Source organism: Taurulus bubalis, assembly GCF_910589615.1.
Source record: "Taurulus bubalis genome assembly, chromosome: 21".
NCBI lineage: Eukaryota > Metazoa > Chordata > Actinopteri > Perciformes > Cottidae > Taurulus > Taurulus bubalis.
The window spans coordinates 9,431,128-9,503,216 of NC_136609.1; the positions used below are offsets into that span (position 1 = coordinate 9,431,128).

Consider the following 72,089-nt stretch of genomic DNA (forward strand, 5'->3'; position numbering starts at 1 on the left):
TTTTCACGCGGGGAAGTATTTCTTCGTTAAAAAATAGTTCCAAAGTCAACTTTTGAGAGCTGTAATCTCAGTAACACGAGTCTCAACCGGAATGATGACACCGCCTGCACATATTCTTTTCATAATTGTAATCAGTCCCTCTCTCCAGCTCTCTGTTTTTGCCTTTTCCTTTCTCAGCCTGTCATGTCTGGAGAACAGATTAGAGGCAGAGAGCAATGCCAATGAAACGAGGTCACACTTGCGTGTGCATCTTTTTTATTTTCCTGTCTTCCTCTCTTATTACTCTCCTCTCATTTCCCATCACTCACTGCAAGCGTCTAACCTCATGTAGCGACTACTGCTTGGGGGAGATGTACAGTTTCTGTCTGCGACCTTTCACACTGAGCACTGACCTCGCTGACGGACGGTCTGTCTGGCTCAGCGGATCACAACTGAACAATAGAATAGTGTCGTGTAAGCAGTATACAAAAAAGTGGCATCATGTTCAGCGGGACGCAACAATGTTTCCTGTTCACTTTGCGGCTTGTTTACTAGGGAAGATCTTTTGAAGTTTGTTTTGGATGTATTTTCAGGAATTGAAAATCTATGTCCGCCCCCTAAAACATGTAAGGCTTAATCAAAGGTGCTGACAGAGGAGTTTTTATATATATGTGTGTGTGTGTGTGTGTGTGTGGGGGGGAGTCCTAAATTGTAACAATTAATAAGGCTTTGCTGACAGACAGGGAGGAATCTCTGTCAGGGCCTTAATGGGGAGGAGGAGGAGGAGGAGGATAGAGACTAAAATACACCCACACATACATTTAAAATAACAGACAGAGACCTATAATAAATACACACATGCATCAGACACATCATGATGTGATGGTGATGTTATCTTTCATTATTTATTTTATGGAGTATGCATTTTGAGGACGGCAACTCAAATACCTGCTCTTATTTTCAGAGTTAGGTCCATAACTTCTGTTGGATTATGATAACATTGTGCTCGCCAAGAAAATCCTGCACTTTATTGAGTCAAAATAAAGGGTCATAATTAAAGCAGCTGAGGTCGAGATATCCTGACATTTAAGATAAGAACGACTTAAAACTCAAAGATCTGATACCACTTACTGCTTTTAAATCAGAAATGAAAGAAATAGATGCGGGTTCCCAAAAATTGTCAATGTTTCTTAAATGAACTCGGTTACGTCACTTGTCTCTTAGCTTTTAGTTTTTTTTTAATTTGTCTTTGCTGCCTGTCTTGGCCACGTCTCCCTCGAAAAAGAGATTTTTAAACCTTAAAAAAAAAAAACAAGACAACTTTATTCATCTTAAGGGGAAATTCGTCCATTCTTCACTTCCCATGATGCAATTTGGTAGTGTCGGTCTGGTAAATTTCCATTCTTTCAATCAGCATTCCCCCGGTGTGTATGTCCTCATATTTCACTCACACAATGATCTGTTAATCAATAATCACCCCGAGAAAAATGGAGTCATAACAATATAAAAAAAATCTGTTAATGATCTCTCACACAACTCAGTGCAGTGTAATCCAAGTACTTCCCACCCAACATATTTGAAACACTTCCGCCACCAGCGTCTCGTCCAGAAGAGATTAACTAGGTTGCGCATTTTGGATAGAGCTTTGCTGTTGTGAAACCTGGACTCCATTTACTTCATGAATTTATTGCGTGTTTTGATTCTTCATTCCCAGTGGAAACATGCGAGGAAAGTTTTCTTCAACAAGTCAAGCTACACAACTTAAAGAGATTTGCAGCCCAAGGAAAAAACATTGTCAGGAGAAGCTTAGTATTGGACAAACATTTTTTCATTTACCCCACAACTTCATATTGCAGCCCCTTGGCAGGATCCTGACTCTCCAGTTAGGAGCCCCCAATCCAAACCACATATTTAGCGGCACACCAAAAACTCTAAATGTTGACTATCATGGGTCATTGTGGAAAAAAAGTTGACGTGTGAAATTCAAAACCAGGAAATAGGAGGTTGAGTAATGGATGTTTTTCAGCAAACAAACTGGCCAACAATTTGAACGCTGGCCTTTCTTTTCACCTCAAAATAAGTCGAATGAAATAGTTTTTTGTTGACTCGCTTCGTTCCCAAACCTCAGCAATGAAGATTAGTTTGTAAAATGCATAATTGGTGGCCAGAATAACCCAAATTTGACCCAAACAACAGAATCCAACTGCAGGAGACGCTGCTGAGAAACATAACTTGAAGCCTTTGTGCGTCTCCTTCGATAACTGGAACGGTGTCCAGTGTAAACACATCCACACCTTTTCCACACATTCAGTGCTGTGAAGTTTTCACCGGTGCCAGACACAACTAACCTCTCACCCTGAACAGTCTGTCCAGACACTCCCTGCTTGATTAGATTTCCTGCCGCGCAGGAAAATGGACAGAAATATGGTTTTTAGAGAAGTGCAGGTCAAGAGGATGGAGGTAATAGTACGGAGGGACAGAGAGGGAAAGTAACGGGGGAGGGCGGAAGAGAGTTTTTGGAAAAAGAGTGCGAGCGCACTCGACTCAGGGCGTGGGCGAGTCAGCAGCTTTGCCCTCTCCGCTCGTCTTGCGCTCGACGAATGTGGGTCACGAAAACACATTCCGGCCCTCGCGATCTCGGTGAAAGTGGAGGGGAGGAACGTGAGAGTCGGGGAAGGTGGAGGAGGGAAAGACGGGCAGACGGACAAAGATGAAGGAAGAAAAGGCGTGAGGCAGTAAATCATGTATACTGTACACTCTAGCAGATACTGTAATCCTTTGATAAATTACACCTGACTCCCAGGGAGAGTCAGGATCCCGAGCAGAAGTGATATGGACGCCTGCTGTTTTCAAAGCGGCTCACTCTGGTTCACAGTGTATCACTTCAGAGCCGCCACAGATGAGGGATTTGACTCCATGATGGATGACAGAATCCATAACATCTTTTTTTTTTTCTTCTTCTTTTTTCTCCTGGCGTTTAAATACTTAGGATTCAACAGCATGTGGTGAATTCTCAGTTTTTCCACCTGCAGAGTGCGTGTGTGTGTGTGTGTGTGTGTGTGTGTGTCTGACCAAGCAGACGCTCTAAACACGGGTTTGTTTTTGCAGCCTTCCTGGAAAAAAAAAAAGTCCATTTATATAATGTCTGCATGATTTATTTACACATATATGTTCACGTGTGACTTCATTCACAAACCTGTGGCGTTTGGGTGTTGAGCTCCTTCGGGTGCAAATGTCTGTGTCCTCACATTCACTTCTATTCAATCGTAGCCTCTTAATTTAAGAAAAAGTGTGGCGCTGCCTTTACTCAGCACAAGGTCAAAGGATGACACTGATGTGAGGCGTGGAAGTCATGACACCGGGAGACAGGATGTGTGTTTTTCGCAAGTGAAATGCTGCAGCTGGAATCATCAGAAGGGGCACACTTATTTGAGGTATTGATTGTGTTTACTTTTCTGATTATTTTCGGCATTTAGGCCGGAATGCTCATCTAAACGAAACCGATGTGTCCAGATTAATCTAATAGGATGCTTTAGCTGTTCTGTTGATTGCTGTGCTATGCTGGCAAGGCTGGCCACTGCCCCCGAGCACTGACCTGCTTCTCTAAAAGCTTGCTGCCCTTTTAGGCCGCTCACAATGATTTATCTGTGCCCAGCCTATGTGTGTGTGTGTGTGTGTGTGTGTGTGTGTTGGTGGGTTTTCTGCACGAGTGTGTCAGTCTGTCAGTGTGTCAGTGTGTCGGAGGGCACCGGGCCTTTTCAAAGGGGGCGGCTGACACAGTTTGCCAATGTAGTTCCCGACTTCCTGTCTTCAATCTTTGTCAGACACGCACGCACACTTAAGAGTGCGTTGATAGATGCGGCAAAGAAGACCCCACCCCCACCCCTGTACTGTAAAAGTCAGCCAGACGGGACTCGACCTTTGACCCCCGGGGTCATTGACCGTGAGACCCAGACACACAACAACAGGAAGTGCTCTTTTCTTTTCCTCTCGGCTAAACCAGGCCAGCAGACGCTGACCCCGCACGCTCTCCTACACATGCAGCGGAGCCGGCAAGTGACCACGGCACGACATCAGCGCAGAGGCGCACAGCCTGACCAACGCAGGCCGGGGAGCCTGCAGAGTGGGTTTCGGATTATCAACTTCAACCCCGCCCTGTGTGTATCATGTTGTATCCTTTTGAGAAGAATGCTTGAGTAAATACAGAGCCCTGGGCCACACATGACAAACGTCCGGAGCCGATTCAACTTTTTGTGGAGAAGCCAAGTCCATCAAGAGTCGACACGCTGATAGCGAGCCGATAGCGAGTGAACGCCTGCAGACACCCCCAGCCAAAGATACAATGTGTGTTTGTTTTTTTCTACAAAATGTATTTTTAAAAAACTACAGCTTGGTGCGGCTGGCCAAGAAGGAATCCAAGCGGGTGTGTTTAGCTGCTACTCGCCCAGGGGGTATTAGCAGAGGGAGGGAACACGATCCTGGAAGCTGGGGAGCATCAGAAGCCATTAAAGGGAGGTGAAGAAAAACAGAGCGCAGCCTCTGGACTGTATCACAGTGAGCTCAGGGTGGAGAGGAATGGGAAGTAAGGGTGAGGGGGGGTAAGAGCGGATGTGTCCGCCATGATATGCTGCACAAGAGAGGCCGTAGCATTTCAGAGCAAATGGATTTGTGACAGTGGTTTTGCTGCCCATTCAAACGGCACCCAATAGGAGAACACGGGACGACATTTCTGCAGATCTCCGAGGCACGAAGTTCACACTGGAAGCGAGGCGGGACCGGCGGCCGCGGTGAAGTCATGGTTGCTTCCAGGATGAGGACATGCAAAACAGCTGCGGCCGCTGACCTCGTCCTCTGGCCCTCGGCGTCCGCAGCGGTGCTCACGCAATCCCAGCGATGAGAGCGACGGGTTTGGCAGCCGCCGCTGACACCGCCACACGCTAACGCAATGAACGAGTATTCACATGTGTGCGATTTACAGCTTGCTTAATCACACACACACACATCTGAAAAAGAGGAGGTTGTGATGGGAAAACGCAGCGTAAATCACCTTCAGTCCACCACTAAGTAGCAAAGTCATTTAACCGTCTTTCATCGCTCTCTTCAAACGCGACCAAAGCAACCAACCTGACTCATCGGACGGCCGCGAAAGATGGTGAGCTCCGCCGCTCTCCTTCCAGCATTATCCGCTTTTCAACTCTGTGTGCCCCCCCTCCTCCCTCCGACCCCCTGAAAACTCCACCGTCAGCATTTTGAAACACACACATGCACACAAAGACACACAAACACGCAGATCGTCTCCAGATGTCTAATTAAAGGGAGACATAAATAGGGTAACAATGGCGAAGGGGAGAGTCACAAAGTCAAGCTGGATCAGATGAGAGGCTCGTGGCTGTCTGTCTGCTTGGATTAAATATTACTCACACGCTCATTCAAATAAATGCACGCACACGCACACACACACACACACACACACACACACACACACACAAGACAGTTTGATTTGTTTGAGTCCTGCAATTTCTTTATAATCCGGGAAGTACTACTTTTTGCAATACTGTTGAATTTAGGACCAAATATGAATATATATATACATATAGATATGTATTATATCACAAATGCATCCTGTCCTTTATATGCAAAATGAATATTGGTGTCTAATATCTGGTGTGAAGAAGATTACAAGTAAATGCACTGCCTTGTGAAGGCCCTGAAAACTGTATTTCTCTATCAGCTGAAATCTCAATTAGTAAATATGTCGCAATCGTTCGGGTTAAAACAATAAGTGTTGCTTGTTGTTGCCTGAGTTGTTGCCTGTTGTTTTAGCAGATATGATTGACAGTAACCAGCTGTCGTCAGATTCCGATTCAAACGTTGCTGAATCGTGATCGGCGCTCAAACGGTAGACCTTCATGATGTCACATGTTCCCAAGAGCACAGACATAAATCCCTCAGGTGAAATAACCAAGACTTTTCTCACTTATTTACAGAAAGAAGTGCTTTGAGAATTGAATTGCGCTTTCAGGGCTTTTCAAAGTGAACTGTGGGTGATGTGTGAGATGGTGCAGGGGTCACCGTGAAGCCCTATCTCTGCAACCAGCCGGCTAACGTCGCCGGGAGGTTCACAGAGATCCTATCTCGATGGGAGACAATGAACGATCCCAGAGCTCCCCATGTCAGACCAACGTGGCTGGACTTTCTCTGCCCATGTCAGACTCCCTCCTATGAAATGTGATTACGAATGCTTGCTGCTTTTGAAGACCTCATCACCCCATTCAAATTTCTATGAAAATAATCTGCCAGACCAAACCACCGTGGCTGTAGGACTCAGCTGTGAGTCTTACCGAGGCACAGTGGGCCTTTTTTTAATGAGCACAACATTTGTCTGACTGCAAATGGCCGAGTTTAAAGCCACATTAGTACCATACTCGAGCATAGATGATCACTATAAATGGACTTTTACCAGAGTGAGTGTTTTCTTATATTAAATCACACAGCCCAGATCTTTTCCAGGGGACACAATGTTAATGTATATCCTCTTAAACATCTTTAAAAGGTCCTTTAGAGTCCTCGCATCGTCCTCAGCAAACAAACAGCACCATCATAAAAAGAGGAAGTACCACACTTCCTCTTTACAACAGGCAAAGTTGAACGGCAACGTCTAAAACAATAGCAGGTCGAGGTGCGCAGCGTTATCTGACACCGTGCCATTATCCGTGTTGTTGTCATCAGATATCTAAAGGCAGAGCCCGGTGTCACCTCCTCGTGTGAAGTCGGATCGCACCATATTTAGGATATTGGGCCAACTGTTGTAACGCGCTCCAGCTGTGTTTCCCCTCTCACTCGGTTCTGACTGACGCCCAACAACAACAACGTGCCATCCCCTGCTTTTAAATGTGGAGGAAAGAAATGACAGGCGGACGGAATGAGAGCTGGGTGTTTTTTTCAAGAGAGAGACAAGTTGAGGATGAAGATGGATTCCGCCGTTTGTCCCCGGCGTGTGGACAAATAGAAAGAGAGAAAGATGAGAGGAATATCATCTGGAAAACGTTTTGTCCCTGCTCGACAGATGTGGTGTCTGGTTTTGCGAAGAGGAGAGGAGGAGATAGAAAGGACAGGATACGGGAAGAAGAGAGATGAGATCAAAATAATAAAAAAAAGAGGAGAGAACAGGCAGCTATCAAATATCACTATATATCTGCACATATTATCCTCGCTGGATGAGAATGAAAAGCATTCCTGTGACCACCCTGGCCTCCTAAGTGAGAGTAGCTTTGGTGGCGTTGCAAAGCAGAGACCCCCAGCTAATCCCTCGTTTATTGACAGCAGGTGCCGTGGAGGGGAGAGGCTTTTTAAATCCTGTTTTGTATAATGAACTCTTTGCACACTTACACAGGACATGATATATACTTGGAATATGACCGCATTCATTTCTGTTTCCCGACACCAGAAGAGCTGATCGTTTCAAAGATATTCCCTTGCAAGGTTGGCCCCTGACCTTGAGGAGTTAATTCAGTGGAGAAAGTTCAGTGGCCATAAGTGACAACGACAGATACAGTCTGAAAGGAATAGTTGAGAGACATGAAAACAATATATAACATATATTCAAGGCTCCTTAGAGGTGGTAGGGTGTTGGTTCTTTTATCTTCTTTTGACAGGGCCAGGCTGTTTCCAGCCTTCATGCTCAGCTGCTGACTGATCTCATCGAACTATTCCTTTAAGGGAATTAAATGGGGGTTTTCTTCATCATTAAAACTGCCGCAAATCATTTTCGTGACATTATCCAGCTAGTTATTCTTTCCCCTGATACTCGGTAACCAGTGCAATGTGTTCGCACCGCATCTGCCATACCATCTTACATCTCTACGCCGATGACCAAACTCCGTGACCAATCAGCGGCCATGACACAGTAACCATGAGGGACATCTCCATCGCCATCACTGGCATCTATCTGGAGGCAGGGAAAGCATTATTTTAGCACAGCATGCACGGCATATTTTTTCAGCGACTTTCCAGAAGACAAAATCAAAACCACATGGCGGGATTTTTCTTAGAAAATACCCTTTGGAAGGTTTGGCATGATATTTCCAACAAAAAGCACGGCCATTTTGCGCTGTCATCTGCGCTGTGAGTCGAGCTCAAACGCGGTGCGGCCGTAATGTAGCATTTATTGGTGTAGCATGTAGTCAGGTGAAAAAAGGCCAGCTTGAGAGTGATTCTTGGTCACCTTAAATGCTGCAACATCCTCACGTCTCATGCATGAGTGCTGCTAATTCACTCAGAAATACTAATGTTGGGTGGCAGGCGAATGCCGTGACTAAAAGGTCCACTTCCCCCAAGTGTTCCTGATTGACCAGACAGATTCAATGATAAGTGTTTCTTTCAATTTAAAAGTGAAACAGAAGAAATTAGCCTGGTGATTTTTCTGGCGCGCTGCAGCTTAGAGAGTTATTATTCCTGAGGCTTAGACATCCGGTAGTGTTTCTGCAAACAAATTAAAAAATGGAGGATTCCAAGCTTCAGATCAAACACAATGTGGGCCTATTGACATTGGCCCGGTGTGTAAAGAGGAAGCCGCTCCTGTCGCCGAGTAGAGGAGCAACGTGCAACAGTGTGTTTCCATGTGTGTGTGTGTGTGTGTGTGTGTGTGTGTGTGTGTGTGCGGGGCCCGCTTTCCGCTTCCTTGCCCGCCAAGCCTCAGCCCAGCCCCCACTGGTCCGTCTGCCCAGGGATGGGCAGCTGTTCCACAGCAGAGCTCTGCTGATTGTTCCCCTGTGTTATTCCATCAAGGTTCTTCCTCCGGCAGGGGCCTGGCCAAAGAGAGCACTGCATTGGATGTATCGATGACGCTTGTGCGTGTGTGTGTGTGTGTGGGTGTGTGTGTGTGTGTGTGTTAACGCCCACTGATAAGTGTGTGTGCACATTCATTCGCCCTTGGCCCTTCCTTTTGTTCACATGGATCAACAGAGATGTGTTCTCTTGACAGAAATCAAATGTGGGTATGACTCTGCAACGACATGATTTGACTTTTTTTTTTTTAAACAAAAAATATAAGTTAGCAGCATGCGTGTCTCTTTGCTTCCCCATTGACTGTGCTGCTCGCCTTGAAGCGGCGACGTAGGTGGCTGCGTAGATTTTTACTGTGTTTATTTCCCCCCAAAAGGATAAAAGAGTCGGATGTTACCTCTGCTCCCTCACACCACACGTGCCACCTTTATGGGAGTGTGTGTGTGTGTGTGTGTTCGCGTGCCTATGTGTTCCGGGCTGTGGGAAAAGCAGCCGTTTAACATTCCACCTCTCACGCCCATGGAAACCAAGGACAAACTGTATTTTCCCTCTGCTCTACGTGCACCACACACATTGGACACTTGTGTAAAAGTCATGTGAATTCAAAATTTTTAATTTAAAAAGCTTGTAAAATGTAATAATTACTATACGTTTTTGTTCAACTATGCAATTACAGGAAAGAGTCCGGGGGAAAAAAGTGATTCAATGTCATATTCAGAGGCTTTTTTCCCCATTCTTTAACTAGGAACAGTATATTTGATCAATTATTTTTAATGTGTAAGAGCATCTGTGCTTCATTAAACTAGCAAAACAGGAAAACAGCCTCCCTCCCTCCCTCTATCCATCTTTAATTTAGCCCTCCAGCACAACAGTCTGCTGAGTTCTATCCACAAAGACAGACAGGGGTCAAAAGTCAAGCGCACACACATCATCACACACATGCACTCTTCATCCATAATCTCATCGGGCAGAAAAACAGACTTAAAAGAAACTTCCCAGTCCATCTTGTTTTTGATAAGCGGACTGATGAGTGATCTGTGTGTGTGTGTGTCTGTGTGTGTGTGTGTGTGTGTCCACAGTGTTTACCAAGGGGCCTGACTGGTCACATGGCTCGTCAGGTGATGTATGTTGCCGGCTACCTGCGGTGCAGCTACAGAGGTCTGGCCTCAGGATTCGAGGTAAAATAATGCTCATCTTGGCGATAATAAACCCAGACACCTCTCAAAAAACTAAAATACACACACACACACATTTGAATCATTTTCCAGACATATTCCCAACTTCTGTCACTTTGGCTTTTTATTTTATGCCAGTCTTTTTGAGGATAAACAGAACCATTTTGGAGTTCCTGCTTCTGTGCAAGTGATGAAAGACATGTCGTGGTTTTGTAGTTTCCACTTCACCGTCGATACACCAAGATATGCATCATAGCTAGCGGCTAAAGGGTGTGGAAAGAGATCTTTGTGAGTGTGTATGAGCATCAAAAAGGGGTATTTCTGAGTGACAGAAGGGCTGCTTTGACCCCCACCGCTGATGAAATGGGAAAAGTTGGTTGCTTCTCTCATGAATATAACAAAGCAATAGCAACAGGTGTCCCCGTGCAGCATGGTGCTAAACATAAGGTGGGACTAGCGCTCCTGCAGGGTTAATATACCGCACACGCCTCCGCACACATGCAAGAATTTGCCGGTGCGGGTTCGGTTCAAGCCGAGCCAACAGCCAAAGAACATACGCCGTGTGGGGAGAGTGTGCGATGGCGTCGGTGTGTATCCCTGATTGCATGAGCATGAATAAGCAGCTAGCGCCGCAGTGCAGCGGGTCAGGAGTGTGTGTGTGGGCCCCGGGCGGCGGAATAATAATGTCAACGGGTTGATGTGGTGAGGCCTGTCATGAGAGCGCTGTAGGTTTGCACCGTCAGCTGTGCTTCATCAGGGAAACCCTCACCGCCAAACCTCCCTTCTTCCTCCTGCTCTCCACCTCTCTGTTTTCCAACGGGCTCTTTTCCCCCGTGATCCTCCATCTGGTTCTCCGCCTCGCCTCCTCTTCCCACTTCTCTATCCTACTTCTTTCTCCAACTTTCTGCACCTTCTCACATCGATTCGTTCTTGGTATCTCTCTCAACTTTTGCCAGACACTCTGTTGTTTGATGCATCCACCCTGCAACGCTGGGATCTGGGCGGTGTAGTGGTGGTCTGAGACCACAGCAAGGGAAGGGCAGGCCCAGTCCCCATTTCCCAGAGGATGTTGAAGACTGTTTTTTCTCACGGTGGTCTGGGCCGAGCCGTATGCTGGCACGCCTCGGTATATAGGTTGGCGCAGGAAACGGCCGCCTGGACCCCGCGGAGGGATGCCCAGCCAGTTCCATTTCCTGTCAAACATCCTCCCAGAGGACGCTCCGAGACAAAACCGGCACTGGGGGAAACAGAAAGCACAAATGGACTCATTAAACATTTAATTTCATGTAACACCCAACACATCTGACGTTTGACATGCAAATACAACGTATATGTAATAAAAAATTGGATGTACTTCATACGCGGATGTTTGAAGTACATAAAACCCAAATGATATTCATGACTAGAGGGGATTTGGGGTAAAATGTCCCTTGAGTTCAGATATTGTTTTTACGTTCTGCCCTCAGGTATACCGTGTTTTTCAAGGGCTCATATTCCACTGGGCTAAATTCTTCTCTATCAGATAACATTGCACCACAAATTCCCATTCCTGATAACTCGAGGCGTCTGTGGGTTTTTTCTTGGTGGGGGTCTGCCTTTCTTTCTGCCAGGGTTAAGCAGCATTTCTGCGGGGCACGCTCCGCTATCTCCCTGTCTGGGTGTCTGTCTCCTGAGCTCCTGACGAGACGCCGGGCAGAGTTTGCCTCCGTGGTTCTTCGTCATGCATTTCTCTCACACGGCATTCCAGACAGATCTCCTTACATCTCCGCATTTTGATGTTGTTTTTTTCCAAAGTTTCTCTCTCTCTCTTTATCCTTCTTTGTTCCCAGGGTAGCATTCCACAAAATCACTGGTTGCCACAAATAGATCAGGTAACTTGTTTGAGTTGCGACATGTTTAAACTGAGCATGTTCAAAATTGCTGTCTACACTGAAAAAAGAGTGCCATTTACTTAAAAAAAAAGCTCGGTAACAATTTCCATACAGAAATGTAAGTAGAATCCAGGATCGGCCTCATTTTCCCTTCTTTGTCCAAAATATCATCAAGAGTTTGGTAGTGCTTCGCTCCAGATGAACTGTCCTTATCCTTCTGAACTTCTGAAAAAAACAACATGATCAAGATGATCCACCTCGCTGAAACCATTAATACAGTAGTCCTCTCAGTAAAATGTACTATGAGCAATAACACAAACTAAAGCCTCAAAAATGACAATATATTTAAACCAAAACCTCTGTGTAACAGCTTAGAAAAGATATAACGTTAAGACACACCGATGAAGATGTTAGCGTTACAGCTAACGTTGCATTCTCTGTTTGTACCTGTGTGTGTGTTGGGCATACACATGAGAGCGTCAGCACAGAGCTCACTGCGCTAAAGTGGACCAAAAACGTTGCCACAAAACGTAGCGGTTCTTCCACGTCTGTAAAGAAAGTTAACTAGCACATAGCCTCACTAGCTAACCTAAACTGACCCGGCCACATTCCTGTTAGCGTTAAGTAATGACATGGCCAAAAAGTAATCTTTTTTCAGTGTACTTTACTATTCATGCGTATGGGATGTGTGAAAGAAGAGGAATACATCCACCATTTAAAATCTCCAATCGGAGCATTATGGCTTCATTTGGAGTGCAACTTGTTATTTAGGCTGTGGCGCTAACGCCACCGAGCACAAGAGAGCTTCAGATTCACAAGGAAAGACGTTTTGGGGGTTTTATGACGTGCTAATGTCGAGGAATGCTATTCGGCGAGCTATTAAGAGCTTAGATGGGAAAGAGGCCCTTAAGTTCAGGAAAAGAACAAATTATTTCAGGGAAAACACAAGCAGTGGGATGTCGTGCGAGGTCAAGTTCAAACTACAGGATAGAATATCGGCAGATTACAAAATGAAGGGTTTAAAGCAGAATTCTCAAGTTCAGAATTCTCAAGTTCATTCTCCTGATGTATTGCTTTATTTCGAGGGCATTCCTTTTGGCAAAGGCAACCAGCACTGGTTTTTATCAAGGAAAATGAGACAAAGCAACCGTACAGACACTTTTTGATAGATTCACGGTCACAGCATCACAGGGAATCAAACAGAAGAATCAGTGCACATGTCTTCGGTCAAGAGTCTGCCAAATATAGATTTGAACTTCCCAAAAATCAGGTTTTCTGGCTTTGAAGAGTGCCATCACTTTGGCGAGAGAAATGCGTCTGAGGATAGTGGGTTCCTATTGTGTCTGGAGGCAATTCATCACAAGGGGAAGGGGAATGAAAAGCCTGGAGCTGGACGTGAGGGAGGCTGTAAATCTAGCCAAACCACAACGAGCTGCAGTCCTCACTGCTATAGAAAATATTCAAATCAATGTCAAAATAGTGACATACCAAACAAGCAGGTTTTTCTTTTTCACCAACGACTTGAGAGTTTTATTACCTAGCTCCTTTCAAAATGAAACACTCATCTCAATACTGTGACTTGGATTAGAGCAGGACAGAAAACCACACAACCTAGATTTGGACCAGAGAAGTGGACCCTCCCTCCAGTCTTAAGAAATGTTTCCTCTGACTGTTCTGCTGCTCTCACATATGAACACATTGCAGGTCACAAATCCCATTTTTCTTCTTCTGTTCAGCTCCGTCTTGACAGGACTTTTGCGCTACGGAGTCCATAAAATATGCACAGGATTAAAAAAGTCCAACATACAGTGTAAAGAGCCAGATTTGCCCTTGCCAAAGAAACATAAACACATGCCTCATTCCATTACACCACTACCCGCCCGTCTCCTCAGCTCTCCTTAAAATCCGCAGTTGTGAACAGAATGTTCACAACTTGTGTTTGCCGCTCAGGAATCTAAATGTGTCCATAGGAGACAGGAATCCCGTCAGACTCCTCTGTCGCACCACTTACTGCAATACACAAGTGGTTGTTGAACGGTGACTGTTGTAACGGAGGAATCTCAGCTCTAGGGCCCTCGGCTGAGCGCTTGTAAATATGAACAAAAAGCTTCCGGGCCGGATTACAGGTTATATATGCTCTTCTTATTATCATGATAACTGTCATAAGTAATCAGAAGTCAGTGGAAGTCAGATAATGGACTGCTGTCGGTAGACTGTGCATTCTGTCATTACGCTTGTATGTATGCCGTTTGTGTGCTGAACGTCGTCTGTGTGTGTGTTGGACTCATTTCAAAAAAGCACCTTGTAAATGAAAGGTAAATGCATTTCCACGTGTTGGGAAAGGGTGTGACTTTGAATTAATACATACTTCATTAATCCCCAAGGGCAAATTTGGTGTTGACGTAGCAGCAATTTACAGACAAAGAATAAGATATAAAAACAACAGGGATGAGAGATATATACAATAATAATAATAATGCTCGCGTTGTCCTCTTCCGTCTTTTTTTTATCCATCTTTCTCTTTTTGGTGGGAAAGTCTCAATTTGACCCACTAGCAATAAAACTGCAGGATCAGCGCTGTGTTCATTCTGTCCATCAGGCATGACTTCATCGACACAGTGATGCGTCTCATCCCCGATCATGCTTTCAAAATCAGAACACTGGCTGATAAGTTGTGTCAAAGTAATTAATTTATTATTACCTAAGTAGGTAAGTGGGCCCAAGTAATGATTATTAATTATCTGCCCATGTCGACTTCATCTCTTCCATCTCCATTCCTCCCTCCGAGAACCAGTGATTCCTGTTCTCCATCATCATTGCATATCCTCGTCCTCTGTGGCAATAAAAGACGTTCTCACGCTACCCTTCAGTCGGTGCCCTGCGCTTGGGTTCAACTCGTTTCTTATTACAGTTTCCTCTGCATATTTTCCCTTCCCTCTGCCTCGGTCACCACAGCGCCATGCCAAATAGGTTTCTACATCACTGTCTGTCCATCCTCATTCCAAAGACCAGACCGAATGGAACAGGAGGCGGATGCATGTTTTTATTATAAGAGCCTTGCAAAAATTAGTTCATATAATTTGGTTTCAGGCACCTTAGAATACATGTTAATGTGCGACACTCAAATACGCATCACCCTTGGTAAATAACTGAAAAATCCACGGTGCTCCGAGCAACACACAATGGGTGTGTAAAATAACCTCATACATATCATAGTTTAGGCAGAGTCTGTTGCATCATTTCACAAGTTATTCCAGATGAAGCTATTTTGTCGATTTGAGCAATTATGGGCATGTGTTTGCGGAAAATCCTAAATAGTTTAATGTTGAGACAACATAGCCAGACAACGCAAGACACCAAGTCTGAGCAGAGGGGACATGATGGAGACAGAAAATGTGACCTCGGAAAATCTCCAGGAAATACTCTTGTCGTGCAGAAATGAAGAAAAATGTGTAGAGGCTTGGCGTGGGGGTCAGGTTTTAGACTTCACCAGCACCTGTGGAAGAAGTCTTCAAAATAGAATTCAAAACAGAGCTCCAGAAGAATTACGACAGTGGAGCATTAGCTCCAAAACCAGAGGGAGATACAGGGAGCGGAGTGGAAAGCTGGTTATTAGAGCATGTTGGTCTTGTTTTGATGGGGCCCTGCACTCCTAATGACAGACCGCTTCGGCTTCTATCAGCCGGCATCTCCTCCGAGAAAAAAACCACTGAGGTGAAACAAATAAAGGCGTAATTGGGGTTTTACAATCAAGTACACAGTGTGCAGTATTGCATGCACGCACACGCGGAGCTCCGGCTCCAGAAGCCAAAAAGGTTTCAGGCAGAATTGGACGGGTCGATCCCCGGCACTCGATTCGTCACTCATGCGGATATGCATGTTTGATAACTACCCATTACCTCAGATAAAGGATCAGGAGACTCCTTCCCCACACTTGAGTGGGAGGCTACATCACAGGAAACACTCAAAAGACACCGTGCGCCTTCAGTTGTTTCATTGTGAGCTTCTCGCCACACGGAGAATGTCGCAAACCCGAGTTTACATGCGCACCGGCGTATGGAAATTATAAAGGCCAAGGTCATCAACATGCCACAATAGTCTGGGACGACAGGACAATAGATGACAGAGGACCAACTCACACAAGATAATGTGGATGTCTTAATAAAGAGAGACGACGGAATGTTTTGCATATTTTCATTTTTTTTTTCTCACAACCACATTATGAACCGTTAAAGGTGAAAAGGTGCCGCCTTAGTGTGGATGTCAGATCAGCGTTGATCATAAAGGAAGTCAACCACCATGAAGCTATACATTGAGCACCACACTCCAGTACACAGCAAAAAGTAACGCAATTTTGAGTTGAATACTGTAGAGAGTCCTCACTGTTGCTCAAACAGCTCCTCCTTCAAACACACCTTTGGTTTCCTCCTATATTCTCAGTTTACCTGCTCCTCCAACCTGGCTTTGGTTTTGTTTTTTTTTAATTTTCCTGCACCGATAAAGATCCAACAACTTGAGAAGAATACAGAGAGAGCAGTGTCACGTTTCTACTGATATAGGTGATATACATTTATATTTGTGTGTGTGTGTGTGTGTGTGTGTGTGAGAGAGAGAGAGACAGCACTAAACAACTTTGTAAACAAAGTCAACTTGTTTGTCATGTAAAATTGAATTATGTGAGCTAATTTCACAATATAATATGCAATATGCTCAATTTGTAAGCTTGAAATGTATGTTGTAGTCGGTGGCAGAGCTCATTTCAACTTAATTTACTTTGACATTGGACCATATTGTACGAACTGTGTTTTGCATTTAAAATCTACATTTGAAAAGAAACTAGGAACTAAAGCTCTGAAATAAATGTCACCCTGAAATGTGGTGGAGTAGAAATATAAAGTAGCATAAAAGAGAAATACTCACTTATGTAATCTCCACCACTGTAAAGGCAGGGATTCCTCACGCTCCGCTGCAATAAGGACGGTTACAGGAGAATGTTCCTGCCGACAGCTATATGGTTTCATAACAAGTCACCGCTTGTTAGTTCCTCCGTAGATTAGTTCATCACTGTACCATACTTACTTTGCATTTTGCACTTTGCACTATCTGTTTCATCTAATTTACTTATTTACTTAATTAATGAATACACTCTTCAGCTGTAAATATAAATATATTTCATTCCAGTCAGTTGGTATTCTATTCTATTTTAAACATATAATTAAATATATACAGATATATATATATATATATATATATATATATATATATATATATATATATATATATATATATATATATATATATATACATTACTTTATTTTCATTTGTATATATCTCTCATCCCTGTTGCTTCTTTATGTATTTTATCTTTTATCTTGTGTGTTTGTATTTCAAGTGGTAAGGCGCTACTGATGACGACAAAAAAATTTCCCCTTGGGGATTAATCATTAATCATTCATTCAACCACTGATATTCTTGTATCTTAAGATGTTTGCCTTGAGAATTAGATTGTTATCTCATTGCTCTCTACTATTGAGGCTCATTTAGATTTTAATGAATGGCCAACACCTGTGAGTTACAAGGACTGCTCATAAACAGGTATTTCCTCTCTTGACTGCTGTCTGCTTTTGTTGAGGCTGCATGACTTGCTTATGCATGACTTAAAACCCACATCAGCATGACACGGCAAAATGTTCACTATGAGTCAGATCATCAACAACAGTTTCCTGATACAGGTATACAGTACATATACAAAATAAAATAATGGCTATTGGGGTAGGTTATCGTTTGGATTTTAACAATTCTGATTATTTCTGATTAATTCTGATTTAATTTGTTGTTAACCAGTCAGCAAATCAGACGCTACGAGACATTGTTGTTGTGGTTTTGGTTTCGGTTACACTTATGTATTCCTTGAAAGACTTCCTTGTGCAACTACAAGGTGAGGTCATCTCTGTTGCAACACGTGTGCTTCATTCTGTTTAGCGGCTTGCGCTTTGTATGTCTTGCACCGCAGATGTTTCCAACCCTTTCCCTGTGATCCGAGCACAGTGCTGAGGCAGCCATATACTCGGATTTGGCAAATGCAATTTTCTGGCATCACCGTGTGGTGGGATTTTTTTGCCGGCGTTGAGTAATCTGCCCCTTTGATGGGCTGCCCAAGATCTGCGTGGTTCCAAGGCGCTTCCACGCCAGGGTGTTTATGAACCATAGTTGTGTGCAAATTGGCAAACAGCTGCAGGAGGCTGTTGAGTTGTGTATCCGTGTCATCCTCTCATTATGGAAATAGTGTGTGGTCACATCATTCAAAACGTGTGTCAAAGATGCTCACTACTGTCGGTTTGATCATTGTGTTTGAGATTCAGTATCCTGCGCTCATTCATAGCACAAATCAAATTTATCTACCAAGCACAAGTTTGTTTGATTTTTTTGTATTTCTAACACCAAAAGTGTTAAAACAACAAAATACCAATACCAATAAAACCCTTACTGGTTCCTACTGGTGTTTAGATTGTAGATACAGTGGAGGAAAACTATAAGTAAAACAATTATTAAAACAGTATGCCCAACAGTTACTCCCTAGTTCTACATTGAAGTACCAGTAGGAACTGGTAAGTGTTTTATTGGTTCCGGATTCGTGCAGAAAAATTACTTCACAAAGTGCAACCTAGTGTTCTTTTCCCACATTTTCTGTATTAATTTAACTGTTTAATTATATATTTCTGCAGATTTGTGTGTAACTGTAGAATGTGACCTCCTCGGGTCGTTAAAACCCCCACATACAGTACAGAGGGCGTGACCTTGCCGATTATTATCACCCCTCCCTTCACTTGTTGCTTACTTTCTCTCATCAGAATAGTTTTATCACACCAGTACAACATGGTTTAAATGTTCCACGTCAAGGGGCCCCTGCACAAATCCCCAGTGGAGCGGTGTGGCCCTCAGAGCCCCTTGACCGAGGTGCTTAACCTCAATTAAGTCTCCAGGCATCCAAGCGTATGAAACGGCTGGCTGTGGAATGCAAAACCTCGCCAGGTGAGAGCTGTCAAGTCAGCAAAGAACACGGTAATGAAATTATAAACCCAGGTTCTAATGGATGCAATGGCCTGTGATGATATAATTACATTGCGGGTACCCCACAACGTTGCCGTGTGCGTGCCGATGGAGATACGTGGGGCTCTGGTCAGTGAAGATTAATCAAATTATTATTTTCCTGGGTTTAATATTGCAGCTTCCATCTAGTTAATTCATCAACTTGCCCTCAAAATTAGATTCCTGCAGAGCTTTGTTTGGGTCTTTTATTCTCCAGTGGGATGAAAAACAGGAGTCTTTGTGTTTGCTGTCAGTGGAGGCAGACGGGGGGCTTATTATTTGATGTTTTGAGATAATCCAGCGCTGCATTCCTCCCTGGGGCAACCTCAGTCCAGAGTGTGGAGGTCTGGGAGCCTCGACCACATTAGAGGGTGTTAGTAACTGTACAGCTGACTTGCTGGCTGGAGGCTTGACTTCCACACTCCATTTTTGCAAAGTCATTCTTGCACCGCTTGGAACAAGTTGTATCCAATATTATACTGGAATCATGTACAACATGTTCTAAAGTCAAATGTATCGTTGTCACGGCAGTGTTGAATTCAACTGTAGCACTGACAAACCGAGATGTAAAACGTTGTTAACATTGTCGGGTCGACACAAAGTGGCCAGTGTTCATGTCACTGAAGGGTTTGACGTTACATGTAAAGTGAAATAAGACTGTAAGACTCCCATGATCCTTTATCCCCGCGCTTCAGGCTCAGTGAGCAGCGGGAATTCAGGTTTGTTTAGCTCGCCTAGAATTCCCCGAGAGCCTGTTTCATCACAGGCGAAGGCTGGACGGGCGAGGGAGAGACGGGGCGGACTCACTTTTCTGTAAAAAGATCCGGACAAACAGGGTCCTAATTAATCCATCTCATTAAGGCGCTCCGTTGACGGTTGATTGAGAATCCACGTGAACAGAGGTAAGTTCAACATAAGGACAGTCCGAGTAGTGAGAAAAAATATTGTGTGTATCATTCTCTTATCTTTGCATGATTTCTCCTCATACTTAACTAAGTCATGTGTGGTACTATGAGTGATTATCACGACTTTGTGCATTATTGCCCAGAAACGAGTATAGGGGGCTATAAACTCCATGTACTGTGCTAACAGGCAGTCGGGTTCTTGACTTCGATATCAATAAAACCACCAAAATCTAGATCCATGAGGGGAAATTTTAAAGTGCAGACCGGAGCCGGATTGTCAGACAGTTTTTCTAAATCACCTTTTCGGTTGTATTTAGCTTGTTTTCGTTTCGGGAGTTGTTTCAAGCATGATGACCTAGCTTTTGCCCTCCTTCGCATGAATGATTGTTTGGAGAATGTTATAGGTAAAATATTATAGGGATAGCTGGGCATATCGGAAAAATGCTTATTCACCTTCTTGCATAAGATGAAACCACTCCTGTGTCACTAACTATGCAGCTTGATCCCGTTAGCTTAGTAGAGAGACTGGACCTGCTTGCCTGGCTCAGTTCGAAGAGGGGAAACACTTTTTGCCCACAGAATAATACTCACATGTTAGCTGTTTGATAATGGGATAGTAAGGATTTTTGGGGGGCTGGGAGGGATACTGAGATTTGGATAAATCGCCTTAAATGTCCAGTGAAGCCCTACAAATCTCTGCAAGCAGCACTAACACTTCACGTGACTGCCCACTGTGGTTAAAAGACTCATGTAGGGAATTGCCCCTCAAAACATTCCCATAAAGTCTCCAGGAAAGATTATCAGCACTGAATATCTGGCCTACCACAAGCCTCAGGGGAGTCCTGTACAGTGTGGACTTAAGGCCAGAGGTTACATTTAAGAGACTCCTCTTTTACAAGGTATGTTTTTCACATAGATTGAGGAGGAAGGGGGTAAAGCCACAGGAATGTTTACCTATTTAGGACATGGGAACTAGAGTATGGGAAGGAGGGAAGTGTCTCGAGGTCTGATGTTGACCACATCAGGAACGCCTCTTTCAAAAGGTTCAAACAAGGCAAGAAGACCACATAAATATCTTACAGTGTGTTTGACCTTTGGGTGAGGCAGCAGATTAAAGTGTCTGGTCTGAGTGCATAGACAACGTTTTAATTATCCTCCAAATATTGAATTACGCTGACTTTTCTGGTCTGATAGCTGGCAGACGGTAATCAAATAGATGGGCTTGTGTTGCCAAACATTCGCGGTGTTGAGGTGCTTTTGAGCAAGTCCGCTGCAGGGTAGCTGCAAACACTTTGAAAACCAACCGATTTTTAGGCCTCTGCTCAAAAATGTCATACCCAAACTAAAAAGAGTGTATCTCTGCAAACATAGGGCTATTTGAATACTTTTGGTGTTATAATAAAAGGCTACACATGTGAGATTTTATTCAGATGTGTAAATATCAGTCTATATGTTAATGGTTAAGAGTAAATGAAGATGACACATAGCAAAGATAAAAAGGTTTCAGGTCCGCCTAGAAAAAAATCACTTTCAGGATGATTATTTATTTAAAGTGATGCAGCTGTAAGGTCCAACTTTAACCCAAATCATAGCTCAATATGTGAACATTCTCTCTGCAAAGGTTGACTTTGATAAAGTGAAGCAGAACAAAGTTAGAGAGTGGAGAGAAAATGTAGGCGAGGTCTCCAAAATTTGCGTTGGGGCACATCTTTGACATTTAAATTTTTTCATGTACAAAACCATATATTTCACTTCTATATTACTTATGGTGTTCAATACATCCAAATACAGCAGTTGTGGGCTTTTTTTCTTCATAAAACAAGCTATGATTTACCATTTTATAAAATAATCACTAAGTCTGCCCCCCCTATGGGGGATTGGTTTTGAATTGGTTAACTTGACCTCTGACCTCCCTTAAGGACAAGAAAAATAAACTTTTTGACAATTATTTCACGCAGTTCAATATTTATTTTGGTAGTGAAACCAAGACCTTCCACTGCACAACATGCACACATTGGGCAGAAGGCAGTCACTGTAATTTAAGGACTTCAATACCCACAATTCCCTCAACATGCTTGCATACCAGCTCACAGCATTCTGCCCACTAAACTGGGTTCAATACAGTGTTCACAGGAAGAAGCAAAATGATAATCATCTCAATGATCATAATCAAAGATGAATATTTGCGACATTCTGTACACTGCAATGTTGCTTCCTATGGAAGTTGTGAAAGCCTTTCCGTTATAAAACAGGATAGACTTGAAGAGTTTCACAATGCTCACCACTGTATATCAGCAACCCACTGCCCTTGCCCTGGATGCCAGACTCCAATAAAAGCAGCCATAAAGCACGCAGTAATTGTGTATGGCTATGGCTGGTCTGAGTTACACGCCGTGGCACCACATTTACAGGGGCTACAGGTTTGTCAGGACGGAACAATGGCGACTGTATTGAAGGGCCCTTAACGCTGGTATTTTATTTGGCCCCTGGGAGGCAAAGAGTCTGCATTTTGGGAGATGACATGCAAGCTGTGTGAGTATGTGAATGGAGTTCACATGTGTAGTTGAGGAACTGGCACATTGTATATGATTGCATGACTTTTTACCACTTCCTGACTCTTGACCCTCTTTTTTTGGGGGGGGGGGGGGGATTTTCTCTTCTAATGAGGGATAAAAAAAACAAACGGTGACATGAATTCATAAAATTGGTTAATTGCAGACTTAAGCTGCGTAGAAATAGTGTAATTTTACCAACTCGGTAAATCTTTTCTCCAGCTTTGTGCAACCAGCTTGTCCTTGGAGCAGAAGGCAGTCGTAGGTAAAGTAATATGTCGTCTACATAAAGGCTGAGCTTGAATTGCAGTTCCAATGGTTGCGTTTTTATTTCGGATCAACTTGTTAATGCGTGCTAATTATTGGATGCCTGGTGTAGCCTCCAGAAGAACTCAGTTCAACAACTTCTCTCGTTCTCTATATTTATTTACTAAATGATCACAAGCAAAGTAGTCAGCACTGCAATTGCAAAAGCAGTGAGTGGTCCAGCAACACGCAGGTTGGGTCCAGAACCACTGCCCCCCAAACGGAAGTGGGGCCTTTCATACACAGGTTATCGTCACAGGTTGGTCTCGCCTCGTCCTAACATCTGATTGGCTCTATCCTGTCAAGAGGAGGAGAATCCCGTGTTCTCATCTTTTCTCACAAGACTGGACCACAACGACCCGTCTGCTTCACTAATGTCAACATACTGATAAACAGTTGTGAGGGTTGAAGTGCGCAGGCGTGTGACTGACTTCCCTTGAGAACTGGACCTTTCATAGACACAACCAACTCCAGCTGATAGCTGTGTTATACTGACCTCGCTGACCTGAACTTTAATAGGCATGAAGAGTAATGGAAATATCTGCAGAATATAAGGATTTATATTATCAATCCCCCTTTTTACATAATTTATTATGTAAACTAAACAATAATTTAAAGCTCCAACCATGGACTATATCAGTTCATAACTATGTGTGTTAATTATTTAACAGACTGGAAATCTCTAACAGACATGGGCTACATCAGTTCATTACTCTATGTGTGTGTCACTTAAAAAACTGATGCAGCAAATGCAGATGGTAATGGTGCACATGTGTTGAGTCCTCCTGCTGTAATGCGAAGCATTACAATGTAGAGGCGGAAGGCACACATGGCAGAATACAATGAATAATTAAGTCTCTGAAATCCGAGTAATCAGCTTTAGACTATTTTGACTTTGAAAAAGAAGAAGTATAAAACAACTTGTGTTCCTCCTCGCTGAAACAGAAGCATGCATGCATTTATACACCCGCTAATATAACTTAATATGCCTATGCAGTGGAATGTACATTTCTGAATGAAGTCCTTGGAGCAGAGTGCTAGATGGAGCCTGGACTTTCGTTTTTACTATGGCTGTAAATGCTCAGCAGAATGAGCACAGGCAATGACAAAGCCCAATAAAGGTGAGAGCTGAAGAGGTGGCCTAAATGGTTAGGTCACCTGACATTTTACAGGACAGAGTCCACAACAAGGAGCCGCCGGCTGTGGTTTTTCTCAAGTTAAAATATTTATAAAAATGCAAAAGAAGCGTGCAACTTTTTCTAGGAGGTTACTACGTCTGGTTAATGTCTGCTAATGTTGACTTGGAAGTGATGTAACTGATGGATTATTTTTATGAATTGCAATTTCAAATTAGTCCAGGCCGTACATGTGTCTTTAATATTTCATTCTAATTGATCTGCTCATATTTAGCAGCAGGATCCATCTTCTACTCATTTACTGTACATTTCATTATATGTCATCTTTCCATCTTCAGTAACCATGCAAACGTCAAAACATCATAATGGAGGATATCTCATGTATACTATTGTAAGATATTATATAGAGATACTTTAGCAGCTCAAGCAGTGTTCCAGTGTATATCTGGGGCTTTTATTGTATAGGATAACACGGAAATAGTAAGAGAGGAGAAATGTACTAAGGGTCTTTGTGCAGACTACGGAGCCCCGTGTTATTATTGTATTCATACTATAAAGTATAGGCACCATAACCCTTTGCGAAACTATCTAGCGTGTCTATCTCTGATATATTCAGTACATATCGGAACTGATATAAAAATAAATAATTTCGTAACCTATCATTCAGTAACTAACACCGGTCAACATCCACGCGCCCGGTTGCATCCAATCCTGGTCCCGCTATAAATTTGGATTGTGGCCCAGCAGCCTCTCACAGAGCGTCCTCGGTCGGACCAAACCATTGTACCACCCGCACGCGGGGGTGGTCGTGTGTCTGAGAACTACGGGAAACGCAGAGGTAGGTAACGTAATGTCGAATTCTCTTCAACGTATCCTTTCATGCAAACACACCTCGTGAGGGCGAATGCGCAAATTTACAGCATTTTTTATTTTTTTTTAACATAGGTATCTTATTATAGAGCATCGTTAGACTTCACCGCGCCTGTTGTTCGGGATCCGCTGGGAGAGCGTAACCGGTTCCGTGGAAGGGTTACATGTGTGTATTCTGCAACGCAGGGACAACGGAGCCGGTGAATGAGCCCATGTGTCGCTACAATGTCATAATTATGATTTTTATTCGGGTGTAAAAGTGAACGGGCGCATTGTGTGTCGTATTCGGCATTGTGTGTTCACATGGCCACACCGGGAGGCAATGTGGAGGAAAGGAGAGAGAGAGAGAGAGAGAGTGGGGTCACGAGACGCTCACAATAATAAATACATAACAATGTTACCAATAATACGAAAATTCATCAGCAACTCCTGCATTTCATATTGAAATATAATGGCATTAGTGTGAAAATATATACTATAAACTGACTAAGTTGGACTACAACAAACAAAGGTCTCTATAAAAACATAATGTTCTGAAATATTTTGACCCCCCCAAAAAAGCTTAAATTGGATATTGTTAATACATATGCATCTGATTTAAGCCAGACTATCGATGAATGCTTTCTAAAGTAAAGTCACGTAAATACAAATATGAATACATGTACATTGAACCTTTTCCTAAACATTATTAACATTGTGTCCCACAATGACCGCTGTTAACTACTATGACATGTCAACAAAAACAAAAAAGGTCCATGTGTTCTTTTCCCACCAAAAACAAGTGTCATGAGAGGAATGGCCTCCAGTCAGATGGACAAGCGGGAAATGGTCGAACTTGGTCCTTGGTTGGGTGGCCGAGTACAGATAAAGCACACACACACACACACACACACACACACACACACACACACACACACACACACACACACATGCATTTGAGAGATTAGTGAGGCAGCCAAACCAACTGTCAGAGAAGACACCCAAGCTCTTGTCGCACAGTCCCGGCCGCGACAATGTGTGGGTTAACTGTGCATTGCGGTCCCTTTTTGAAGGAGCTTTAAATCTGTCAACTTCCTCCAGGGATTGTGTTTGTTTACATTACTACATTACTCCTAAATGCTTGTGATTACCTCTCTTCAGGGGTGTGTGCGTGTCTCTGCCAGAACCGGTGATGGCCGACCAGCTGCCTCCGCAGCAAGCGGACCCGCTGCTGAATAAACCCAACCAAGGCAGCCTCCTCAACAAGAACGTAGCCACCAAGGACGACATGCATGCCAGGGGACAGTGGGCGAGCAAGGCCGAGTTCCTCCTGGCCGTGGCGGGGCAGATCATCGGCCTGGGCAACGTCTGGAGGTTCCCCTACCTCTGCTACAAGAACGGAGGAGGTAAAGCATGTGGGACGGGGGAGAAGAGAGGGCGTTTCTGCTTAAAACTGTGAAGAGTTGTCATTCTGTAAATTCTGTCTCTCTCTCTCTTTCCCCCGGTCCCATGGCTCTCTGTGTGTCATCTGCCCTTATCTCTCTCTCCCCTTCCCCCTCCATCTTTTTCCCATCCTCTAAAACTAGGCGATGACATTTGCAAGGTGTTTGTCAGAGAGGATACGTGTATTTTTTACACCTATGATAGGATAAAAGTTAAAAGAATCCGTCCATTACACGTGATTTGTACTATTTTTGCCAGGTCCGATTGTCGACTGGGATTATAATGTTGTCAATAAAGTTGTACAGCAGGGTTCAATTAGGGGTTATTACTTAGTTGTAGTGTTCCGATTTCATTTGGGGTCAACGTTATTTTAGGGTTAGATATTGGCTTCAATGTAATCAGTGAAGGACTTCACAAGGATAGCACCGTGTGTGTGTGTGTGTGCGTGCGTGTGTGTGTGTGTGTGTGTGTGTGTGTGTCCAGGTGTGTTCTTTATACCCTACCTGTTGTTCCTGGTGCTGTGCGGCATCCCCCTGTTCCTCATGGAGACATCGCTGGGACAGTACACCAGCCTGGGAGGAGTCAGCGCCTGGAGGACGATCTGTCCATTATTTGGCGGTAGGTTTATCAAATCAATCGTAAATTATGGGATGGCAAATACAATACCAACCGAATTGGGTAGATTTAACCTCGGCCAACATCTTTTTTTCAGATCTGGCACGCTCTGCCTGCTGCATGCGTGTGCAGCTCATATCCGGCTCGTGTATTGAAACACGTTGCCATTTAAAATTAGTAGTAAAAGTATGTATTTGTATTCAAGAAAATGTACAAAAAGTAAAAGTACTCCCTATTAAGCCAAATGGGCTCTTTAGTTAAGGTATTTTACACTGTAATATGTGGTTATTATTATTATTGATGCAGTAACGTGTGAGATGCACATCAATGTATCTAGCTGCAGTGAAGCTAATGGTAATCTCTTTTAATATAATGCTGTATCACAATGCATTGTATTTCAAATGCTCACTATGAATACATCTAATGAGGTAAAAACACTAATATTTCCCTCTGGAATGTAGTGTAGAAAGTAGCATCAAAATGCGACCAGTGGAAAGGTTACTGCTTTGTCTTTTTTTTTTTTTTTTTTTTTTTAAATGCAACTTTCAAGCACACAAACTCATCTGACAAAGTTCAGAAAACACCTCGAAGTCCATTTGGCGTGCAGGTGCGGCTGAGGCCAGCTGGACCACCTGGGAAACACATTGTAAACACAATATATATGTGTGTGTGTGTGTGTGTGTTTTTTCCCTGTTCGGTGACAAATATGTGCCGCTCTGCCCCTCGGTCCATATGGCGACGCCTGCATTTCGAGGCCTCCCAAGACCACCAGTCACTCTTAATGGAGATATGCTTTATGTGGGCCGCTAGTGGAGTGTCTGAATAAATCCCCCCCCTTCTGTCTCTGCAGGTCTCGGCTACGCCAGCCAGGTGATGATCCTGCACGGCTGCGTGTACTACATCGTCATCCTGGCCTGGGCTCTCTTCTACCTGTCCTACAGCTTCCAGGCGGTGCTGCCCTGGTCGCACTGTAACAACACGTGGAACACTGGTCAGTCAGGACGGGGTGTCGGAAGCGTCCGTCGTTGAACTTTGAATCCACCGTGTAAAACTTGAACTTTTGTGTGTGTCTGTGCGTTCTCCTGCAGAGGCGTGTGTCCTGTTCGAACACCTCAACCAGACAGCCAATGGGAGCGGCCTGCCGGAGAACGCCACCTCCCCTGTCATTGAGTTTTGGGAGTGAGTGTAGCCTCTTGGTTTCTCACTTTAAAAAAAAAAATGTTTTTATTGATTGTGTGTGTGTGTGTGTGTGTGTGTGTGTGTGTGTGTGTGTGTTAGGCGCGAGGTGCTCTGTCTCTCCAGCAGTTTAGATGAGCTGGGCCCGATCAGCTGGAAGTTGGCTCTGTGCCTCGCTGTCGTCTGGTTCATCTGCTACTTCTGTGTCTGGAAGGGAGTGAAGTCCACCGGAAAGGTGAGCGGTGAAGTTGGTTGTTGTAGTTTTGAAGTATAAAAGTCCAAAAATGAGCCCGTAGCCGTGCTTGAGTGCCCAGAGTGACTGAGCGGTGCTGCAGTCAGAACCTGAACATAGATGTTTTCCTGTTCCCCGTTTTGGTTGGCAAGCGCAATAAAGGACAGGCCTCTGCAGCAGTTTTGTCGGGTTTGTTTGTTTTGTGGCTGTCAGTGAGGTTTTTCAGATGTTTCCAGAGTTCCCTCTTCGGGTACGTCAGCTCTGTTTGAAGACATCACCGCCGTGTGTCCCTGATGTTTTCTTTAATCCCCGTGCCGCCCTGACCACACGCCCCCCTGCGCGCTGTGTACAGGTGGTGTACCTGACGGCCACCTTCCCTTACCTCATGCTGTTTGTGCTGCTGGTGCGCGGTGCCACCCTGCCCGGAGCGACCCAGGGCATCCTCTACTACCTCAAGCCCAACCACACCCGCCTGGCAGACCCGCAGGTACAAAAACACACACATGGGGGTTCATGGGAGAAGCATTAATGCCCCTGTTGAGATCATTTGGCAAGTCAAGTAGACTCTTTTTTCATTTGCGTGAATGAAAATCAACTTTATTGCATATATTTCATACTGGGGAATAATATGATCTAACTAAGGGGTCGGCAACCTGCGGCTCTTTAGCCCGTCTGTTGCGGCTCCCTGAGGCTTTGACAAAAAAAATAGTTGTGTTTTTAATTAACCTTAATGTAGCCGACACATGACTATTTTTTGTTTGATAGTTATAAACAGGTAAAATAGCAATACAATGTAAAAAATGTCTTAATTTTTGTTCTATAATTTCATAAATACAACAAACTATAATTTTTTGTATATATAATATGACTACATACAAAACTTCAGAAGCTGTGACATCAAATATTTTTTGCGGCTCCAGACACATTTTTTTTGGTGGAAAAAGGTCAAAATGGCTCTTTGGATACGAAAGGTTGCTGACCCCTGATCTAGCTACTATTGCCTTAATAAAACGTTCCCTCTGTTTCTACAGGTATGGATGGATGCAGGCACCCAGGTGTTTTTCTCATATGGAATCGGTTTGGGAAGTCTCACAGCCCTCGGCAGTTACAACAAATACAACAACGACTGCTATAGGTGAGAGCCCTTTGTCACGTTCTCCTCCCTTCTTCGCTCCAGACACACCATACTCACTGAAATGTAAGATGTAAGCCCCGGCTGGTCAGCTGGCTTCCAGAAGGAATGGCTGGAATGGACAGAGAAAACACACTGATAGAGCCGCACCTTAGAGAACAGCCCTGGCTGCAACGTTCCCCTCCCCACACACACACCACACACACACACACACACACACACACACACACACACACACATACATACATACATACATACAGAGAGAGAGACACAGAGTACTTTGCTCTTGGCTTGTCTTGACACTAACAAGCCAAGTCAAGGTCAAAGACCAGGATCAAGGCCTCAGTAGATTCTGCTAGTCACTTTTCTACGTGTATTTCTTCATGTTGTGTCTCGCTATAATTGTGTTTTTTTTGTGGCCTTCCAGGGACTCCTTCCTTCTGTGCCTCCTGAACAGCGCCACCAGTTTCCTGGCGGGCTTCGCCATTTTCTCGGTGCTGGGCTTCATGGCTGGAGAGCAGGGCGTGGACATCGCCACCGTGGCGCAGTCAGGTGAAACAGGGCTTTAAATGGCAGAAGTGTTACGGTTTCATTCTGTGTTGTTTTTTTTAATAGTCAACAAATCACATTAAAGGACCAAAACCGACCAACTCGCATGGTCTGCATAGCCAAAGCCTGAACTACCCGATTCCTCTGTGCCATAAAGCTCCACAATTTATTCATCTGTACGACTACGCTGCGAAAAATAGTCCCCAACAAATATTCAATTCACACACGGTTTGCTTGAAAACTACAGTGCGCAGCTGCTTAATTTTTTTTTTTTTTTTAAAGTTTTATTAAATATGCGTGAGCTGTTTTTAAGAGGTTTACACCTTCAATGGTAATCAATGCGCTTGGAGTGCCTCAGACACGGTAGGGAAGTTGTAAAGTATTAATAGAAGGGGAGTGTTTTGGTCTTTTTGTGGGATTTGTTGACTGTAATAAATGAATATAGAATAACACCAGCCTCTTTCTATAAATCTATAAACTTATTCTGAACAAAATGCACAACAACACCTCATTTGGGATTCCAATTTAGCTGACCGTGCATTTTCTTATTCCATATTTTGGTTCCATCTTGCTTCGGTCACACATTTTATGTGAGAATAACATGTAATTTACTCCCATGTTTATGTGTTCATCCTCTCAGGACCCGGCCTGGCCTTCATTGCCTTCCCGAGAGCCGTCGCCATGATGCCAGTCCCACAGCTCTGGGCCGTCTGCTTCTTCCTCATGATCATCATGCTGGGGCTGGACACACAGGTAGACACACACACACACTCACACACACCGACTGGATGGATGCATTGAGCGAGGGGTAAAACGCGCTGACGCCGCCTCCCTTCTCCGTCACCCAGTTTGTGAGTCTGGAGGCCCTGATGACGTCGGTGACTGACCTCTACCCTCATCTGATTCGCCGAGGCCACCGCCGGGAGCTGCTGCTGCTGTTCGTCTGTGTCGTCTGCTTCCTGTTGGGACTCGTCATGGTCACGCCGGTACGTCTCTCTCATGAGCCTCTCCCTTCTAAAGACGAGGACTGATGGGAGTTTCCTCTCCTGCTTGTGTCCACCTGCAGGGAGGTCTGTACGTGTTCCAGATCTACGACCATTTCTCCTGCAGTGGAGCCAGCCTGCTGCTTCTCTCCATCTTCCAGTCTGTCGCCATCGGCTGGGTCTACGGTACAAGACTCCCCATCACCCTTCCTTTCCTTTCCTCCTTGCCTATCCTCTCCTCTCCTTTCCTTTTCCTATTTGATTTCCATTCCGCCTCTATTCTTTTCCTGTCATACATGTCTTTTCATTTCCATTTCCTTTCTTTCTTCACGTGCTTTGCTTTCCTCCTCTCCTCAGCACCTTCTCTCTTTGATTCCTTTCTTTACATCCTTTCCTTTTCCTCTTTTCCTCTCACTCTTTCTTTGTATTCTTTTCTTTCCTCTACCCTGCCCCTTCATTACTTTTCTTTTTTATTTGTATTTCCTTTCCTTTTCTCATCCTCTATACTCTATCCCCTTTCCTTTTTATTTCTCTCTCCTCCTCGGCAGCCCCACTAAATGTTTTAGCTCTTTTAATCATAGACCTATTTCATATGTACAAAATGTCCTACCATCTCATTCCATGTCTGAATTTAATTAAATTCAGTCGAAGCTCATTAGTCTGACAACAGGCTAAATAAATCTTAGTTTGATGGCTGTCAGTACACCCATGAAATATGAAGACAGAGCAGTGCCAAGAATTAAACTTTTTCTTTATTTTTTTATCACTCCACTAATGAAAGTAGTTCCTATAATCTGATTAACACACGCTGGCCACTTCCTCCCCTCCCTACATTCCAGTTAGAGTCAGTAGACAGTATATTAACATGGCTGCAGCTACCCACCGTTGTAAGGAGATTGGCTCCTCGCCAGCCCCCCCCGTCTGTCTCCTCCAGGCCCTAAATCAGCCCCCGGGCCCCGTCGCCTCTCGGTCTCAGTCTGGCAACCCCAGGGAGCCCCTATCCCAGCCAGACCTGGGCCTCTGGAGCATTTCCAAAAACATTGTTTGTTTAAGAGTGCGACGTAGCGCACATACATCATGACAAATACAAAATGCACACTATATTTGGGGAGATAATGAAAAGCTGTGCCATCGCAAATGAGTCAAGTCGATGGGCGCTGGGCGTGTGAATAGGAAACCTGTTTTTATGACTCTCCCAGCAGGAGGTGAGCGGAGCAGCGTTTTTTTTTAGTGGACTGGGTAACACAGCGGTCAGGACTCCACTGCACCCCCCTCTTTATGACTGTGGGATTTGACAGTTTTTGAAGCACTCTAACATACACTTACACTCCTCTGCTGCTGGCTCCACCTCACTCCACGGGTTGGCTTATTTTAGACAAAGGGACCCCTACTTTTACCGTCCTTTTTTCTTTCTTGTAACATTTCCATATCACATCCACGACGGCACAAGTCTGCGTTAACGTAAAGCTACTGCTACTTCAGAGTCAACGCTACATGTAGCAGAAGTGCTACTCCCCATGGCAGCTTTTAGTTATTGTCTAATAGTAATAAGTGTTCAGGAAACGTATATATTTCTAACAACCTGAGTCTTATTTATTGTAGTTTTGACCATCATTCTTACATATTGAGGTTTTTATATACAAACATCAGAAGATATAGTGACATAGCATCATCTCTAAAGTAGTCACACTACCAGGCTATAATTAAATGCTAATTTCAATGGGAACTTTTACTTTTACCCGAGTAAATGAGCTGCTCCAGCTATCAGTGTGTGCTATCGCTACAACTGCTCCTACTATCAGGTTACGTCCTCGTTTTCAGAGTATTTACACTCCTTGCTAGCTGGTGGATATTGACGAAAAACCAGTTCTTCCAACGAAAGTCAACAAACCAGTCGCGAGCTGAGCCCTGACGTCGGACCGAACCACAAGCAGTCGTGGTTGCAATTGTTCTTGTTTTGGCCACAGGAGCCGATCGCTTCAACTCCAACATCAGGGACATGACCGGCTACAGCCCGCTGCCCGTCTTCAAGCTGTGCTGGAAATACTTGACCCCGGCCGTGTGCTCTGTGAGTGACCCCTCCCCGCTGGCCTGCTTTCACACCCTTAAGTGTGTGTTGCTGGCTGTGAAATAGTATCCACATTTAATTAAAAAAAACACGGAATGCCTGTCAATCAGTCATACCTCTCATGACCTATGTGGTCTTGTACGGGAAATTGTGAATTGGTGTACTCACTGACCCAGTCCTCCTCTGTTCCCGCCCGCAGGCTACCTTTGTGTTCTCCCTGGTGAGCTGGTCTCCGTTGAACCTGGGGAAAGGCCTGGTGGCTCCGGCCTGGGCCACCACGCTGGGCTGGCTCCTCACGTTCTCCTCCGTCTCCCTGCTTCCCATCTGGGCCGTCTACGCCCTGGCCACCACCCCGGGAACCCTGTCGCAGGTTACACACCCCTATTCATCCGCCATCATTAACCCCCCCGAGGAAAAAGAAGGGATAAGCATGTTGTGACGTAAAACAATCGACTAACTTCTTTTTAACCCAAACAGCGCTTCCGACGTCTGTGCACCCCCGCCAAAGGCCCGTCACTGGCGCTCCCCTACTGCCCCGTGCTGCCCCTCACCGAGAAGCCGAAGGAGCAGAGCACGGACATTATCCCGGATCATCTGACCCGATGATCGCCCTCTGGGAGGCCGGGCCGTCTCACTCAAGGAGGAGGTCCGAGTTCGGCCTCAAGGGCCCGACGCAGCTGACTGGACTCCATCCTCCCGTTACCGATTAGAGTTCTCACGCACTCCTCGATCTCGTTCACCTCATCTGTTTGAAGTCTTTTCTTTCATGTACTAGTTGAGTCACTATAGTTGTGAATCATGTAACAAATCATGTGTAAAGCCACAAGGCTCAGGACGTAGCTAAACAACAACACTTACACTTTTATTTATTATAATTATTTCGTTACTAAGTATGTTGGCCCTCCTCTTTACCCTCTGTGAGAAATCACTGTACGCTTCACATTGACTCTCTACTGAATATGTTTCGGCTGCCGCTGTGCTTTGATGATCCATGAGTCGGCCGTGTTTTATACAGTGATTTGTCTCGACATGTGAGTGTGTGTGTCACATGTCACCCTCTGTGATCGCCATGTCTTAGAGCTTGAATGGCTCAAAACACCCTTACCCTCAGACCATGTAGTGGTAGAGTTGTATTGGCAAAACACAACTTTTTTTTTTGTACTGCCAATGCATCAAGTGATTGATGTCACAGCGAAATGATTGATATGCATTATGCGCATAGTTTTTATCTGTTTTACTCATCTAAAAGAGTGTTTTTTTCGTGAACCTCTGTCTCAAATGCACACATTTAAAGTGCAGTTCTTGCTAAATTTAATAGAACCTTTTTGCACTGTACCAAAAATAACCACCATCTATCAAGCTGGGAAACGCGCAATAATAGTGTCTAAATATGCATGTATTAGTACAATATTTAAATAGTGCTGCTGCTGTGTGGACCAGACTGGAATCATTTTATTTTGCTCCGGGACTGAAACAAAAAAAATGTGAAAGTACGCAACTCTCTGAGCAGACTACACAACGGTGTCTTTAACTGTAACTTTAGAATGGATGGATGAACAATGTCTTGGGTGAGCGTGGGCATTTAACATGTTTGAAGATAAATAGCTCCTTTTTAACAAACTTGAAACTGCTGTTTTTCCCTTGCACTGCCATTCGGACCTGGATCAGGTTTTTGATTGGATGCTCCGCTGAGATTAATTTAGAGCCCGAGTGCTCATCTCTGTTTACAGGTGTATACACGTGCCTCCTTTTTATTTTTAGTTTCTTTTCTCTATGTATAATTCTTCTTTCTTTTTTGATATATAGATATATATATATATTTATATTGTGGATAAAAGAGTTTGTGTCGACTGTGTTTTTTTTGCGAAAGAAAAAAGTGAGATTGTGTGTGTGTGTGTGTGTGTGTGTGTGTGTGTGTGTGTGTGTGTGTGTGTGTGTGTGTGTGTGTGTTCCCCTGAACAGAATAAACCTTGTTGAAGCGAGCTGTCGCCCAGGGGATGTTGCTCTCTCTCTCCCGGCGCCGTGGTAACAGATGCTAAGCACACACCTGGTTTCTACAAAGAGAGGAAATGGAGGAAAAAGGGGAGAGTGTACACACACACACACAATCACACACACACACACACACACTCCATCACCCGCTCAACCATCACAAGAACAAGCGCTGTGATTGCCGTTCCCTTCAACTGAAGCATTTTCATCCTGATGGGAATTACTGGTTTAACATCCATGGAGGGTTAGAAGAGAAGGAGCAACAGAGGGATGGTGTGTGTGTGTGTGCAGAGGAGGAGGAGGAGGAGAGGGAGTCATGGAGACTAGAGAGGGAGGGAGAGTTGCAGTGCTCAGAGGGGGGGATTCTGACACCACCACTTAGATGGAGCATGGCGGTTATGTAAAAGGCTCGGCCTGTCAATTAACCGTATTGGATTCCCCTCACAGCCACCGTAGAAAGTGGGCCGGTCCCCCCCCCCACACACACACACACACACGTGGCTCAGCACGCGGGTTTACACACACACACACACAACTTGTTTTGGTGGCGCTCAATACTGTATACAACCCGCTTTACACGTGTGATATGGGTTACTGTGTGTGTGTGTGTGTGTGTGTGTGTGTGTGTGTGTGTGGATAACGGGGGAGGTTTATGTCCATATGGTTGCTTTGGCATAACATCTCGGTTTTTAGATTGATGGGGATTAAAAATGATCCAATGGGATGCGTGTGTGAGATTCAAAGGGGAGAGAGGAAGAGGGAGGGAGAGGAGGACATTGGAGGGATGTGAGCCAGAGCGCATGTGTGTAAATGTGTGTGTGTCGTTTCAGTGGGGCATTGAAAGATGCTGTGGAAAGTTGCCTATTTTTTGCTCAGGCTCAGCGCCACTAGTTTGCAGCTGCAGTACATTTCACCACATGCATTAACAAACCTTTTCTGTGCACACACACATAGGGATAAACTCAACATACTGTCATGCATATAGCTTGACACACACACACACACACGCACGCACACACACAGTGCCAAAAGTCTGTCCTGACATCACTTCATCCTGATCAAACACTCTCTCTCACACAGACACAGCTCGGGTTTGCTCTGTATTTTCCTTTTTTTTACTGCAGGTACTACACTTGACAGTTTGGTGTGAAGGAGCTGCAGCCAGCAGCTGGGGGTGAGGCGGTGGGAGGGATGGGGGAGGGGGGGGGGGACATTGCATAACAGTCGATCTGGACGTGAGGCTCAGCTCGATACTGGACGAGAGCACATGTTGTCATGCTCAATAGCGGGTTGCAGGGCCGCAGCAGCGCGTTTGAACCAGCCAGGCTTACGGGTGGCAGCACACCGTGTTCTGCTGTTTGGCCCCGGCGCTTCCGCCGCGCGCACCCGCGCCCACTCGCCGGGCCACGCCCACACCGCGCTCAGTCGTATAAAACGGCTTTGGATTAGCAGCGGGAGACGACACGCGCGTTTGACGCAGTAATATCTGGTGTGTGTGTGTGTGTGTGTGTGTGTGTGTGTGTGTGTGTGTGTGTGTGTGTGTGTGTGTGTGTGTGTGTGTGTCCACACAGAGAGGCCTCCCTCTTGACACACAACTGAAACCCCCCCTCTGTGGTGTGCAGAAGTAATAGCTGTTTAGTGACTCAGCAAATGAGCAGTGTCTTGGAACTTTTTGAGTGTGTGTGTGTGTGTGTGTGTGTGTGTGTGTGTGTGTGTGTGTGTGTGTGTGTGAGAGAGAGAGAGAGAGAGAGACTCGGTGACTTCAGCTCCAGTCAGGTGTTCGTGTACAAGTATGACGTCCCATTGGCACCGCCAAACACACTTCCCTAAAGGTACAATTAATAATCAAAACAGATCCCAGGGCAGTTCCTGGCACACATCTGCAAACACGTGCACACACTTCTTTTTTTTTTCCTCCATCACAGCATCTCCTGTATGCATGCTCAAAGATGTTCATCCATCTCACTACACGCCATTACATGTCTCACACAGGGAACAGTGAACTCCCACAACTCTTATTTGGGAACAGCCATAAATTATCTATTCCCCAACTCTCCAGTCAAGTCCTGTTGGACTTTTAGCCTTCAATTATTAAAGGAGTCAGAGTGGTACACATGTAAAAATAACATGGCTGCGATAAAGGGTGTTGGTCCTGGGAGTGGCAGCATGTGGCTGTTTGGTAACTTGTTTTGCTGTTGTTGTTGTAATGCTAACTTCAAGGGATGTTGATATAATGAAGTTAATGATGGGGGCTGTCACTGATGATGGATAGATTTAAAGATGTATTCCTGAGAGGTGATTGGAGGTTTTGGTTTCTGGCTTCTCTTTTTTTTTTTTTTTTCTCCGCCTCTCAAAAAGTAGTCATGTGGATTTTGATGGACTTGCAAAGTCTAACAGGCTCCTCTTTCCTTTTGCTGAGGCAATGGGAAATACTCCAGTGACAGCATTGTTCAGGTTTCTCTCCTCCAGCACTTGACTTCACTCTGATTTGAGGAAGAGAGAGAGAGCGAGGGAGAGAGAGAGAGAGACAGAGAGAGAGGGAGAGAGAGAGGTGGAGGAGTGGTGATTGAGCGCAAAGGGGGCAGGACTTTTTCTCTCCCCTATTAAGAGCAAACTTTGTGTTTTTGTTCTCCAAGTTCAGCTCAGTGCTCTCCAGCCTGCACACAGTTCCGTTCTGCTTCTCTTTTTTCGTTTTTCCATTTTTTCTTCTTCTCCTCCTCCTCCTCCTCAATGGTTTTGTTTGCTCGCCTGTTGGTTACTACTGTGCGCATTTTCGTGGGGGATTTGGACACCGCGAGGATGCGCTTTTTGGAGGAACACACGCTTAAAGTTGTCTCTTGAGCCGAGCCGGTCCCGGGTGGTTTTAGTTGGATACATAGATGCTCTTCGGGTTGGAATGAACAATGGTGCGGATCCTTGGTGCTCTGGCCGAGGGCATGCTCTTGTTTCGGCTACTGTTGCTGTGCGTCGTGGAGTTGGAGCTGGGAGCCGGGCTTTCTACTTTCCAGGGTTTCTATCTTCCACCTGCGAACGGGTCGCTTCTCACACCTGCCCGGAGGACAGACGGGGTCGTGCGGACCGTTGACCGGATTTACCACGGAGGCGGGAAGGTGGGCTACCTGCTGTACCTGGATGGGAGCCGGTTTCAGCTGGACATGGAGCGGGACGAGATGGTGCTGTCGCATCACTTCAGCCCCCAGTATGTGCTCGCTATGATGGGGGACAGCCCCGCGGCTTTGCAGCGGGAGTGCGCGTACCGGGGGACCGTGGACTCCAACCCGGAGTCCCTGGCCGTCTTCAACCTCTGCGGCGGGGGTCTCGAGGGCTTCTTCGCCGTGGACCACGCGCGCTACACCATCACGCCTATCGTTAGGGCGAAGGGACACGAGCACGACGCGCGCGCCCTGCAGGACAAGGACGCGGAGAGCGCGCTCCACGTGTTCACGCGCGAGCGTTTCAGCTTCGAGGCCACGCGCGAGGGGCGCGAGAGCTGCGGCACGCGCGACGGCCGCAGAGGACGCCGGGACGCGGCGGGGAAGCGGCGGCCCAGAGGACGCGGGAAGGGGAGGCGGGACGGAGAGGCGCTCGCGGAGGAGGAGCGCGCGGGCGAACACGGCGCGCGCGGGCGAACACGGTGGAGCCGGCTCGCCAAAGCGGCAGCCCCGGAGCACGGCACGCGGACCAAGAGGTCGGTCTCTCGCGCCAGGCACGTGGAGCTGCTCCTGGTGGCCGACGAGACCATGACCAAGAAGTACGGCAAGGACTTGAACCACTACCTGCTCACACTGGCCGCCATCGCCTCCAAGCTGTACGGCCACGCGAGCATCGAGAACCCCATCCGGCTGTCGGTGGTGAAAGTGGCCGTGGTCACCGAGAAGGAGAAGGGGCTCGACGTGTCCAAGAACGCGGCGGCGACGCTGAAGAGCTTCTGCAAGTGGCAGAACCAGCAGAACCCGCTGGACGACGACCACCAGCAGCACCACGACGCCGCCATCCTCTTCACCAGGCAGGTAAACTAAACGTCCCTCGCTCCCCCGCACACTCCACCTGTTTCCCGCGGAGAGGGCGGCTGCGCGCGCCGGTGTGACGCCACACCGGGTTGTTTTTATTTTGATGGTGCACGCGGCGGCAGCTGTAGCTAAGCACTTGGCAGACAGAGCCCCGGCTGGCTTATTGAATAGCTTACGAGCAGCAAAACACACGGAGTGAAAATAACTGACACACATTACCGTCGTTACGTAACAGTAATAGCCGAAAAGCGACACATTCAGTGGTTATTTTGGCCAACTGTGAACCACCATTTGCACCAAGTGAAGACTGCACGAGCTGCTTATATCAGCCCTTTTCTGTGTGTTTTCTTTCTCCCTCCCTTCTTCTTTTTGTGCTGAATCTCTGCTGCGTAATGCAGCGCAGCAGCGTCTGTAAAAGTCTCTGTATTTCCTGCGCCTGGTGTTTTTCTAGGCATGTCTCTTCTGTCTCCAGCCTCCCCCTCCCAGTCCCCTGACAGCCCAAAGGCCTCCCAGTCTGTGATCTGAGGCGCGTGCCCGAGGCCGCGCGCACGCACATTCTTCCCAGGTCAGGGGGGTTGAAATCAGCTGCTGGATGCATTGCAGAAATATCCCTAAAAACTCCCTTGAAACTGCCGTTAATTAGGCCATCATCCCGGCCTTGCAATCCCTTCCTCCCTCTTTTTATTATCACTCCATTCCAGTCTGCAATTTTTTCCCCAGCTACTTTTCCAGCCTCCTGTCAGCTGCTGGGAGCTGTCAGAGCAAACAAACACATCCTCCCTGCTAGAAGGCTTGCGTTTACCCAGACCCCACTCATGCATCCCTTCCTTCACCGTCCCCCGTCTCTCTCCTCCGCCCCTCAGGGCAGCGACATGCATTCTTCACCTCTCCGGGTGTGGCCTCGTTGCGGTTAGCTCCAAGTCGGCGAGTGGGACGGCTCCCCCTTGGATTGCGGTGTGTTCGGTCTTGTCGAAAAGGTTTGGGCGAGAGGATGCGAGCAGCGGCGGCGCTACCTCGAGATCTGCTGGCATCCTGCTTGCACGTTGGCGCTGTCACGCATTGGCAAGGCAGCCGGTTGTGCATACATGAGGTCAGCGGGCTGGCAAAGTGGCCCGTGTGCCTGTGTGGAAACCACCTCGTGGCTCGCTACTAACCCTGCTGCCACTACACCTGCACGGGCCAGACTGACAGATCCCAGACCGAACACGGTGGTATCCTCGGTTGGTTTGGTTTGACGGGGTCAAGAGGGCATGACAACCAGCTACCCAGAGACCTCTATGGACAGGAAGTCAGAGAGTCCAAAAACATTGACTGTGGCTTTCTCTCTGTTCTACTTGAGTCCTGAAAAAAGATTTCAAACACCATATCATCTCCAAGCAGTCCATTTTAGATTGTCACCTGTATCCAGGCACATAAGGACACAAGCTCCATCGTATAAATGTTCATAAACAAAGGCCAGCGCGTCAGTCAATGCATTGGTGTCTCACCTGTCGCAGCGTTTGCATTATTCACAAACCTGTCTCCTGACCATCATTCACACACATCTCACCTTCACAATGGAACATGGGGGGGGGTCCATACTGTAGATGTTACCTGTCGACACACAGAGCATCCATTCCTCCTCCATGGCCTCTGAGAAACCCCATGAGGAGGGGTCCTGCTCCCAAACTGGCTGCAGCTAAATCTGTGTGCAGAATAAGCATATAGCTCATGCGGACGGCTCGACCTGAGGGTCGCGACCTTTATAATCCAAAGAAAGCAGCCACTTTAACTTTGACCTTTGAACTCTGACTTTAAAAAGGCTTTTCTGCTTTTTTTTTTGTTAGGAGGCTGAGTGCTTGAATTGCTGTTACTTCGTTGTGTGGATCATTAGAAGGGCGGGACGAGCACCTGAGCTTTGTTTACAGCTAAACACTGCAGGGTGTTTTTGTTTTGCACCAGTGGCTCCTCATGCAATGTCAAGAGCTGCACAAAGTCTGCCGATTTTATAAACAGGATAGAGCCATTAGAGTTTCCATTTACGGCATGCCAGTTAGGAAAAAGTTAATTTGGCTCAGGTACCTCATACCTTACATGCTGCATTTTGGATTGAAAAGGCAGGAAGGGGAAAAAACAAATTTGATATGTGAGGCGTGGAAAACTCCAGTGGAGCGTGGAGGTGCTGCAGATTCAGTTCAGATACAGGAAGCGGCCTCGTATTCCATCGACTGTCGGAGGTGTCAAATAGTGGTTTACGCGAAAATAAATAACCGCTCTCGTCTCGCGTATTCGGAGCGGCTGTGAAGTAGAACCCGATTATTGTAGCCCGGCGAACTAGAACTGAAGCCCATTGAAGACTTTGTGACTGTGAAGTCAGGCCAGTCCATTGTTCCTATATGAGAGGAGAGGATGGAGAGGAGGGGCACAGGGTTGGAGGGAACCCGTCTCTTTGTGGTCAGGTCCAATTACTCCAACACCCCGTACCCGCGGTGAGCTGACCCGTGCGGCGGTGTCACCCTGTTCCACACATACCAGCGCCGGAACAAAACAACGGGGCACATTGAAGGGGGCGCTGCTCCGAGTGTGCGTCTGCGTATGTGGGAAGATGAAATGCTGTGCATGGCTGTGTTGGCTTGTTGTGCGCTCGGGGACGGCGCACAAAGCCCCACTGTAAGTTGGACCGGAGATGGCTGCCGAGCGCCGGAGACATTGACACACATGTATGCGTTCGTGCTGCTATCTGATGCTGCAGCAACAGCTCAGATGTTTGGATGGGTACAGATAATACACGGCAAATATGGCACTTTATTCTGTTATTTATATCACTTCGCCATGACATTTTTAGGCGTTTACCTGACTGCAACATTCACACGGAATAAAACAAAGAGTGGATTAAGATCTCAGCATTAGACATACAGCATTGTAGTAGTGGTGGTCATATTAGAGTCCATGTTTTCATTTTAGAAGAAGCAAAAAAAATTTGGAGACCAAATACTAGAAATGACTCCGAGGCCAGTTCCAATTGCTGATAAATACTGTGAAATGTGGTTAAAAGCTCAGGAGGAAAAAAACTAAATAAAGGTTTAAATGGAACATCAATGCTCAAAAGGTCGAAATAATGAAGAAGCTGATGTTGACACGGATATCATACCTGCCAAAAAGTGTACAAAAAGTGGATTAGAATTCAATTGAACGTTGATAAACCGTAATAGTTTGCAGAGACACACTAAGAGGGGCGTGAGATACACGATGGCGTAGATTCAGCAACTCGTCCACAATCCGTTTCCTCCACCCGTGTGTCAAACACCAACCTATGTGAACGTGTGTGTGTAGTTTGGACGCAATAAAGTGTACATTTCCCAGCCCTCGCCCCCGTCACAGCTCGGCCCTCTATTTGTTTTAACTGTTCCGGATATTTCACAAGTGCTACCCGTCGCCTGGTATATGTTGACCACCCGCAGACGGCCCTCGGATCCCAAAACCCCCCCGTCCCAACACACGGCGCCTCGCTCTCTTCACACCGTGATGCATCAGTGAACTTTAAAACCGCACTCCTGTTTGCAATCGCCGTCTGAAGCTTTGCGACCAGCTTCAACAGAAAGAGCGCAAGATAGCATGGGAATTAAATAATCTTTCTGTCAATCACTGGCGAGCGATCATTCGTGACCTCGACAGTTTAATTTTTGGGGTTTCTTTTGATGAGCAGGTTCCTTGCCATCGTCCTGCAGGGCGTTTTCGCCACACAGAGTGAGCTAAACTCACTCCGCAAGAGAGGTTTGAGTGGGTGTCTGGGTCTGGCTGGCTGTTTGTTTAACACAAGCCTTGGCTTAGATCGCAAGTGGTCTTGTTACACACACACAGCTCTGATCGCCTCCTGACCTTCACAACCAGCGTGCCACCTGTTCTCCTGTTATTTCTGCCAATATTTCTGTAACTCCTTGTTCTCTCAGTTCTTCACTTTAATATCCGGCATCCCTCCATCATCCCCTCTCCTCCTCTCCTCCACGCAAGCGTCTGATTCCTGTGCTTTTTTCTCTTCGCTTTGACGCACGAGAGGCCTTTGATTGGAAACAAAGTTGGGCAAGAGAGCTGGCGGAGGCGGGGGTAAACAATGCGTAGATAGGGATGTGAGTTTTGGGGCCGTGCCCGGTATGTTTTCACGCGTCACGTAGGAGCGTTTCTACGGGGATATTCAAGTTTTGAAAAAAGAGAAACGGTGGAAATGTGTCGACAATGTTCTCTACGTACGCACACTGTCCGTCTGAATCAAAACAAACAGGCTTCCTTCCACCGGTGTCTGTAGCTTTTTCTGCACGGGGGGAAAGTCAAGAGAAACTTCCATTCATTCGTGTGTTTGATGGCTCTTTGTTGGCTTCTTGTGTCTGCGGCAGTCACTTGGCATCAACAGGCACTGTTGTATGTCTGTTGTACATGTCTGCATTCATATGCACCCATTTACATGTACCTCTTATGGTTATGTACTTCTGTGTTCGTGTGTGTGTGTGTGAGTGTGAGCGCGGAACACGGAACACAAGGCAGTTTGTTCCAAACCCAACCAGCCGGGAACGGGGTAAACTCCCTCCCCGGAGAGGCTCTAACACACGAGCCAGCAGGCCTGTCCGCACCACTTAACATGACGATTCATCCTCTCCACGGGAGAGAAAGAGAAAGAGAGAGAGAGAGCGTTGGATATTCTGCATACACACACTGACATGCACGTTTGTCCATACGTCTATGTACCCTGTAGTGCAGTGCACACGGGCCCATGTGACGGTTCGATTGGCTGATTGATCGGCGGGCCGGGCAGCACCCCCCCGAGGCCTCATCTGCATGGACATGTGTGGGAGTCAAAACAAAGATCAATGCTGTGTACTTGGGAACCCGATGAGGCGGACAGAGAGGTGGTGGAGGCAGAGGGAGGGAGCGGGTGTAAAAATGACACTCCAGAAGTTTTGCTCGGCCTCAAGCTGGGGTCTTGAAAGCATGCATTATGGGAGGTGTAGTACACATTTTGGTAGTATTTTGAGAGAGGTAAGTATCAGGATGAGGTCGCTTCCTTGAAGGAAATGTTTCCCACAATGTTTCGGGTGTGTAGACTGACAGTACTTCCCTCGTCCAGGACCTCTGTGGCCACCACTCCTGCGACACCCTCGGGATGGCGGACGTCGGCACCATCTGCTCCCCGGAGAGAAGCTGCGCCGTCATCGAGGACGACGGGCTTCACGCTGCGTTTACTGTCGCGCATGAGATAGGTAGGCATGGATACACACACACAAACACACACAGGCTAAAACACGCCAGGGCATGCACCTCTGTCAGCACGTCTCTCGTGCTGATTAGGATTTATTTCTCTCCGTGCACCCCAGGTCACCTCCTGGGTCTGTCCCACGACGACTCCAAGTTCTGCGAGGAGCGCTTCGGGGTGAACAGCGACAAGCGGCTCATGTCCTCCATCCTCACCTCCATCGACGCCTCCAAACCCTGGAGCCGCTGCACCTCGTCGACCATCACGGACTTCTTTGACGACGGCAACGGTGAGCGTGGGAGAAAATGCATGGGCTCGTGGTTATGCATGTCTTTGAACGGCCAGCAGAAGTTCGACTTTCTCCAACTGCAAATTGACTTGTGATAGCTTTTCTCACACAGTGCCCGTCACTGCTACCAAACAAAGCTGTAATCTACTCATAGAGCGTTATTTACAACCCTATTAACTTCTTAAAGAGTGTAGCGGCACTGCAGCCGAACACAAATCACTGGCAGCCAATCACGATGAGTTATATCTCTTTAGAAGGTGTCATTCATTACGCCCATAAAGCTTCGCCGGTTGGCGTTCTGTCAGAAAAAGACAAGTAGCAACATATCATTTTTATTTTGACACTATCTGCTGCTGCTCCAGCACTTTTATGAGCGATATGTCATACAGGCCTCATTTGTGAAAAGAATAAAATGTACTTTCATGCACCAGCCAAAAAGTAATCCCTCCCCCCTCTTTCCTGCCACAGCCGAGTGCCTCCTGGACTCCCCGCGCACGCCCCTCCTGGGCCCCGAGGAGCTCCCGGGGCAGAGCTACGACGCCGTCCGCCAGTGCCGCCTGGCCTTCGGTCCCGAGTACACCGTCTGCCCGGGCATGGACGTGTGTGCCCGCCTGTGGTGCGCCGTGATTCGCCAGGGACAGATGGTGTGTCTGACCAAGAAGCTGCCGGCCGTGGAGGGAACGCCCTGCGGGAAGGGCCGCATCTGCCTGCACGGGAAGTGCGTGGACAAGACCCGCAAGAGGTACTACTCGGTAAGTGGCATCGGAGTGTGGATGACGCGGAGATGGAAGGTGACTAAAAAAAAAAGGACCAAACTCAAAAAATAGATTCCTTTTTATAGTTCAAAAACTGATATTTTAAGCATTTTAGGAACTTGTCTGTCGGAGACACAAAAAGTAGAAAAGGAAAAGAACAAGTGTCACTGGTCTGCTGTATTTATGCCACTGCTGATCTGAGCTATTTGTTTTCTTGGCCTTGCTTAAACCGATCTAAATTGAATTTGGCCTCAATGAGTTAAAGGCCCGAATCCGTTCTTGGCAGGCTGTGACACTGTGTGTGTGTGTGTGTTTGTGTGTGTGTGTGTGTGTGTGTGTGTGTGTGTGTGTGTGTGTGTGTGTGTGTGTGTGTGTGTTTGTGTAAGGGAGGGAAAGTCAAAAAGAATGGCAAAGAATATTTCCTTTGTGTGTGTTTGTCACATGACATCTGTCGGGTCTGACTGGATCCTTGGCAGTCGACTGTATGTGTGGACGCGGCCCAAGTTCTGACTTTTCACTGCCTGGCATGACGACCAGTTTACTGCTCAGGGCAACGTTCAGCCCCTCCATTTTAGACTTCAGATTCTTTTTTAACCTCCAAATATATTTTATTGTCGCATGATTGCAGATTAAGTGGCTATTACTGTGGAAAGTACTGTAGTACAAAGGCTCAACGCTGGAGCTCACTGTGAACGCTTTTGCAGGATTATAAAATCAACATTGTCTCATAAAATGTTAAATGCTACTTATTCGGTGATGTTTTTTATCGGCAGTGACTCATGCAGCACTGCTTGGAAAAACACAAAAATAAGGACGTTAACCTAAGAATTTCAGTGAGGCTTTTCCTCAGGGGAAGCATGTGAGCGTCACCACAAATCCAGTCATGCTGTCTTAATGAGAAGCTTCATCACATGGGGTCGCCTCGTCTCTTTTCTGTCCACACCACAATGCATGCCACATTTTTCTTTATCACAGATCTCTCCAAAGATCTTTCCCGTGACATGTGGCTCGGTCACAAACCACGTCCGATAACATGTCTGATAAGCACTAATTGTCCTCTCTCGTCGCCTCTCTTTTTTTGTCTTTCTTTCCCCTTGAACCCTCTCTACGCTCTGATCTCTCATTCTCTCCAACTCTTTGTTTCCTCTTTCATCTTCCACTCTCCTCTCCTCCGTCTCCCAGGCGTCCAACCACGGCAGCTGGAGTTCCTGGGGTCCTTGGGGTGCCTGCTCCAGAACATGCGGAGGCGGGGTGCAGTTCGCCCAACGCTTGTGCAACAACCCGCCGCCGCGGAACAACGGGCGCTACTGCACAGGAAAGAGAGCCATTTATCGGTCCTGCAGCGTCACGCCATGTCCAGCATCAAGTGAGTGTGACGCATGACCGGAATAGCACACGGTATTGTTTATTTATCATTTAGTTCCTCTTTTAGACCCTCTTTTCCTGGGACCTTTGTCTAGGTAAGAGTTTCCGGCAGGAGCAATGTGAGGTGCGCAACGGCCCCCAGACGGATCCGAAAGGCGTAAAGACCTTTGTTGAGTGGGTGCCTAAGTACGCTGGAGTCCTCCCCAAAGATGTGTGCAAGTTGACCTGCAGAGCAAAAGGAACCGGATACTACGTGGTGTTCTCTCAGAGGGTGAGTTAGTTGAACAAAAAGAAAGAACGATTGCCGCGTATTTAAAGGAGCAGCGTGTAGGATTTAGGGGCATCTAGTGGTGAGGTTGCAGATTGCAACCAACGGAAAAACCCTCCTCAAAATAAAAATGTGGGACATAATTGTGTGACCGTTTGCCTGCAGGTGGTAGAGGGGACAGAGTGTCGTCCTTACAGCAGCTCAGTGTGCGTCAAAGGGAAGTGTATACGGACAGGCTGCGACGGCATCATTGGCTCCAAGCTCCAGTTCGACAAGTGTGGTATTTGTGGAGGCGACAGCACCGGATGTATACGTGTTGTGGGCAACTTCACCAAGAAGAGGTAAGAAAAATGGAGGTCTTCAAGCGTGCGTTGTTCATCTTCGTATCACGGGAATCATGCGCATTGCAGGCCTTTCTAGACGAAGATCTCATGAATTTACAATATGCTGAAATGTTGGTATTTTTCTATTTTGATGCAAAGCCAGCGATGACGAAGAAGACACTGCGTTGTGCACGGTTCTGACCTACCTTCTACTTTCTTTCTGGCCAAACAGTAAGGGTTACACTGACGTGGTGAAGATCCCTACCGGCTCCACCCACATTAAGGTTCGTCAGCACAAGGCCAAGGACCAAACCCGCTACACCGCCTACCTGGCCCTCCGACGGCCCACCAACGAATACCTCCTCAACGGCAAGTTCATGATCTCCACCTCCGAGACAATCATCCCACTCAACGGTTCTGTGCTCAACTACAGCGGCTGGAGCCAGAGGGACGAGTTGCTTCACAGCATGGGTCCCGGGGCCCTCCAAGAAGCCTTGGTGGTCCAGATTCTAGCGACGGACGCTAAAAAGCCCCTGGATGTCCGTTATAGTTTCTTCATGCCCCGACGGACAGCCCCACAGCAGCCGTCTGCTCCGCTCATCCCCAACCCGAAGTCCAACCCGAAGTCCATCCCTGTTCAGAGCACAACAAGAGTCTCGAGCACGACGAGAACCACCACCAGTACCACCACTACATCTTCCTCCGCTCCCTCCGTCCTGGTCCCAGGGCCGCCGAGCGCTCCCGGTCCCTCCACCCCAACCCCGGGGCCCCGTTGGGTAACGGGAGCATGGATGACATGCTCCAGGACTTGTGACACTGGCTGGCAGAGCCGGACTGTGCAGTGCAAGGACCAGGGTGGGAAACTGTCAAAGGGCTGCTCGTTAGGTGTCCGACCATCTGCCTTCAAACACTGTCTGGTGAAGAGATGTTGAGGCGGACAGAGAGGGAAAATGAGACGTGGGACAAGAAACATTTCGTAGGACGGAGTTTAATCTGTGCATCTGATAAAAGTCTCAAGTGCTGGTTGTTGGACTATGGACCAATAGCTTTAAGAACCTTAAACAGGACCGTGAATGTTGGCTGAAAGCGCCCGGACCAGATACGCAAAGAGACCCAGAGACAAATTGTCGTGGATGTACCCGACTACATGCCGGAGAAATGTTTTGGAATCATAGTAGCTATGCAGAGCGCAAGTAAAACGGTGGACAGTGTCCGTATGATAGTGGCAAGTAACGCCCTGGCGTAGCTAAGGACTTAAATTGCATGTCATTTCCACATGGACAGTAACTGATTGTCTTTACTCCAGTCTCCAAACCCCTGGAGGCTCAGTGTGTGTTGCCCTGTAATGGCATGCCTGTCGTGTTGTTGTTTTTTATGCTATGCTAATCACTGTGTGTGTCCGAGAGACAAGAGCCCCGTCGATGGGAAGCACTCGTTATTCACCTTGTCGTCCGAATCCCAGCCCGGTCGTACTGCGTCCCCTGTTACTAAACTGACTCGGACATTTCCGTCACCGAACCGCTCATAAAATGGGGCAGAATGCTGAAATAATGAACAATCTTTGTAGCAACGAATCATGTACAATTAACAATTGCTCAGGATGTCTATTTCATCAACCGTCTTGAGTGCATCCTAAACTAAAATGGTGGTCTCCTTACCTTCTGGTTGCCGACCAATACTCTTCCCGTAAATACTTTTATGAGCCACTCAAAGACCGAAATGTCCAAATTCCAGGAGATACATATGATGATGGTGCTGGATCAGGGCTACCCATACTGACTATAGGTGTTCTGTGTCTTTATTTGACTGATCTGTCCAAGCTGAAAATGGAGAAGCAGCAAAAGAAGAAGGGCAGACTTATCATGAACCATTTCAGTGGTGACCAAGAATGAATGGGTGAACCCAGACATTTGGGTAATGGACGGCGCATTGCATCCCTTAAACTGTTCAGATACGTCTCTAAGAAAGTCTACCCAGAAGGCACGACTCACCTGTGCAGCGTTGATACAGCAGCATGGTGTGAGGGGATGGAAGTGTACGGTGGCCTTCAGGGGACAAACTTTATAACAGTTCAATTGCAAAAGGGGCAACGTAACCACGACACTCCTTAACATTTACTGAGGTTAAGGAAGACTCACAGGTTTGGGACAATGCTTGATTATTTGTGTGTGTGTCTGTGCGTGTGTGTGTGTCTGTAAGTGTGTGTGTGTGCGTGTTCATCCAGGCCTGTGTTTGAAGCACATACAGTATGTACCGTAAACATGTGCGTCTTGAAGCTTCTTCTCTCTCAGTTCCGTTTGTATCAGTCATTATTGCGGGTGCTGGGAGGTCTGCGACCTTCATGTTTTGTTGTTGAGGTCAATATCTGTTTGTTAGTCTGTTTATCTGTTTATGAAGCAATAGTATGACAATGTGAGCCCTGGATACTCGCAACGACAGCAAGGGAGATACTAATGCAGTCCTTAATGTCCTTTTGCAATTCATCTCTTTCTTTTTCATCACTCATTCTCTATTTTACTACTTTACATCCTGTATTTGCAAATTATTGTTTTATCTGTTTCCAACTCTGGTGGTTGGGGTTCGTCACATCACAAAGATTCAGATTGTGCCACAGAATAGATGGTTTTAAAAGGTCGGTCCAGAGACTACAACATATCCAAAACAGCGCTGCCAGGATCCTGCATAATACAAAGAATTGGGATATTGAGATCGTCAATGAATGGAGTTCCCTTTGCAGTGGGAACAGCTTTCAAAAATGACATTTACAATTTTCAGAAGAAACTCCAGAAACAATGCCTCGTTTCCTTCAGACAATCCACAGACCTCACTGTCAACAATTTCAACTTCCTGATAAAGAAATAGCGCCGATACTGGACATCGATTGTGGAAAGTGTTGTTGCTGTTGATTTAAAGACATTGTTTGACACTTTTGGAAGTATACTTATTCATTTTCTTGCTAAGAAATAGATCTAAAGAGTGATGCCACTCTCATGCCTGTCCTTTAAATGTGAAGTAAAGCCAGGAAGTGGTTAGCATAGCTTAGCATTAAGACGAAGCAAAGGGGAAAAGACTATCCAAAGAATAAAAACCCACTGAATACAGCTTGATATTGTTTGCTTAATCTGTGCAAAAATCTGTGTAAAAACAACAATTTGCCCGTTTTTAGTTGTGATGCTAAGCTAACGCACTGCTTGCTCTAGCTTCATATTGAACAGACATATATGAGTGTGGTATCAATCTTCTTGTCTAACTCTCAAGAAAGTGAATCTACTCAGTAAAAAAACAATCTGCATCACTAGATACCACTAGGCGTACGTGAGGAGATTTGCTTTTATGGTTATTTTGGGAAACTCATTCCTTAAAATCCTCCACCGAATCTCACAATTTCATGCTTTGATTTGGTTATGCAATCAATGGTGCATTAAGAGTGTAGACAATGTGCATTATATATCAAATGGGCTTTTTAAAATGCCTGTAATTGTTTGCAGCACCTCTTACATGTTCCTGTGTGGCAAGCCTCACCTGTCTGGCACCTGTGCTGGAGAAAACCAACCATGAGGAAGGTCTTCACATGCATGACCCGGGTCAACATACCACTCACACAATGTTCTCTCTCTTCTTCCCTCACACATTCAGATTTATTTACACAATGTAGACATTTTGTACAATGAGTAGATCTTTCATATACGTGTTAGTATTCAACCATATTTACACAGAAATGCACACATACAGAGACATCAAAACAACCCATCAGTTACAAAGAATTTTGAGTATTTCAGAAACACACACACACACAAACACAATCTACTCTGACTCTTCCAGTGGGGAAACTCCTCTCGCTGAACGACAGAAACACAGCACTGAACTTGTAATTTATTGTTTGTACAACTGGTATGTGTGTGAATAAAAAAAACAATGAGATGAGTTTTATTTATTATAGTAATTTTGTATCAAATTGCTATTTGACTTAGGAATATGACTGTGCAGAATCATTCCTTTGTAAGAATATAGTGTTTCTTTTCTAGCCATCCACATGAATATATGTACATAAAATCTATATATTTAAATATCTTTGTGTCTGTGTTGTTAATGTTGCCGAGGCATCAATACATTTTATTTATCTTACATGTGTTTTAAACGTGAATCAGTCACTATCTTCACACACAAGTTATGACAGGAGGACTATTGTCACTATGTAGCTTTTTGGTGGAAAAAGTATTCAAATATTAATATTGCTATGCATTTATGCTCCATTTCATGTATTTAAAAAATGTTTTTAACTTATGCAAAAGTGCAGAGCTAAACAATAGCAATATGTGATATTTATATATTGCAAAATAAATATATTTAAGGTATCAAAAACATCCACAGTGACATATTGGATTATTTGTATTGATAATACAACATGTAAGCAGCATTGTAATGTAATAATTATATATAATTATGAGATGTAAAATACTAATGTTAGTTATCATAGGGAAATTAATACTCAAAATGTTACTTGTACCAAAAAGATATTACTCGACAAAATGTATTACATTACTTTCCCCCACTGGACAAAATATATATAAATATATTACTTGCAGCATAAAGAATGTGACAGACAGCATTTCAAATACACTGAACATCATTTAATGGCTTCACGTTAATCATTACTTTCAAATGTATGATAAATATTCTGTAACAGAATGGTTCAATTGCAATTTCTCTGTGTTTTTGGATTCCTGACACAAGAAACCAACATCATGGGTCAGGATGGAATTTATTGTAATTAAGGTTCAGATTGGAAAGGAGCAGATTTAATTTACTCCCATTCCAATCTGACAAAACACATAAATTAAGGCAATGGAGTTTGCTGGTGATCCATTAATATCTGCTATTAAAATGTATCCAGTGAGTTGCGTATTGACTCCAGAGGACAAATATCAATATTGATCAGCTCTTTTCATCTGTTTAAGTCCACAAAATAAATATAGTAGATAGACAGAGAAGGTTTTCAACACTGCATTCAAATGTCACCTAAACTCATCATTGCTGCAGTTCTGACCCGGGATCAGCCAGCAGGAGCATCATTCTAAACCCAGTACATTAGTGTACCAGTGCTGCCTCCCTCAGGTCAGTGGCTCACGGGCTCCACCTTCCCAAGCCCCCAGATGTGATGCTATGGCGCCACCTGTCGGCTACACTTATGATTGGTCCATCTAGTCATGGAAAAACCCTCCGGAAGTCTGGGGGATTTCCATGACTCGTGCCCACCATCTACTGGGAAATTATGAAATCACAACCGTTCACTTTTTATGACCTGTTGCTTTTAAGGTGGACTACACTAATCGGTCCCTTCAGAGACTGATTAGTGATGTATGCTTTAGTGAGTCACAAGTTACACAATGCAGTGGAAATTGTGTTTGTCTATTATGCACTCATTAAAACAAATCAACAGAGCAATAACATATTATAGTTGTATATTATTATATTTACCATATCTTAACATAACAACACACCATTAAAATATTGAATGACTATTTTAGTTAACTTTCCCTAAATAGGTCTGATTTTTGTTTTCACTGCTTTGAATTGAGTTCCACTTGTATATGGTTCCTCCACATAATAGTATTTCTGTTGTCCAGTTATTTTTAATGAAACTCCGGCGTGAACCCCTCCTGTCTGTTAGGAGCAGTCCTGTCTGTGGTGGGAGGGAGGAAGCCGGAGGACAGGGGCTCTGTCTGCCCGGGTTTGAGCGCAGAGGCAGCCCGCTGGGAGAACCGCTCCACCTTAAGACCTCAGCGGCCCCTCTCTGCTCCCGGGGAGCGGAGCTGCCGAACCCGGCCACGGCGCACCACAGCCGGCTTGGCACGGAGGAGGTGAGTACGACTCCCGGAGCCTTGGCCAGCACGATATGGTTTACCATTCCGGACCTGCTGCCATCTCCCTTCTCCAGTTGCACTGACACTACAACACTGCTCCACATCAGCCACTGCTGCCTGTCACCCTGATTTATGTTGGAATGGGCATGAGTTTAATAAAAGGCATGTAGCTCAGTGATTAAATGTAGAATAATGCCACTTGGAAGCCTTTTGGGTAAATTGATCTATTAGACTGTGTGACAAACATTATATGAATATATTGAGTAATAATATCCCTGGGTTATGGCTGTATTAGTACATCTTGTGACAGACTAGCAGAGTTTGAAGAAGAAAACGTTTCTCTGCCCAAATCCTCCTCAATGATTGATTATTATGGCAACGCTCCAGGTTGCTGGTGCGTTTTCGTTGCGCACGGGATTTGGCCCCTCTCACATCAAAGGGTCCTCAGGAAAGGGGTGGTCCCGGGGCAGGGGGATATATAGGAGGGACCTGCTCTGTTCTGACTGCAAGGCAAGAGCAGGGAACAGACTAAACGGGTCAGCAGAGGAAAAACCTGCCCCCGAATCCAAACAGAGAGACATCTGCTGAGTTTTGGAGAGAAGAGACCTGTTGGATTTACCACCGAGATCCAGCTTTTATTTTCATTTATTCAAAGGACTTCTTTTTTTGCAACAAGTCAGACCTGCACATAACTTTAAACAAGTTTTGCACTGGATTTGATCCCTTTTTTAGATTTTTACGCGTGTGCTTAATTTTGAGGACAGTTTTGTGGAAGTTCAAATACTTGGCGTTTGTAGCTAGTAGTGGAAAATCTTTTAAGGGATTTATTTTGCTTCCTCGTAGAGACTTTATTATCAATTCGTCTTTCCACTTGTCGGATTTCGCGGTCGCATGATGAGGTTTTTACATGTTTCCATTGGGTTGTTCGCCGCTCTGTGCGTCGGCGCGGTGCACGGCTCCTGGGAGGAGAGCACCGTGGTGCCGGTCAGACTAGACCCGGTGGCCCGGTCGGAGAGCGAACCCGAACCGTGGCGGACTCTCTCCGCGGAGGAGAAGGAGAAGGAGGCGGAGATGAGGGAGTACAGGTTGGACGTATTCGGCAAGGAGCTGGTCTTGCAGCTAGAGCCTGACCAGACCTTCTTGGCGCCGGGTTTTGTCTTCCACATTGTCGGGAGTCCTGAGTCCGACCAGACACGGGAACCCAAGAGCGGAGCCGAGGCGGGTTGCTTCTTCTCCGGCTCGGTGAACGGAGAGGAGCACTCTGCCGCTGCGCTCAACCTGTGCCACGGACTGCGGGGCGGATTCTACTTTCAGGGGGAAGAGTATTTTATTCAGCCCTTCAACTCGAGTGGCTTCGTGGGCACCGAGGAGGACGTCCACACCATCCGCCGGAGAGGGCGGGGGGCTTTGGCTGAGGAGGGGAGCTCCAAGTGCGGGGTCAACGAGGACGAGGACAGGGTGCCAAAGAATCTGGAGAAAGAAGACAAGCACGGAGCCGCTAACGCAGACCAGACAGGTAAGGCTGCAGAATATATATATATATATATATATATATATATATATATATATATATATATATATATATATATATATATATATATATATATATATATATATATATTTCATAGGGGACTCAACTGAACATATCAGACCAGCAACCTTAAAAGTGGCATTTAAACACATAAAAGGTCATTAAATAATATACAAAAACCAAATTAGCTTTCTTTATATAAGTCACCGGCTGTAGTGTATATGCTGCCCAGACTGCTGCTAACTGGAGTTGTGCGCGTGCCAAGAAGCCCAGCATGCATTGGACACAGCTACCTTTTTGACAGCGCCGTCTACGCACTACCAGAGATGAGGAAGGGAGGGAAGGAGAGAGGGGGGCGAGCTTCTCCAGGAGGGGAAGGAGGAGGAGGAGTGGCGGGGGAAGGGGAGGGGAGTAGCGGGGTTGGGGCCAGGCAGAGCCCGGCGGTGCTGAGACGTGTGAACTCGCCTCCTGGTACAACTCGCACCGGCAGACATTTTTTTCCCCCCAGAGAGGCTTTTCTCCCTGCGCAGAATTTTCCTACCAGAGAAGGTCAATTTAGGAATGTGGACCCTGAGGAGGAGGAGCCACCGGTGGTGTGACGCTGAGTCACGGAAGCCTGGCTCCTCCAGGCACATCCGGAGCTCTCTTTGGAGCCTCCATGCCTCTGAATGAAATGAGCCTTTGTAGCAGCTATTTAGAACACTGGTCGGGTTTTTGGAGTGTGCAGACTGTTCCAGACAAGCAGAATAATGTCTATTAAAAAGAGCATCTGTCTACAACAGTGTAGTGGAATCAGGACTGAAACCTGATATCTGGTCTGACCTCTCCTCTCTGTGTCTTTCTTCTCTCTCCTCAGACCACCACAGAACCAGGCGTTTCGTTTCCACCCCTCGCTACATGGAGATCATGCTCGTGGCCGACCAGTCCATGGCTGAGTTCCACGGCGCCGGGCTCAAGCCCTACCTCCTGACCATCATGGCGGTGGCGTCCCGCCTCTACCGCCACCCCAGCATCCACAACTCCATCAGCCTGGCGGTGGTGAAGCTGCTGGTGGTGTACGAAGAGGAGCGAGGCCCTCAGGTGTCATCGAACGCCGCCATGACACTCCGCAACTTCTGCCAGTGGCAGCGGCAGCACAACCCACCCAGTGACCGCCACCCTGAGCATTATGACACCGCTGTGCTCTTCACCAGGACGGTAAGTCGGAGTGGGAGAAGGGGACGTGTGTTAAGACGGAGGATGGACTAGTCATAGTAATTAATTAAAGAGTATTCAAGTATTAATTTTGCTCTCTGTTCGACTGTTTAGGACCTGTGTGGTGCCCACTCTTGCGACACTCTGGGCATGGCCGATGTCGGCACCGTGTGCGACCCTGACAGAAGCTGCTCAATCATTGAGGACGATGGGCTGCAAGCAGCATTCACTGTGGCACATGAACTGGGTAAGTAGAAGCGAAACATCTTCTCAATAATCACGTGTGTCACTTTTTACAAGAGATGATCAAAGAACGTCCATGTCTGTCCTCCAGGCCACGTCTTCAACATGCCTCACGACGATGCCCAGCTGTGCTCCGGGGTCAACGGTGTCCACTGGGGCTCCCACATGATGGCCTCCACCCTGTCCAACCTGGACCAGCAGCAGCCGTGGTCCCCGTGCTCCGCCCTCATGATCACCACCTTCTTGGACAACGGCCATGGTCAGTGCCTGCTGGATAAACCGGTCAAACCTCAGGCTCTCCCTCAGCCCCTGCCCGGGACGGTGTACGACGCAGACCACCAGTGTCGGCTCACCTTCGGCGACGACTCCCAGCACTGCCCCGATCTGAGCACCACGTGCGCGGCCCTGTGGTGCACCGTGACCACGTCCAATGGTTTGCTGGTGTGCCAGACTAAGAACTTCCCCTGGGCCGATGGAACGGCGTGCGGGCACGACAGCTACTGCCTGGCCGGACAGTGTCTCACCAAGAGCCAAGCCGCCAAACACCAGGTAGGAAGCAACCAGACCTGAATCAAGTATACACCAAAATACTGTACAATCCAAAGTAGTTCATATATATTGTACATCTACTAATCCTCATGTCCCTGTTGCTTTCAGACTCCTGTCAATGGTGGCTGGGGAGTGTGGGGTCCTTGGGGCGACTGCTCTCGGACCTGCGGTGGAGGGGTGCAGTATTCCTTTCGTTCCTGCGACAACCCTTTGCCCAAGAACGGGGGCAAGTACTGCGAGGGCAAGAGGATCCAGTACCGCTCCTGTAACACGGACGCCTGCCCCGATACCAACGGTAAGACCCCCTCTTGTTACCGCAGAAATCTCGGGCTAAGATTCGAGAAATGATGTCGCGCTTTGAAGCACCTCGCACGCTGGTGTGAAAGCTAGCCCGGCTGAACAAGCGGTGAGTCTTACCCCTCTCTGTTTCGTTCTCAGGCCTGTCTTTCCGCGAGGAGCAGTGCCTGGCCCACAACGACATGTCAGCCCAAGTGTCGCTGGGTTCGGGCGAGGGTGTCGAGTGGGTGCCCAAGTATGCTGGAGTTTCACCCAAAGACCGCTGCAAGCTGGTGTGCCGGGCCAAGGGGACCGGATACTTCTTTGTCCTCAAATCTAAGGTGAGAGTTGCTCGATTATATTGAGAAAATCTGTTTTTAGTAGGTTGTTACAACATTTTCAGAGTTTATCTCAAAACAGCCCTCTTACTTGTGCAGACCTGCTATTATAATTTCTCTCATCCCCTTGGCTACTGTCGCCAGCAAAGATTTTTACCTCCTCCCATTGGATTCTTATGTAACAAGTCTTATGAGACATGGCTCTTATTAAATTGCATTTGTGTCTCTCTGCTGCCCCCAGGTGGCTGATGGTACACCCTGCAGCCCAGACTCCACCTCAGTCTGTGTCCAAGGCCAGTGTGTCAAGGCAGGATGTGATCACGTCATCGGCTCCAACCGGCGCTTTGATAAGTGCGGCGTGTGCGGAGGAGACGGCTCGACCTGCAAGAAAGTGTCCGGCTCTCTGGAGCGTGCCAGGTACATATCCGACTGTTTTTTCCTCGTACACAAACACACCGTTAACATACACTGACACGTCATAGTCAAATCTTCTTTATGACTCAGTCTGACCTCCGTGTGTCTCTGTTTCAGGCCTGGTTACCAGGATGTTGTCACCATCCCTGCCGGTGCCACCCACCTGGACGTCAAGCAGCGCGCCCCAGGCAATGGCCGTCATGATAACAGCTACTTGGCAGTGCGTCGCCAGGACGGCACCTATCTGTTAAATGGCGACTACAAGCTGATGACCATGGAGACCGACATCGCCTTGCGAGGGGCACTGTTGCGGTACAGCGGCTCCTCCGCCACCCTGGAGCGCATCCGCAGCTTCGCCCCGCTCCCCGAGCCCCTCACCATCCAGGTGCTGTCCGTGGGCGAAGCCCCGAGGCCCCGGGTGAAGTACAGCTATTTTGCCCCGAGACCCAACAATGCCGCTTCAGCCTCCAACAGCAATGGAGGCCGCCGCCATTCCATCAACGCCATCAGGGAGGTGGGCGGAGCCGAGTGGACCCTGAGGGAGTGGGGTCCATGCTCCCAGACCTGTGACGGAGGGGTGCAGCAGAGAGAGGTGGTGTGCCTAGATCCCCAGGGTCGTCCCGCCAGAGACTGCCCGGAGGAGCTGCGCCCCTTGGCCTCTCGGTCCTGCGCCACCCAGTCCTGTCCCTCCTGGCTTCTCGGAGAGTGGTCGGTGTGCTCCAAGACCTGCGGCCGAGGCTTCCGCAAGCGCCAACTGCGCTGCATCGGCCACGACGGGCGCACCCTGACCCACGACAGCTGTGACCCCAAAGACCGGCCGCGACCCCTGCTGGAACTGTGCAACCAGAGTGCCTGTTAAGGAGTGCTCCCACAATCCGAAAAACCTCCTTTCACACAGCCAGCTTTCAGAAAGACACCAGATAACAACTCTGACCTTCACTAAAGAGGCAGATGAATGTTTACATCCAGAGCAAACGTGGCTTTCGTGGGTTCCAGGTGGGTCCACAGCGACTGCGGCATTAAAGGCCAATTTGTACCCATTCCCTCCATCCATTTTGGGGCCGGACGTTGCTCCACAGTGGCACTGCCTCCTGGTTGAAGCAATAAAGACTGATTACAGCTGGCTGCCGGTCTGGCCCCCAGAGCATCAGTGGCACATTAAGCCTCCCATCAGGGGAAAGAGAGAAAGCATGGACATTCCTGATTTCCTAAAGGAGCATGCTGCTTACCGTGCCAATGTCACGCTTATATATGTGTGTGTGCGTGAGTGAGTGTGAGACTGCGTGCGTGCGTGTGCGTGTGTGTGTGTGTGTCAAATTTTTGTATGCATGTATGGGATGTTTGTCCAAGCTGGGCTGGACAGACACATAAGGGGTTGGGGGTTGGGGATGTTATTGCAGAGTATATAAGTATATAAAGAAACAAAATGAAAGAGATTAGCTCATATTCTACTTACTCGCCCCATCAGGTATGGAAAATAAGATAGCTAATAGTCATAGTGTTTATGTTTAAGCCAGTTTATTTATCACAAACCTGTAGCACTTCATCTTTGTTTTTGCCAGCGGCACATTGTAACACCCAGTTGTCTCTAAATGCCTCAGTACGCCGTATCTTGCCCTCGTCTACACAGCCTTCAATGAGGGAACTCTTCAAAGACCAAAGAGGAGTGTCTGTGTGAGTGAGTGACTGTGTGTGTGAGTGTGTGTGAGTGTGTGTGTGTGTGTGAGTGAGTGTGTGTGAGTGAGTGTGTGTGTGGAGACCTAAAGAGGGACTTGTCTCCTGCTACTACTTCATAAGTAAGTCTCTCCTGCCTTCTGCGAAGGCACCTCGGTTTTTTTTCTATCAAGTCTTTTTTCCTTTTGTACAGAATATCCAAACATTATTTATTTTTGTACAGCCTGTTAAATATAATCATGTGGCTTTTTTTAATATTATTTTTTATTTGTTATTGAGATCACAGAAGGGAGTAGAATATATAGAGTATTTATACAGTGTTTTATATATATATATGGTCCTAGGTTCATGAATAAAGTATCACATTGACTTGTGAAGCTATTGTCTCCAGAGTGGTTTGTCTGTCTGACGGTGCACTGATTTCACTCACCACACACACACACACACACACACACTTTATTTTAATCCACCAGTTACTGTACGCAGACAATCGTAACCCACGAGAAGACCGTTTGTGAACATGTCTATACGGCCCCCGACAATTACTTAAAGGTACAGTGTTGAGCATTTAGGGGCATCTATTAGCAGAAATGGAATAAAAGCTTTTAATAAGCCGGTACTATCTATCTATCTACATACCAAGCTGGTCATCTCCATGTGGCCTAGATCGGACAAGGCAAACACTGGCTCTCGATAAAGCCATTCTTGTTTTTTACCCTCTTTAGCTCTCCTACACTCTTGGCACGCGGTGGAAGTTTCAGTTGGTTGCAATCTGAGCCCTCACCGCTAGATGGCGCCAGATCCCCCACACTGGACCTTAAATATTAAATATAGTTTTGGTGCACCTACCCGATATGTGAAAACGTGTTTTGTTATTTGGGTTTCGTCCACCAGGTGGGAGTATTTCCGCATGTCATCCAATTTGATGAGCCCATTACAGGCAAAGGGAAGTCTAGTCATGGCCGGTGTTGTGTTTAATGCTGTTTCCCCACTACCTATGGCACTTAGTCGTTGTAACATAGAGCTACAATACGTGGGTGATTTTAAGTGGTGATTCGTTGCAGAAAGCTGTAGAATTCACCATCTTTTCTTTAGACTGAAGAGGCAGAAATTACCTTCAGAAAATCAGTGATGTATTTTGGCCTCACCCTGAACAATCTGAACGCCAGCCGGAACCCGAAAATACCTCAGCAACGGCACTAAAGGCTTGAAGCCTGTGTGTGTCTCTTCCTGTTGGGCCCTGAGGAAGAGGAAGAGCACAAAGGAAATCATTATCCTGTAATTAGAGATGGTTAAGAGGAAGATTGGCCATCTCTGTAATCTGCGTAATGGTACGATGTGTCACCGTGAGTCTGTTCACTTAAACAACTGCATGTTTTTCTGACTTTGCGATTGACAAAGAAAAACACGCGCTGTGGCAGGGGAGATGTCAGCGTTAATACGCACACGCCTTCTTATACCTGCTTGTTTTTTCCCCCTCCTGTCTCAGCGTCACATCATTGCCGGCTGAAAAGGAACATCTGGAAGGCATTATGAATCACGGCTGCTCAATGTGGGTGGCATTTTCAGAGGGCTAAATTGTCTTCATCCTTTTGCCACCCTTGGCTTCCCATAAATGTTTGTTTATAAAAGAAAAAAGAAACAGCATTTATAACTTAGAATCTAAGTCCACAGTTCACTGGGTCGAACACATATATCATGAGTTATTATTGAATGATGAACTTTTACGCTGGCTAGTGTTCGCAGCCTACCGGGGCCTTTTCAGAGCAGTAATTTAACGTTTTAATAGTCAGCTTCATGACTGTATTTAAGTCCCTAGGTTAGCATTTATCATTTATTATGGCATTTTTGATGCAAAGTAGTCCCATGCAGCACAGATACGTGGTGGTCTGCCCACGTCAAGGGTGTATTCTCATGGAAAAATACTCAAATCAGGTGTGTGTCCTTTGTGTTTTTGGACAATGACGCCTGCGTGTTAATTTAAACCAGTTTCACCTCAGCACAGCCCGCGGGACAGATTTACACCTTTACCAAGAAAGTAGGGCGGCTCGTTTTCATTTTGGTCCCCGAAAATAGCCGACGTGTCGTCACACAGGTGTCGCCTCGGCCCCATTGCATGCCGGCTCCTCTCGTCTCAATAGAGGTCGTGATGTGACAGGAGCACGCGGAGGGGCGGCTCGTGCACGTATACGTAGAAACTCATGTGCACGGGCTTTTATCCTCTTGCTGCGTCAAGCGTGACAGATATATCTTGGATAACACCGAGAATCAGACAATCGTGCCTTCAAAATAAAAGCACAAACGGTTTGACTTCACTTATCAACTCAATAGGGTTCTAACTGTGACCACCGTTACATATAATAATGCAACTACATTCACAGTATAAAAAACAACAACATGAAAAAGTCATTATCAGGGTTCTTACAGTCATGGAAAACCTGGAAAAGTCAATGAATTTTTAAAATGGTTATTTCCAGGCCTGGAAAAGTCCTTGAAAAAAATAACATTTGTTACATTCATATGTTAATGGCCTTCATTTACGCTGAGTTTGAAATAATTCATATACTTTTAAAAGAAAGACGCTCAAAATATAAACAGGCATGCTTACAGGCATCTATATACATGTTTATTCTTTTAATCAAACTATTGTCTCTCATTCATTTGTGCCATTTGAGGTTTACTGCATGCTTTGCAATTCTCATTGTTAGTTTAACTGCTACATTTTCTCACTATTTCATGTATACACCAAGATTTAACAAAATGTTTGGTCATGGAAATGTTGTTTAAAGTCATGGAAAAGTCATGGAAATCCATTGGTCAAAATGTGTATGAACCCGAATTATTTTGTACAGCAATTCATCAATTTACCTGAATTGTTTCAAAACAATGTCCATCAATTAAAAGTCTTCTTTTGAAAATATCGCCCAGAAGTCTTATATTCCATACTGTGGCTAACTTCATAGTGTCTCTCTCTCCCTCCCTCTCTCTCTCCCTCCTCAGTGTGAACCCAACAGGGTAATTTGAGCAAACGGCGGGGGGGAAGGGAATAAAACCCTCGGCAGACAGCCGGAGAGGTGTGGGGACAGGACGGGGAGAGACGCACACACGTGGAGGAGGAAACGGATTAAAATAACCCGAAACCATAACGAGAGCAGTCGGGCTGTGTCTTCAGAGGAGGCGCAACAATGGTCCCGGAGCAGACGAATAGGTGACGGGAAAAGAAGCGCTCTTTGTTATCTTCTGCCATTGATTAAGACACTAAAAGTGAGAAGACGGGTCATGGAAAACCTCTGGAGGAGGAGTGGGAGGACGCGGGCGCTGCGATGGAAGCTGCTGAGGAGCTCGCTGCTGCTTTCTTTACTCACCGGTGAGTACAACAAGTTTACAATTCCACTTTTCCAAGCAGCCACATGTTTTAAAACATTGTGCCGCTTTTCATATATTGTATAAATGACGTGACTCCTCCAGATGTGCTGCCGGAGTCAAGAAAAGCGCTTTATTTGACAGTGAGTTGTACTTTAGCTGCGTTCTCCTCCAATTTTTAATCCGAGCCTAATCTGTGGTACAGTGTGGTGGAGGCGGGAGGACTGTGTGTGTGAGAGAGAGAGAGAGAGAGAGAGAGAGAGAGAGAGAGAGAGAGAGAGAGAGAGAGAGAGAGAGAGAGAGAGAGAGAGAGAGAGAGAGAGGTGGGGGTGGAAGGACATAGTACAATTGTCTCCAAGCGTGTGGAGAGACAGGAGCCAGGACCCTCGAGGACCACCCATACAGGACCAGAGGGCTGCTGGTGGGACGTCCTGTGGGCATTTGCATGGACATATCCCAGCTCACACAGGGGTGTAGTGTTAAAATAAAATAAAAGGTGGGTTCAGTGAGGCCTCCAAAATTAAAGACATCCATTCAAATTTACATTGATCAGAAACAAAGACATTTTCTTTCTTTAAAATTGCACTATATATATATATATATATATATATATATATATATATATATATATATATATATATATATATATATTTGATAGACTTTGCAGTTTAAAGGTTCGCACAGTCAGTTTTCTCCACTTTTCTCCACACAACAAAACCCTGTGCAGGATTTTGTTGTTGAGAAAGTCATCTTCCTGCACTAATTAAAAGGCAGGACTCCTCTACCACTATGTGAAGTCTGGAAATGTGCGTATAATCCTCCAGGCGCACATCATTCGAGTGTGAGTGACTGCTGAGAGAAAGCAGATCTTCAGAAAAGGCACACACACACATACGTGCGCACAGAGCTTGTTTTCTTTGCAGTGTCCTTCATTTTGAAGTGCACGATGTGGATTGCAAAAAAAAAAAAAAAAAAACTACCGCAGCTCCCCAGGAGAAAAGCCCTGAGACGAAAAAGGCTTGACAGGTTGAGACGAGTGCACAGGGGAGGCCCGGATGTCTGTACAATGCTTTTGAATATGGAGGCTTTTATGGAAGAGCGGGAAGAGGTGGTGGTGGTAATGAACCACATTAATCACACGCACACACACACAATCATGTAGCAGATCCTGCAAATGCCACGTATGTTTGCAGCAGGAACAAGCATGTTGGATGTAAAAAAAAAAATCATGGTGCAGAAATGGTAAACAATAGCTCTTTGGTCATCTTTTGAGTCCCATCGTGCACGGCTTTCACTCTTCCTGTCTCCGGTCGCAGTTTGAGGGCCTCCATCTACTCCCCAACAGATCTGTTATTGTGAAATTGGGGCACGTCCTGAAGTTGGGAGGGGATTCACAGGAGGCTCAGATATCCAGACTTATTATTTTTATGGGTCAAACTCCGAACCTGCTGGATCCTCCCATGCTTCCCACACTGAATCTCTCTGCCTTCCAGGTAATAGTCCTCGATATGAGGTATAAACAAACCTGTGTGTGTAAACGTGTGACTGCCCCTCAGGGAAAGACATTGTTTCAATCTTATTTAATTGATTTTTTTTTATCTCGCAGTAAATCCCCTCGTGGATGCTCACGATCTCCTCCTGACGAATCAAAACGACCAACAAACAAGCGGAAGAAAAACCGAACTGAGCCGCTTTTGCAGCCACGTACATCCTCAAATTCCCCCAAAAAGAGAACTAATTACCGTGCAAACCTTTTCCCGGGCCGTGTCATCGACTCGCCTGTCAGATTGAGCCAGTTTTTGAGGCCTGCAGCGTTTGATTGAGCCGGTCGGCCGTGCACTCGGCCTGCAAATGGAAAAATAATTCAAGCATGTCAACGATTACCTGAGTGCAATGTTGGTTCACCTGTCACACTGCAACGGGGTGCTTGTTGCCACGCTATTCAAATCTCCCACATGCATCCCACACGGAGCCGGCTGGTTTTATTAGGACAACCCCCCCCCCCCCGATCTTTCTTCCTTTTCTTATTTCCCCAGACGCTCCACAGGTATCGATCGCTCTTTTTATTTTTTATTTTTTTTAAGCGACAAGTGCTTTCTCCAGTTGTCTGAGCACATAAAGAGACTGTCGCGCTTTAAAACCCCGCTCTTTGAAGGTATAAATACAGGCTGAGGTTGTGTGCTCTTGAGGTTGAACGGTTTCATTTTAATTAATTTGTCATCAAGGGAAAATTTGAAAAACCCCAGATGAAGACAAGAGCTTCTTTTTATCATGATGGACACTATACCGGTGCCAAGGTTCTTTCTTCTTCTTGTAACCGTGTTCATATGTTTCTTTTTTCATCCACTGAAGAGCATAACGTCTTTCTTTAAGATGATCTTTCGGCCTTTATCTGTGGAAATGACTTCACTCTGTTTGTGTGTGTGTTGCAGGCGGCAGTGAAGCCCAGTGTGAAGGCTGCATGGAGTACTGCTGCGATGGGTCGCCGCCTTTCTGTTGCTCCTACTACGCCTACGTGGGGGACGTCCTCTCGTGAGTTCACACACACACACAACCACAAACACACAACTGACTGTCTGCACACACGCGCCAGTTTTGGCTCGAGTGAGACAAAGTATCGGTCACAAACCAGCTGTTTTTAAACATGCCAGAAGACCCTTCGGAGGATCTCACCTTTTGACCTCTGCATGTGCTGATTCCACACAGCTGTCTCACTTACACCCCATCTCAAGACTTCTCTTTCAAGATGAAGATTCGTAAAATAGTATATTTGTATGAATATTCTCGGGGCGGGGGGAGAGAAAGTCAGAGTTAGCTCCTCATGAAAACAGTCAGGGCTGATTCTGACATGCTGACGAAGAAACCTGTTAATGATGAGTGTTTTATCTACTCTATAGTGTCAATTCACAGACTCCTCTGCAGTGAACACACACACACACTAATGCTCACACACGTCACACAGCTGAGTTACATCAGATGCTGCGGTCCATCTCCATGGCAGCAACTTAGAAGTATTGGTCGCATGTCTGTTGGAGGCAGCTGCCTCCTCTCACACTCGGGTGGCTCACAGTTTTTGTGTGTGTGTGTTGTGTGTGTGTGTGTGTGTGTGTGTGTGTGTGTGTGTGTGTGTGTGTTCTAGGGGCACGGCCATCTCCGGCATCGTGTTCGGCGTGGTGTTTCTGATGGGGGCGGTGGCGGCCCTGTTCCTGTGCGTGTGCATGTGCATGAAGAACGGACGGGGCGCGCGAGTCGGCGTGTTCAGCACCTCCTACATCAACACCGTGACCCAGGGCTACCCAGGTCGGTCTACGGAGACACACACACACACACACACACACACACACACACACACACTTTTAAAGGATATAGACAACTTAAAAAACTCTTTAACGTTTGACTATATCACAGAACTTTACATGATGTACACTCACCAAGATTTTTTCAAAACAAAAGTCATCCTTAATAGTTCATTTTTGTAAAGCAGAAACCAATTCTTTATTTATTTAACAAAGAATAAGCTTTTTTTTAAGTATGAAAGGATGAAAAAGAAGTACAAACATATCTATCACACATTTATACGCATTAATAACTTACTTGACATAAAAAAAACATTAGTTTTATATTTTTCTATATAAAGGAGGACTTATTAGAAAGTGGCGCTAACTTATTTGTCATGCACACCTTTAAAGGATATACTCAGCAAAAAATAGTTTCAAAATAAAAGTCGTTCTTAGTAATTTATGATATTTTATGCATGAATCCTTTATTAATGTTAGTAAAACATATAAACTTAGTATGATTTAAAAACAGGATCACACTCAGTTTTAAAGGACGGACATTTGAACCAATGTATTACAATTTTATTGATATCCAGAAAGTCACAGTTACACTTTTTAAGTGTGTATTATATAGTCTTACCACACACACAGTGGCTCCATCTTATTTCCCCCGACATAATGATGATGATTAAGGGGAGTGTTCCATTTCACTCTGTGACGCCTCGTCTCCTGTCCTCGGGCGACCAGATATGAAACGAAAACGGCAGAACAGAGGCGTACCGTGTTACGGGATCCACCTCGGCCTCGAGCACAATCCCCGTCGAGCAACACAAAGAGAGCACTGATTCTTTTTCAGAATATGAGGAGGAAAACAGAGACTTCACACAGCTCCGTTCCAGACATTTTTTTTTTTTTGACTCATAAATGGGCCCAAATCTCCACTTTCTCTTGACACCCTGTTCCCGCTCGGGGGTGAAAAGGAAAAGGTTGTACATCCGAGTCTGTACTCTCTCACTCTCCAGCCCCAGGAATATGCTGATGTTGTTTGTTTTTCTTTTTTCCCCGTGGGCGCTCATCATTTATTCATCACGTCCCGGTCCCCCCTGTGTATCGCCTTCACGCTACGCTGGACCGGCACTCTTTCGCTCGGCACCCGCCGCTCTGATCGTGTTTCAAAAACGCGTTCGAACACACAAAGCCGTGCAATATGAACGCATGCATGGCGCGACAGTGGTGTGAGTTATTAGTCTTGATGAACCGCACGCAAGGCGCTGTTGTTTTCTTCCGCCACAAAGATTAATTTATTGATCACATAGTTTTATGTATGTTATGTTTGTTTTTTCTCCTCTTGCAACGTCTCACAACAGTTTTACAGAAAGAAAGAAAGAAAGAGCTCCTCCTTTTAAGATGTTAGTCTGTAGGTTATTCTTAACAACAGTGTCATAAATGTGATGCAACCCTTTGGTTTGGAGTCGGTCTCGACTAACATCCCTTCATCTATTCTTTCATCTCTGCTGCTTTGATGTTTCAGTGTATAATGTAAGTTCCCCTGGTGAGACTGATGCATTGTGCTCAACCGAAACTTCTCGATGCCATATTTCTGATCTTTTACGAATCAAAGTCTCTTCCTCCAGAGGGTGCAGTCTCTCGGTTTCACCACTAGAGGGTGCCACTGTCCCATCAAACTCTTTGTAAAATGGGGGCCTCGGTTTCCTCCCTCACCTTTTTTAGAATTATGGATGAACTAAATGCTTTCTATCTGCCTGCTGAACTGTATTTCTTCCCCTTTCTCGACCTCAGGTCCTCCACCTCCATACGACTACGAGATGTACCCTCCATCGCTGCACCCCCCGCCCTACACCCCAACTCAGCCTCGGCCGGCCAACTACTCGCCGCCACCCCCGTACCCCGGCTGCACCCGCAAGTAAATCCCTGCAGCGGCTGGCTCAAGGGAAGCTGTCATGGCTGTACATCTCTGGTCTCTAACAGTTGGGGGGGGGGGGGTAAAGTCAATTTCAGGGCGTCCCAGTGCAATATTGTTCAGCAAGGCAGAATTCCCAGCTACGTGCCTGCAAGGTGTGTAAATGTCCCTGCACTCCTGCTGGGGTCTGGACCAAATGGTGGGGAAATTATTAATAATTTCAACACTGATAGCCTGCAGCTGGAACTGATAACCAATACTGCACATCAAAGGCACCGCATCGGTGGAGGTGAAGACCACTTCAGTCTGCATGGAGGTGGGACCTCGCGTCACCGGGGGACAAAAGTCTCTCCAGGACACAGCGAGGATTCTGGCTTTATTTTTTATGGACTTGATTTATGTCAGCGACTGAGGTGGAAGTTAATGATTAAAGCGGTTCCAAACCCCTTCAGGTCTGGACCTGTCATGTGGGGAGGAAAAGAGGTGGACATTAATAATGCCTTTGAACTGACTTTGAAAGGACTGCTGAGGTTGTTGCAGTCTGTGAGTGTGTGTTTTTAAAAAAAAAATGTATTGCCTTACTTGAAACAATGTGAGGAGGGAAACTAAAGATGGGGGCTCATATCATGTGCATTTTAAAATTTAAATGTTTTGCATTTGCCAGATTCTACAATTTTGACTCATTCATTATTTAGAATTTCAGTTGTAGGTATAATGTGATTAAAAGTGACCCGACCTCACTGTTTTATGACAAGTGACTGTGAATGATGTGAATGACATACGGGAGAGAGAGAGAGACACACACACACACACACACACACACACACGAGAGAGAGTCTGTGATTTACTGACGGTAATTATCTCTCACTGGAAATCGTCACGATTTTGTGATTGGCTAGCAAACCCTTTTCATTCCTCATCTTAGTTCCCGGTGTTACGCACAACTATTCTGCTCGAAAGAGAAATAGTTTGTTGTTATTGTTTGAAATAACAACTAACGGTCGCGCAAAATCTACCTGTTATTTTGAGTGCACTGATATGGAACGCTCTGGTAAATGTTATCAGGTGTACAGTACATTATGGCTAAATAAAGCATACCCTGTGACTCACTCTCAACCAATCAGAATGCTTGTTTTCATCGACCCCGTATTATACAATACATGTATTTAAAATACAGGTAATACTTTTTTCTGGATTTTGCGTTTTCTCACAATTTGGTTTAGCAGAGCTTTAAGGTTTGGGCTATATAATGTACACAAAGCTCTGGTGAACCCCACAAAAAGAATGTCAGTGTAACAACTTCATTGATTATGTATACATATATTTTTTTTTTATTAATGGGACTCAATAAACCCTAGCGCAGAATTCTTCATCAGGAGCTCTTCCTCACTCTCCAGGTCCTCGTACTCCCATGAATCGATACCAAAGCCACTGATGTGACATAAAAAACAAACTGCACAGGCTGGCCTTACAAGTCCATTTAACATGTTTATAACACGATTCAACCATAAATATTAACATAAACCATAAATATGACTCGAGAGGACTCAAAAGTGACTCGAGAGCTCCCCAAGTTATGAAAATATCAATTTGTATATATCTAGCTTGATGCCACATTATTGGTGCACCTTTCTGGGAAGCTTACGACCTAATCCGCCAATTGCCCCAAAACCAGTCAGACTTGGCAAGATATCAACCACATTCCAGCCAAAAAAATGAAATGACTTACTAATGGATGAAACAATATTCCACATGGCCTTGCTTGGTATGTATTGGTGCATCTGCTTGAGTAGAGCCCCTCTGTTGTGGAACCAGAGGCGTCCAAGCTCCAGGAAGAAAGTTAGGACATTTTTACTTTCAGGGACCTAAACCTACGGTACACGAAATGTGCACTAAATTAAATACTACAAATATTTAACTTCACTTAATCAAAGTAAAACTTTTCAGAGATACTATTAACACAGTGCTATTTTATAGTAGAAAAAAAATATATAAAAATGATTTGTATCAACAAGAAAACATTCGAATAGCATCACACATTAGACCTACTGTATGTATACTATAAAAGCAAAAAATAGAATTAAAACCAGTTGTACTCCGGTAAAGAGCCTAAATAAATGACTGTACATCAAGTTCTGCACAGAAAAATAAATACAAATGAAAGGTATATAGTAAATCAATACTAAAGTGAACCAGTAACTTAACAAGTGAGGAGCCTACTCACGTCTCTTTTACTGTACCTTGGCCAGTGGCATGGTAGACCACATAGTTCTATATTACAGTGTTAAGTGTCTCATACAGGTTCTCACTGACATCTTTATGACACCATAATCCTTCCATGTAGGTTCTTGAGACCCAACCACCGAGTAGCCAGTTTAGTTGCCTTTAAGAACAACTAACCTTTCAAGTATTTCTGGTGTTAACCGCCTCCTGTGCGGATGCAATATTATTCCTGCAAACGAGAACAGTCTCTCAACCGGAGCTGAATAGGGGAGGGTCGTGTTAAATCGAGCAAAAAGGAGCTTGATAAGTGAACTGTTGTTTGATTCGTGGAGAAAGTATTTTAAATACAAAATGACTTACACGGCACAACGCATGGTAAACGAGACGTGCTTTGTGTATCAAGAAGGCTCGGGTGGGTAGCTGACCTTGCACGGCAGCTGGTTTTGCGTAAAATCAATTTTAATTTACAACCATTGCATTGAAAAGAGTAAAAGTTAAAAGCTAACCCTGCTTGAGATGATGTAGTTTTTTTACCAAAGGATGTATGTCCTCCCCTTGTCCTTTATCTCCTTACTCTTCAAATACTCGGGTAGCAAACGTTAGCTAAACCTACGGCTACTTGTATGGCAGCTACGTTATGTGCTTTGCAGACAGTGGTGGAAGAAGTATTCAAATCTTACTAAGTAAATGTAACTATAAAGTATTGTTAAAAATTCACGAGTAATAACAATGATTAGAATTTGTATACCACATTTCATACCTGAAATGCAGCTCAAAGTGCTTCACAGCAAGATTACATGCTATGTTTTACATAAAAACAGATTTAAAAAAACATTCAAAAATATACAAAATAAATTAGATAAAACAGATGAAATTCTTAAGAAACCAATAAAATGCTTAAAAATAAATACAAGTTGACTTGATTTGAGTGCAGTACCGAGGTCTATACCGCCACCTGCTGCACCGGAAGATAAAGAACGGGATCTAGTTTATCTCAGTCTGGACAAACAAAGTAGCATCAAAAAACAAACCCAAAAATACATAATTATATTAAACAATTATACGAGACATATATAGTTCCCCGAAATATGCTGGCTATTATTGAAACCATTTGATTTGTAGCTCTATAGAGACAAAGTCAAGTGTTAGGAATTGTAGTTTCTCTTTTTTTTTTTATACGTTTCTTCATTTAATTAGTTAATTAACTCAAGTTGGAAATGTATCATGCACAGGAAGAATGACTAGTTTACACACACACACACGCACACACACACACGCACACACACACACACACACACACACACACACACACACACACACACACACACACACACACAATGAATGGATAAACAACTTTTTTCACCCATTATATTTTTTTATTATTTTTCTTTTGCTCATAACAGTAATATTGCATAATCATGGTACAGCAGCTTGCCTCAGTGTAATTACAGCTACACTTTTAAGGTGAGACATTAACAGGCATTACATTGTTTTTAATGCACTTTTGTGTTTGGGAATTTTGTCTTCTTTCAGACTATTGGAAAGAAAACATTCAAAGTTCATATTTAAGTGTTGCGTCAGTTGATTCGTCCTAAATTCACCAAAAGTAACCTATAGATAATAACTCATTTTCAAATTTAAACATATAATTTAAGAAAACTTGTAATACAAACACAATTGTCTAATTGTAAGTAATCCATTGAGGAAGTTCCATGGGATATATTTTAGTTAACCCTATACACCTGGAGAGTTTCCCTTTAACTGGACAGCTTAATTTTTAGCAATTTAAATCCAAGAACAATCACCGTTTTAATGTTCACAGTCACTTCAGTATTTTCCTTCAACAATGTCAATAAAACCCAGATATTCTGTTTCTGTATTCAGTAGCAGCATTTAGGCTGTTCACTTTTAAAGTAGCAGCTAACAGTACGTTACAGAAGGAATGATATATATTCCAAAAGAACCCACAGTACCAAGAAGAAGTGCATATGGTAAATAAAACCCTCTAAACCCTTCTTCATATCATTTTCTTCATTGCACTCTTCACTTCTATTATTTCACCAAAGATTATGTTCCATTTCAGGCTCCAGCTTAAGTCAAGAATCACCTGAAAAGACAGCAAGACAAAACTGTGATCAGTCATGATTAATA

The 72,089-nt window shown here is 45.6% G+C and overlaps 5 protein-coding genes across 5 annotated transcripts in view; 4 read left to right on the forward strand and 1 right to left on the reverse strand.

The window, feature by feature from the left end:
• Positions 1 to 25,814: 25,814 nt before the first annotated feature.
• Positions 25,815 to 33,450, forward strand: LOC306753019 (sodium- and chloride-dependent GABA transporter 2-like; the record flags this gene model as incomplete). The annotated part of the gene is made up of 14 exons (XM_079236850.1): positions 25,815 to 26,052; positions 26,573 to 26,707; positions 27,555 to 27,695; positions 27,793 to 27,883; positions 27,983 to 28,115; positions 28,465 to 28,599; positions 29,144 to 29,247; positions 29,672 to 29,796; positions 30,434 to 30,546; positions 30,642 to 30,779; positions 30,860 to 30,962; positions 32,744 to 32,844; positions 33,044 to 33,214; positions 33,322 to 33,450. The coding sequence occupies exons 1-14, from the start codon at positions 25,839 to 25,841 to the stop codon at positions 33,448 to 33,450; spliced, it is 1,833 nt and encodes a 610-aa protein (XP_079092976.1). The 5' UTR covers positions 25,815 to 25,838.
• A 4,289-nt stretch (positions 33,451 to 37,739) lies between these two features.
• adamts5 (ADAM metallopeptidase with thrombospondin type 1 motif, 5 (aggrecanase-2)) lies at positions 37,740 to 48,002 on the forward strand (the record flags this gene model as incomplete). Its single annotated transcript, XM_079236679.1, has 8 exons — positions 37,740 to 38,846; positions 43,945 to 44,077; positions 44,192 to 44,359; positions 44,828 to 45,111; positions 46,297 to 46,480; positions 46,575 to 46,750; positions 46,913 to 47,088; positions 47,303 to 48,002. The coding sequence occupies 8 exons, from the start codon at positions 37,740 to 37,742 to the stop codon at positions 48,000 to 48,002; spliced, it is 2,928 nt and encodes a 975-aa protein (XP_079092805.1).
• Positions 48,003 to 53,825: 5,823 nt separating this feature from the next.
• On the forward strand, positions 53,826 to 59,530 carry adamts1 (ADAM metallopeptidase with thrombospondin type 1 motif, 1; the record flags this gene model as incomplete). Its single annotated transcript, XM_079236956.1, has 8 exons — positions 53,826 to 54,450; positions 55,322 to 55,662; positions 55,774 to 55,906; positions 55,994 to 56,451; positions 56,560 to 56,746; positions 56,890 to 57,068; positions 57,307 to 57,482; positions 57,597 to 59,530. 8 exons carry the CDS (start codon positions 53,826 to 53,828, stop codon positions 58,336 to 58,338), a joined length of 2,841 nt encoding a protein of 946 aa, XP_079093082.1. The 3' UTR covers positions 58,339 to 59,530.
• Positions 59,531 to 62,432: 2,902 nt separating this feature from the next.
• Positions 62,433 to 67,722, forward strand: cyyr1 (cysteine/tyrosine-rich 1; the record flags this gene model as incomplete). Its single annotated transcript, XM_079236914.1, has 4 exons — positions 62,433 to 62,520; positions 64,949 to 65,048; positions 65,656 to 65,816; positions 67,595 to 67,722. The coding sequence occupies 4 exons, from the start codon at positions 62,433 to 62,435 to the stop codon at positions 67,720 to 67,722; spliced, it is 477 nt and encodes a 158-aa protein (XP_079093040.1).
• Positions 67,723 to 71,304: 3,582 nt separating this feature from the next.
• The window catches only part of LOC306753020 (alpha-tectorin-like), a gene marked incomplete at its 5' end in the record, with an annotated part of 8,255 nt that continues 7,470 nt past the window's right edge, over positions 71,305 to 72,089 (reverse strand). The window contains one exon of the mRNA XM_079236851.1: positions 71,305 to 72,045. The remainder of the gene's footprint in view (positions 72,046 to 72,089) is intronic.